A 72,089-nucleotide genomic window follows, 5' to 3' on the forward strand; every position below is an offset into this window, starting at 1 on the left:
TGGAGACAAACGACACAAACTGCAGTCCTACATAGGTATGCTGGCAAGGACAATGGTGCCAATTGACATTCCGACTTGGCCAAAGGTTGACCCTAAACTGAAACAAAAAATATGGAATGATCTTGAGGTATGTCATTTACAATCGCAATTGACATTAATCTCATGGTTTTTATTTAAAAAAATTTGCACTGTCTGAACTTGTTAAATTTGTGCTTCAGGATACGTTCGAACTGATTCCTGAAAGTCGGAAGAGGATTCTACAGTCGGCAGGCGCAAAATGGAGAAATTTTAAGGCTAAATTGACAGCAAAACATGTGATGCCTTTTGTTGGGCAGAAGAAGAAGCTACAGAAGCCACCAAAGCAATATGCTTTTGTCGGGAAGAAAGCATGGAGACGATTTGTTGCAGCTAGAGTCACAAAAGAGTGGGAGGTATGCATTACTTACATATATATATATATATATATATATATATATTTATTTAAATTTAGAACCATATTTTTTTTTGATTTTTTGGGAGTAGATTTAATTGTAAAAATACAGTAATCAACAAGATTTATTTTGTATACAGGAAGAGAATAAAAAACAGAGTGAAAGAGTAGGACAACGGAAATATCCACACCGAGTGTCAAAAAAGGATACATCGGATTGGAAGAAGAAGAAGTAAAAGTCTTATCATTTTTCTTGTAGTATTCATATTTTCAATTTTATGAATGTATCTTAATTTTTTTGTAGAAACGCTCGGGGAGGTTGGAGCCTGAAGAAAGGCCAGATAGGGCAATTATGTGGAAAAAAAGCCCGTATGACAGAAGATGGGACTCTTGACCCAGAACTGGCAGAAAAAATTCAACAAATTGTAAGACTTATTATAATTTTTTGCTTCTTTAATTTTCTAATCATACCTAATTACTCTCATGGTTTTAACAGGATTCCTTACTCGAAAAGCAAAGAAATGGTGAATTCAAGCCGGATGGAACTAATGATGTACTCACCACTGTATTGGAAACTCCCGAGCATGCGGGAAGGGTTCGTGGGGTTGGAAACTTCATACCTCCAACATTGTACTTCGATTTACCGAAACAGACAAGAAATCACGTTACGAAAGAGCAGTTTCATAATCTTGAGTTGCAAATTATTGAGTTGAAAGCTTTGGTTGCTGGGGGCAATCTACATTCACCAATGTCTGAAAAAGCAAGTTGTCCTGGGGTAAAAGAACAAGAACAAGAACAAAAGAACAGAAGGAAAGTTGCAAAAGATTTGATGGAAGATGAATTGATGACCGTTGAGGATAAAGATGGTGCAGATTTTGTTGTTATTATTCCTCCTCCTGGTCCACCGGGACAAAAGGTATACAATTACAGTGTATATTTGATTGATTTCTATGATAATATTGAATGTTATTAAATTGTTTGAACCGATAGTGTCTATTTTGATTTATAATTATAAACTATAGGGTCCTCGCAAATGTGAAATGGCAGTGGAGAGCATTGATAACAAGGTAGCTTTTGGTGTTGTTTTTGATGACGGAGATGGAATGAGTAGAGCGGTTCATGGAGTGCCTCTAGAACCAGGATTTGTTCGTGTTGGGGTGGACGGAAGCATCCAGGACGATGCTTTGGTGCCTGTTCATATGGTTGGTAAGATAGAAACCGTCCAGCAAGCCATCGGTTCTCAGTTGGCATGGCCCAAAGACATGATCATATACACCTCCACTACTGGTTCCGAGGTATATAATTTAATTACAAACCAAGTGTCATTATTTTTAGGAGGTTGTACAAATTTGCACTAAAGTGAATAATACCGGTTATATGCTTAAATATTTATTTACAGAAAAGGAAAAATGCGCGGAATGTGAGTGAGGTGCAAAGAATGCATAATGTATTTAATTCTGTGAAGCCAAAGGACAATGTGCCTCCTCGCTTTAGGCTTTTGTACAAATTTGCATCGACAGTGATGAAGGAAAGTGGAAATTCGTTACCGGTTCCATGTGATTTTCAAATCTTTGGAATTGAAAGAACTATATATTTGCTTCATGAGAACATACTTGAATTGCTAGAGTTTAAAATGATTGGACAATCTGTTATATCAACATACATGGCGTAAGCTTCTTTTTATACTTTTTTAGAATCTGGTCTCATTTTATATAGTAATGATCTATTTACAGAAAATGTGATTTGTATTTTTTTTTATTTTTTAGGTATTTGTATTCAGTGTTTCGGGATAGGCCGGGTAGAGATTTGTCATCGATGTTTGCTTTTCTTCATCCGTCCACATACAAGTTGAATGATGAATTTAATGAATATGTTGTGCAAAGGCTGAAAGATGGAGTTCTTCGGATGAACTTTATGCCTTATAACTACAAGTATGTCTCTTTTTGTGCGTCCTATTTTAAAATATTGTATGGCCGTGATTAGTCATATAGTTGTTGCTAAATTAATTATAATGTATGTAAAATTGTCGGATATGTATTTTTTAAATTACATTTTGCTCACTTTAATTTATTTATAATGAAAACAGTTTACATTGGATTTTAATTGTGTTTTGGGAATCAGAAATTTTCATCCTTAATCCATTGCCTCATCATCCTCATCCCCAGGACCTTGAAAAGGCTTTAATGCGGTAATTTTTTACTTCAATTTACAATTATATATTGAATGTAATCGGTAATTGACGGATTTGACACTGTATTTTATAATTATAACATTTACAGGGCAGTGAGATCTTATAATGCTCAAGAAGAACGGGTAAACAAGAATCCCAAAATTAAAAACCTTGTTGTGAGTATTTAGTCGATTTTTTTAATTTTTCATTTTTGTAAAATATGGAATTATGATTAATATTCGATGTCACTAATTGTCAACAATTTATTGGAATGTATAGGGATGCCCTAAACAATCAGGTGGCACAGAATGTGGATATGTGGTCATGCGATATATGAAAGATTTAATTGAGGACCAGGAGATGAAGCTACTAGACAAGGTATATTTTTTACTTTTCTTAATTCTATGAATATTACTTTTCAGTTGGTTGAGGAATGACATAGGTTTATTTGTGTTCCAGTGGGCCTCCAAGAGTTGCAAGTCTTATACAGAGGAGGACCTTGACATCGCTCGCTATGAGACACTTGATTATATCCAATCCATCATGTAGTTGTTGGCGACTCTAGCTTGGCGACTGGTACCTATATTACAATCTGAAAAATACCTTTATTTTGGTTACATGTATTCGGATTGTAACTAGTAATTAGAAAAGATTATGGATGAATGTCTAGTACTTCATGTTTGGTGGTTTAGATTTGAAACTATGTAGCTAGTATGGTGGGATGATAATTTGGATGTTTGGAGATTGGGATGTTAATTTGGATGGTTGGAGATTGAATGATAGTTTGTTAAATATTGGAGCTGAATTTGGTTGTTAAATAGCAATTGCTTGGTTTTCTGGCAATTTTTTGGCATCTGTGTTTCTGATTTTTGCATGGATAAAACAGGTGATCAGACATCATTTTATACAAACCAACTGATTTTAAAACAAAGCCATTTATCATCATTTTTTTGACATAAAACTGGTGTTAATGTAATACTATAAACATCTGCTACAAAATAAAAAAATGATGTCTATCAAAGTTTGATACATCAGTTCTAGTTGACCATTGACATCAGTAAAAACCGATATTAAAGACTACAGCAAAAAAAACTTGAAACAAAAAACTGATGTTATTAAGCATCATAGACATCAGTTTGTCAAAAATAGACATCAGTTACCAATGAAGAACCAATGTCAAAGGTACTATTAACATCGGTTGTTTGATGAAAACTGTTGTTATTAGTACTAGTAACATCAGTTTATTGTTTAAATTGAAAGATTTTGCTTAGCTCACATATATTTAAATTGATAAAAATATCATATTATGATGATATATGAAGATTAGATATGCATGGGAAATTTAATATCAAGATATAGAAATCGGTTTTAAACTTGGAACTGATGTTATATGCTCTATTTAACATCGGTTTAAAACCGATGTTAAATGGGAGGTCTTTAACATCACCCACGAAGACATCGGATTTTTACATACATAGACATCGGTTTTTAACCGATGTCTATTGACGTTTTTCTAGTAGTGTTATGAGTGTATAAAGAATGGAAATTTGGAACAATGACTTAATAGAGCTCTATACCAACACTACAAGCATATTGATAATGCTGGAGATTGTTTCACAATCGTATGTTACTGCAAAATTCTGAGCCTTGATGTTTTTTATGCTGATATTATTTCGGCCTTACTTTAATTTATAGTCCTTTTCAATTGGATTTAAAGACGACTAGTATGCATTTTCTAAAAATAGAATATATTAAATTTATAGTTGCATTGCATGGTGTATTTTATATTTTTTCCCGTGAATCAGAATTTTTGGATTTCTTATTGCAGCGTAGAATTTATAATGTTTGAATGTGAAGTTACAGTAGTACTGGTAATGAATATATTATTGTTGGTTACACAAGTTGTATAATTTTTGGTGTCATATTTTTTTGTTTTAGAAATATTATAGTGATTTATTTTTTTATGTGTTCCATCAACAGTGCTATGCACTCAAGTTTGGTGAATGTGTTAGTATTGCTCTCTAATTTATGATTATTGTTTTCCTTTACTATGGAATAATATGATATTTGAATACCTTAAAAAGCTAAAGTTATATTTTTCGTGCCAAGTTATTTCTTAATATACTAATATTGTATCTTAACAATGATTTCTTGATTCCATTCATGACGCTCATCTAATTAAGCCACGGGTGAGTACTACTCTGGGCCATAAGCGGGCAATTACAAGTTAAAGAAATCAGTGGTCCAAGGTTCTGCAGAATTATATGTAAAGGGCTTGGTTGGGCGTAAGGATTTTGGGATTAAGTTCTTATAACAGACATGTGTGCTATAATTTTATCTTGAATATTACATTGAGTTCAGATTTTATCGAGTTAATTATTTACATGAATGAATGGAAGAAAACCTGTTTTGGGTAATTTTCGGGTTTAATTCTACGTTTAATTTTTAGTTTATGGATTATTTTACAATATAAAATATGTTTTTGCAAGATGAGATTTTGGTGACACGGAAAACTCCTTGTGAGAGTAAAAAACCGCGGGTTGGATGTCATCCCAACCAAGAAAAATTCATTATATAATTTCAGGTTACAATGTATTTTTTTTATCATTCTCCTCCCCCTGTAGTGTATTTTGCATGTCCCTTTTATATCCATCTTTTCCATTTAAAATTTAAGCCTATCCTTCCACAACTCCTTCTTTTTCTCCTTTCTTCATGCAACACTTATCTTCTTTTTGAATTATTTCAACCGGTTTGTTCTATTCACACGGCTTCGTTGATTGATTCTTCTTTGAGCCTTCCTTCTTCAACTCACCATCCCTTGTATTTCATGTCATGGCCCAACATCTCTTAGCCCATCAGTCTTTGACCCAACCCACTTCAGTTTTGGTCCATTTAATCAAAATTTCATGACACAACATTAGCCCCTAAATTCATCAATTAATTTAATTGATAAATTTATTCACCAATTATAGTCTTTGAACCTGGCATCCGACTCCTCGTTTTTCTCATTATCTATATCTCTTCCCAAGTGCATCTCTTCACCCTTTTATACTTATCAAAATCTTTTCAAGACTTATCAAGTCCCACCATATATTATATAGTCTCTTTCCAAAACCCGTCCATTTCCATTTGTTTCAAACCCTCTTCTTCTTTTTCAACCATGGTCAAAAAATATACCAAAGCTTCTGCTTCTCGAAATGTCGACGTCGGTGATGACGCTAGTGTGAAATCAGAATGGATTCCTACCAACATCTTGGAATCCTGTGATAACAAAGTCAACAATCTCAAGAAATAAAAATTTGAAGAGGCAAAACTTCTCTTTCATGGTGATGTCATCACGGTGATTCCCCCTCTGAGGTGCATGCAGACCGGTACAAAGAAAATTGGGTTTGTTTCTATTATTATCCGTTTGAGATCGACATGGTGTTTCCTCTCCCTAACTTCGTCATCGATGTATTGAGCGCTCTTGACATCTCTATTGGTCAAATTATGTCGTTTGCATGGAGGACATTAGCTTGTCTGGAAGCCGTCGAGTCCAAGCACAATCTGGGCATTGACATCAATGTTATCAAATACTCCTATGGGCTCAAAAAGTTTGGTGGTGGAAGATATTTTCTTTCGAACAATTTGAAGGGTGACACATTGATTTTGAGCAACGACAATGTAAACGACAGGGGTTGGAAGCTGGATTATTTTTTGTTGACAAGAAATCTTTAGGTTAAGAAGCCGACTGCCTCCTTGATCGTTACAATTCTAAAGGTTCTTCTGAAAAACCCCTCAATTTTTTATTTTCTTGTATTGCATGTTGTGTTTTGCTTCTTCGATTGTGATGAATTTTTATGCTCCTGTTATATGCTTTGTCATATCTAGTAATAATTGGCGATGTCGCCATGCACTCTTTTTTTCTTCACATACTACATGTCTTTATTATTTCATTCCTTAATTATTTTAATCATGCATAATTGTAGATCCCAATTTTGAGTTTGATGAGAAGAACATTGTCACAAAAGATGTTGTTAAAAAAGTCCTTGTTCTGCCTATTGCTGATAGATTGTGGCACAACTGTATTCACATAACCATTTGTAATGCTAGTCTCGTAGATGTCGACGACTATGTTTTGAGGATGAAAAAATCAAAAAAGAAAGTTGAGCTTGATGGTGATGATAAAGTCGTCCTCAAGAGTGTTACCAGTAGAACTAGGAGCAAACTCACTATCACCCCTGTTGTTAAGCCGTCAAATTATGTTGTGAGTCTCTCCTCTGAATCCCATGACAACCTTAAAGATGAAGGGGTCCAACTTGAAATGAGCTCCGGTCGTGCCTATGCAAAAGGTATACGTCGTATCTTCACCTTGTTGACGTATCTCTTTATATGCATATGTCTCTCCCTCATAATTCTAACATATATTGAGCCCTTCTTCTTGATTGTAAAATTCAAACCTCCTATGATTAGCCATCTCCTAGTGCCAAGTAAGGATTTGTTTTCAAAGAGATTTCGAGACGATAAATCCACTGGTACCGAGTCGTCTAAAGCCCCAGTGTTGTTGAGTCCAACTTTCAGTCCACCTTTTAAGAAAACCAAAACGGGTCCTTCCAGCTCTTCCAATCATGACAAATCATACTCCTTCATGCCTCTTGTGTTTTATAGCTATGAGGTCGATGCTAAGCCGTCTCAATTTGCCCAACATTTGGGAGATCTTCTTCTTCCTCAGAGTGTAGAAGGTTGTTCAGCTAGAGATGTCAGTCAAACACTTGATGAAATATCTGGGCACACCTTTCATGTATGATCTTGTCTTTGTTTTTATTTAAAGTTGGTGCACGTTATTGTATGAGCTAACTTCCACTTATTCACATGTCGTCTTCTCTTTGTAGGTCCTCCAAAATGTTATCGCTCTTCATGAGCTCTATGAAAACGAGTTTGAGAAGTTCACCCAACTTGAAATGAAACACAAATCCTGTCTTGAAAAACTTCGTGTTGTACTTAACCGAGCAGCTGAAAATCTCAAAATGGCTAAAGTAATCCAGAATGAGTTTGACGAGTTAGCTACGAAAGTACAATCTTTGAAATTTGAGATGCGCGAGGAATCCAATAAGGTTGCTAAACAGCAAATCATGCGTACACGTGTGGAGACCATGTTGGAGTACTCTCGTGGTGAGTGGAAGCTGTGGGACGTGAATGAGACAGTGAAGATTTATAATGAGCAGTTTCCAGAGGACGCCTTTGCAACTGATTATCTTGACTTTGCAAAGGGTGAGCTAAAGGCCCCTGATGAGAAGGGTGAGATTGTGGCCCCTCTTGCAATAATTCCTACCAGTCCAGTCCCAGACGAAGACTAACTCCACCTTTTATAATTATGCAAACGTTGTTTTAAGCTATTTTATTGAACTTTGTGTATTGTTTATGCATTCCTGTTTCACCTTGTTGCTGGGAATTGATGTCTTATTTCATCGAACCTTGTTTTCGATCTTATGTCAAATCATTTCCTTGTGTTGTTTGAATGAATATTTGGATTTACGTCATATTATGTTATCTTTGATTATAACTCAATTTGCTTGTCATTTTTGTTCCAAAATGTAAAATTGCTAACATGTGTATAGAAAAGGCACTTTAGTTGCCATCTTGATGTGTTGTTTTTGTATTGACCAATGTGTATGTATCATTATTCGTTGATGCATGCATAGTAATGAGCTACTAAAAGGCCTTTCCCGTCTTGAAGCGAACTCAAGTGTGATTTTTACATGATGTTGACAAGTTTTTTCAGGATATCATATCCCTCGTCGTGTTTAGTTTTTATTTTTCGTAACAAGGTGGTTTCTTAGCACGTGGTAGGGTGATCAGCCCCTTGTTGATTTTTGTAATGGTAATGTTTTCTTTCTTAGTTATCAAACATGATTGTTTACTTCCCCTTTATTTCTATTTAACTGGTAAGTGTTTAGTATACTAAAATCATAGGACTGTTGTGTGCAAAAAGATGATAGAAGAGAACCCCATGTTTTATTTGAAGAATATAAAATGCACAAAGTAAAAATGAACACCTAAAGAATGCAAAGTACTTACTAAATCCTCAAACAGCAAGCATCCTAATGACTTATTCAAACATAACCAAGTCCTTGACAACTGATTTACTTGAGAAAGAGAATTACATGTGGTATTTCTTCAAATGATGTGTGTTCCAACTCCTTGGTATTTGGACACCGTCCAATGTGGATAACTTGTAAGCTCGACGTCCTACAACATCATCAATTATATAAGGTCATTCCCACGTGTCAGCAAATTTGCCTGCATTTGTGTCCACAGTGTTTGGGAATACTTTCCGTAAGACTAGATCGCCTGTTGCAAAGGTCCTTATTTGGATGTTCTTGTTGTAACTATTAGCCACCTTGTGTTGATAATGATGTTAGTCGTAGTTTGGCCATGTCACGTAGTTCATCCAAAGTGTCCAATTCATGTACTAACTCACCATGATTAGATTCCGCTATTGTTAATCCATACCTTGCTATCAGTGTCAAGACTTCTGTAGGTAGGACTGCTTTCATCCCATACACCAAGCTGAAAGGCGTTTGTCCTGTAGACGTCTTTGGGGTGGTCATGTCTGACCACAGCACCCATGGTAGTTGTTCGTCCCATTTGTCTTTGTGTACAGACAACCTTCTTTTCAGGTTATTGATAATTATCTTGTTACTTGATTCCGCTTGTCTTTTTGCCTGAGGGTACCAAGATGTCGACTTGGTTGAGGTAATGTCCCATCGTCGGAAGAAAGCCTCTGTCTTGTCACTTATAAATTGGGAACCATTGTCGCACACTATCTCAGCAGGAATACCAAATTTGCACAAAATAATTTTTTCAATAAAAGAAATTACCTCTTTTGATTTTATTTGCCTGAATGCTTCTGCTTCAATCCACTTGGAGAAGTAGTCCATTACTGCCAACATGCACACTTTTTGTCCTGGTGCTGGAGGCATTTTGCCTACTATATCCATTCCCCACTTCATAAAAGGCCATGATGGGAGGGTTGGATGTAATTGTTAAGATGGTTGATGTATGAGTGGAGAATGTCGTTGGCAAGCATCGTATTTCTTAACATAGTTCAATGCATCTTCCTTTACGGTTGGCCGGTAATAGCCCATGTGCAAGACCTTACAGGACAGGTTCCTTCCTCCAGAATGATTCACGCATTCTCCTTCATGTATGTCTTTTAAAACCTTTCTAGCCTCCTCTATATTCAAACATCATTGTAACAAGCCCGTGGAAGATTTTTTGAACAGGACATCGTCAATCACAATAAACCTCGATACCTTCATTTTGAATACCCTGTCCTCAATGTTGTCAATAGGAAGAACACCTTGTGTCAAGTAGTTTATATACTTCTCCATCCAATCTTCTTTCCCAGTCGTTGGTCACCTTCTATTGCCATGGCTTCTTGTTCTACCTCTTCTATGTCTTTTACTGTCTTTAAAATGTGAATGATTGGGATGTTTGCCAGATTCTCATGTCGAAATACAACTCCTAGGCCAGCCAAGGCATCAACCTGTGTGTTGATTCCCCTCGAGATTTGTTGTATGTTGAATGTAGTGAACTTATGTTGCAATTCTTTTACAATTTCGAGGTAGGCAATCATTTTCTCATCTTTTACATCATAAATTCCCTTGACATGATTGACAACGAGAAGAGAATCGTAATTTACACGGATGTGAGTGATTTTCATATCAATGGTTATTTTTAAGCCAATGATTAATGCTTCATATTCTGATTCATTATTTATGGCTTTGAACTCACAGCATATGGAGTATGCCATGGTGTCCCCTTGTGGCGACTTTAGCATAAGTCCTAATCCAGTACCACTGATGTTCGAAGCACCATCAGTGTATAATGTCCATGGTTCCACTTCCGCCTTAGACACCATTTATTGTAAATCTTGGTCAGCCTTGCTTATTAAATTTAGGCTGAAGTCTGCCACAAAATCAGCCAATGTTTGGGACTTGATAACTGTTCGTGCATCATACACGATGTCGTACATGCTTAAACGAATGGACCACTTGGCAAGGCATCCTGTCAGCTCTGGTTTACTCAAGACTGTTCTCAAAGGGTAGTTTATTCTCACACAAATTTTGTGAGACTCGAAGTAGTGGCATAATTTTGCGGAAGTCATGGCCAAAGCTAAAATGAGTTTCTCCCGTACCAATACACCACTGACGGCATGGTCAGTGGCTGACAGGTATACATAAAGCATCTCCCCGGGTACAGGTTTCAATAACAAAGGTGACGTCGTCTGTATTGTTTAAGTTCACTAAGGGCTGCTTCATGTTTGTCCGTCCAGTCAAACCCCTTATTCTTTCGCAACACATCATAAAATAGCTTACATCTATCAGTTGAACGGGAGATGAACCTGTTGAGTGCAGCTACCCGGTCTGTGAGCTTTTGAACTTCTTTAGTCAAGGTTGGACTCGTCAAGTTGATGACAACAGCTATTTGGTCAGGGCTGGCTTCTATCCCTCTTTGCGTCACCACGTGTCCCAAGAATTTTCCTGAAGAGACAGCAAAGTTGCACTTGGAAGGATTGAGTTTCATGTTGTAGGATCGCAGTATGTTGAAGACTTCTTCTAAGTCTTTGACATGATTGGCCGCATCCACTGACTTCACGACCATGTCGTCAATGTACACTTCCATGTTACGTCCAATTTATTCTTCGAACATTTTGTTTACTAGTCGTTGGAAAGTAGCACTTGTATTCCTTTAGCAAAATGGCATAGCCAGATAATAATATATTCCTATGTCTGTCACAAATGTGGTTTGCTCCACATCAGATGGGTCCATTCGTATTTGATTGAATCTGCTTGATGCATCTAAGAAGGTCAGCAATTCATGTCCTGCTGTCGAATCTATCATGGCGTCGATGTGAGGCAGGGGGTAAGGATCTCTTGGACAAGCCTTGTTTAAGTCTGTATAATCGACGCATACTCTCCACTTCACCTTTTTCTTTTGAACAATTACAACATTGGCTAACCATTCTGGATATTCCACTTCACGGATCATTCCTGATTTTAGCAATTTTTTTACTTCTTCGTTGATGATTTTGTTCCTTTCTGGAGCGAACTTCCTTCTCTTCTGTTGAACTGGCACATAATTTGGATCAATATTTAACTTGTGCGTGATGACGTATGGACTTATCCCCGTGATATCTTCTTGCTCCCATGCAAAGGTGTCCATTCTTGAGGTCAGAAATTCTAAAAAGTTTGCTTCAATCTGGGGTGAGACGTTTTCTCCCACAAGCACCTTCTAGTTATCTGATGTAAGGTCAACTTCCATTAGCTTGTCAGCTGCAGTCAAAGCGACTCTGGGAGGTTCTTTTTGTGTGTGTATCCATGTTCTTCCCAAAATGATGTTGTAAGTTGAACCACCATCAATGACCAAGAATCTTTGCAACAAATTAATGCCACCTACATACGTAGGTAAGTGAATTCCGCCTATCGTTTTCATTGTTTCTCCACTGAAGCCTACGAGTGTAGTGTATTTTTTCTCCATGTCTACTTCCGTCAATCCCACATGTCGCAAGGTGTCAAAAATCATAATCTTGACTGTACTCCCATTGTCCACCGGTATTCTCTTTATAAGATAATTTCCTACGGGTAGTGAGATTACCAGGTTGTCGTGTTGTGGTCATTTTACGTGTTCCATGTCTGACTCATCAAATTATAGTACGTGTGAGCCACTTGAAGACACTTCTGCCCTTGCACTCGTGTTCCAATCCCCCTGGTTACTCTTTTTGCTTGTGAATACGTGGCTCCACATATTTCAGATCCTCCAGCAATGTAGTTGATCACCTTGTGATGTGGTGGAGGTGGTGGAAGCTTATATGGCGTTGTATTATCTCTGACATTGTTGCTTGTATGAGTGGACATGTACTCCGTTAAATAGCCCTTCTTCACCAAGACATCAATCTCCTTCCTTAGTGCTACACAATCTTTCGCCCTGTGCCCATAGTCACCATGGAACTCACACCATAGTTTTGAGTCCGGGTTTGATCTGGGTTTGCTTGTTTTTGGTGGCCATCGGACTGCGTTCCCCAATTTTTCGAATTCCTTGACCAACACAGTGAGCGTCACATTGAATCCATAGTTGTCAAATGTTGGAGGGAGCCCCGGATCTTTCCTCCAATCTGCAACTCGTCCTTGCAGAGAATTCACATGATGTTCATCTCTCACACGTTATGTGTAAGGTTTGTAGTCGGGCTTGTAATCCCTTTGTCTTGGTATGGCAGCCTTCCTACTTGGTCGGTAATACTTCTCTTTTTCCTCTCTTCTATCTTCCTCTAATCGTACCTGGGCCATCGCCTTGGCTTGGACATCAACCATGGATTTGCAGGGATATTTTGGCAATTCGTCATACAGAGGTGACCCTCTTTACAAACCTCTCCTGAAGGCCTCAATTGCTGTCGGGGTGTCACAATTGGTTATCGTAACTTTCTCCCAATTGAATCTCGTCAAGTAGTCTCTCAATGGCTCCCGATACTTCTGATATACCTTGTACAAGTCAATTGTCGTTTTTTCAAAACATCTACTGCTTGCAATCTGTTGATTGAATGCATCCACCAGTTCTGCAAATGTTCTTATTCTCTCATTGGGTAATCCGACAAACCACTGTACTGATGTGCCTGCTAATGTAGATCCAAATTCTTTACATATGCATGGTTCTTTGAGGTCCATAGTGATTGGCACCGTGAACATCCGCTGCTTGTATTGAGCAATGTGTTCTTGTGGATCACACGAGCCATCATAAGGTTCATACTAGGTATCGTAAATCATTTCGGTATTTCCACTTGAGCTATTTCGTCTGTAAAAGGAGAATCTGCATAGTTGGTGGGTGTCTCATTTTCCAAAGGCTTTGGAACCCCTGAGATTTGTTGAATCATGTCCTTTACTTCTTGGAGTTCCTTTCTTACCGCTTCAGGAAGACCCTTGCTGGATTTCGACCTTTTATGTTTGCTTTTCCTTTTGTCATGTGTCTCGTTGATCTCAACCCCCGAATCGTCATCATTCTCATGTTCTTTGTCCTTGTCTTTTTGCGCGTTGCTGTCGTCCTTGTCAATCAGGACCACGTCATCGTTGTCCTTGTCCAGTCCTTCATCCATGTTCAACTTCTTGGCCACGCTCTTCACCGTATGTCGACTCTTAGATTTGTTGTTCGATTTGACTGTTGTCATCTCCTTCTTGAGAGTTTCGTTTTCGGATCGTACTGTCTCCATGTCAGATTGTAGTTTCTTTACGGCTGCTAATAACTCCGTGTTGAGATTGTCGGCTTGTTGAGATGTTTCCGCATTGTCGGCCATCATTGTGGGTTGTCTTCAATTCTTAGAAAAATTTCCAAAGACGGCGCCAAACTATTTTGGGTAATTTTCGGGTTTAATTCTAAGCTTGATTTTTAGTGTATGAATTATTTTACAATATAAAATATGTTTATGCGAGATGAGATTTTAGTGACGCGTAAAACTCCTTGTGAGAGTAAAAAACCGCGGGTTGGATGTCGTCCCAACCAAGAAAAATTCACTATATATTTTCAGGTTACAACGTGTTTTTTTATCATTCTCCTCCCCCTGTAATATATCTTGTCTGTCCTTTTTATATCCATCTTTTCCATTTAAAATTCAAACCTATCCTTCCACAACTCCTTTTTCTCCTTTCTTCATGCAACACGTATCTTCTTTTTGAATTGTTGGAACCGGTCTGTTCAATTCACACGGCTTCGTTGATTAATTCTTCTTTGGGCCTTCCTTATTCAACTAACCGTCTCTTGTATTTCATGTCACGGCCAACATCTCTTAGCCCATCAGACTTTGACCCAACCCACTTTAGTTTTGATCCATTTAATCAAAATTTCATGACACAACAAAATTGATACCGGTAAGAATTGAACAGTGCGGTACAAATAATTGTATGATGTTATTAATAAAAAATGGGAAATAACACATAAATACCCCCTTGAGAAGCTGCTGAACAAGAAACAAGAACAAGGTGCAAAGTTTGTATCATATATTACAATGCAGAGGGATCAGAAGTTTTTAGTTCAATATTTCTAGTCATTTTATATTTTGTCGCATTTTTGCTAAGCTGCATTCATTTCTTATTTAATCCCTTTCAACTAAAAAACATAACGGATGTAATTAATTAATAAATTTGTTATTTATTCTTTTAATTTAATAATCAACCTAAATTTTGATAAAAGAAGAAAAATTATTACCCAACATCATGTGTATCGGGCAAATAATCTTAATTTCAACATATGGTCATATCTCATGTCATGAGATGAAAGCTAGAAATACTTTTTGCCAAACAGGCTTTTAGCCCATATTTGGAGAATATATGATACCACAAACCGACCATAATATTGGCTTCACATTTATTATTATAGGCGTTGTTTAATTGTTACTCATTTCATTCCATTGGATTCTTTATATACACATTTTTTAAGTCTACTATAAAATATAATTCTATAATTTATTTTTAGAATTTTTTTTTATATATAAAAGTTTAAATATTATATTTTTATTTAAAAGAAAAAAAATATTTAAAAATATTTAGAAAATCATACTTTACGGAAGTCTTAAAATGCCCGACTCCCCAATATAAAGAATCCAAGAGAGTGTTGTTTTTTGAGATTTTTCTTCTTAAAAGGACTGTTTTTTTCTGAAAGTAATACTAATATGTACGTTATTTTGCATTTGTTTTATAATAAATTTAAATATTATTTACTTCATCCCAATTTTTTTGTAATTGACCATATTTTAACTAAATATTGCATGTATAATACAAATAAAAATATGATAAAAATTATAGAATTGAAAATTATATATAATTTATGTTAATATGTGTTTTTTCATAAATATTAGCAAAAAATTGATTTGAACAAAAAATAAATTAAATAAGACAAAAATTGAGACTGGGGTATTACATTATAATTTTAGTACTTGATGTTACTCATGGGAAGTAAGTCTTTTTCATTATAACTTCTTAGAAGTGTAAAAAGTTGTTTGACTTTCCGCAATGCACTTCATTAATATATATTAACTATTTTGTAATTATTTATTTTTATCTTCATAATTATTATATTTAAAATATTAACTATGTTTTTCATTAATAATTAATTACCAGCTTGTAAACTCTTACTGCAATTTTATTAACAAAAATAGTTTAAAAGATATACATATTACCAAATTAAAGATATGTACAAGTTATTTATCTATCCAAGTGTTTACAAATAATATGTGAGTTTTCATATTATAGTATGTGAGTTTAAATTTCACCTTTTTTAATTATTAATTTTATTAAGCATAGTTGTGCATTCAAAATATTAAAATGCATTTCAATTTAAACTATCATAAAATTAAATTCAAAAGCTATTATTTTAATTATAAATCGTATAATTGTTAGAATTAAATTTTAAACTACAACATTTTGTTTTGTGATCCGTAAACTATAATGCTATTCACATTTATCAAATAAATTATAGGGTAAAAAAGCAAAAGAAATTAAAAAAATAGTCAAATTACAATTTTAGAAAAATCCGAATGATTAAGATTGAAAGGAGAAAAAAAGAGAAAGAATAAACTTTTTTTTGTAAGGAGAAAGAATATACTTTGATAATATGGTTTATAAAAACTATAAATAAATTAAAAAGAGACTAAATTCTAATTTTATTTTAAAATAATTTTGCAAAAATATAATTTAGAAAATATTTTCAGTTTTATTGATTTATTTTGCTTTATTTGAAAGCTTGAGTGACTTCCCCAATGACTTCCCCGGTTAAACATGTATCTATACTTCTCACTATTTTACCATATATGTGTTTTTGTCGAGTAACAACTAGTTTATTTATCACTCGGTAGTATTTCAAATATTGTAAATAGTTGTCAACCAAACCACGTCTTAGATTTGTTTTTTAAGCTAGAAATCGTTATGATTTAAATTAACCATAAAAAAAGTCAAACATAAATAAGTAATTATCTAGGTGGCTAGTTCCCTGATCTAGTATGTATCTTCAATTGTCTCAAGTACGGTTAAACCTTGATAAATTAATACTCGATAAATTAATAAATTCGTTAAATTAATAATTTTTTGTCAATTGTCTCAAGTACGGTTAAACCTTGATAAATTAATACTTGATAAATTAATAAATTCGTTAAATTAATAATTTTTTGTAATCCTAAGCCGGACCCTTTATACTAAATTAATAATTCGCTAAATTTATAATATAATATTTTTATTAATACATATAAGTCTCATATAATATATAAATTAATAATTATATATTACATCAAAATTATAGATTTCTAAGATGCACTTTTATAGTAATCCTCAATTGTAACCTGCTTCTTTTTAAAATTGATTCGCCTTATACTTAATCTTAAATCTTTCTTAATGCATAAATATTTATTTAAATATTTTTTATAATATTTTTAATGTTATTTTAAGTATTTAATAGATGAAAATAAATTATTATTCTGAGAATTGTATATGTTATAAAATTTTAAATAATATATTTCGATAAATTAATAAATTATTAATATATTGATAAATTAATTAATTTATCGATATATTAATATTTCGATTAATTAATAATTTTTCATAATCCCAAAAGTATTAATTTATGGAGGTTTTACCGTAAGGAGGAATCTGACTGTTTTGTTTTGTTGGTGTCGGGTCCTGTGTTTCCCTAATATGTTTCCTTTTTAATGGTTATTTTTTTATATACCTTATCCTTAAATAATTGACTAATAAAAAGAATGAGATATATTAAAAAAGATGTGAATAACATAAAATATAATTATTAAATATTTGACTAATAAAAAATGACATATACTATTGCAACTTATAATCAACAAAAATGTATGAAACTGGATTACATACCTACAAAATTTATTATATCATCACGATATTATATGCTCACTCGTTCCTCTGTGATGTTGTTAGGTCCCAATGTGTTTATAGAAGGGGGGTTGAATACAAACAGTACCGAATAATCGAATAAATGCGGAATAAAAAAATGTGAAACAAAATTCAAGTTAAATAAAAATATTATTAAACTCGAAAGGTGTTACAACAACTGTATCAATTACAAGGAATTAATCTCAAATTAATTATCACAAATCTAGAATAAATTCGACATGAACTTTTTCTATTTTTGCAATAATTAGAATCAAATGTTAAACGCAATTTGAGATTAAGTTCTAGGGATTTTGATCCGCTAGATTGTTACACAAGAACAAGATAAAGATTTCTAGTTGATTGGATTTAACTTTACAATCTAGAAATTGATCTTGAAGTTTGCAGAGAAGAATGTAATATTGTTCTGCTTCTTTTTCTTTTGTTCTCGGGTTCTATATGTTGGATGTTTTTGAGTTGAATGACTTCTGCTTCTATTTATCAACAGCCGAATTAATTGAATTGGAATGACAATCCTTTAAGCTTGTATGACAATCGGTGAGACTATCCTTTTGAGCTAGCAAGACAATCGTTTGAACCAGCATGACTATCGGTAGGACAATCTTTTGAACTGACATGACTATCGGTAGGACAATCTTTTGAACTGGCATGACAATCGGTATGACAATCCAGATTGTCATGCTAGTTCATTTTCAATTGTCTTGTTGATTTAAGATTGAATTTAATCCAATTAAACTTCTGAAAATTCCTAAAATTAATTCTGAATTAATTAATCAATTAATTTAATTAATCAATAAATTAATCTTTGCAGATATAATTTATTTACTTAATTAAATTATATGACTTAATTAATTAATAGAGAATTAATACTAACCCTGAGCAGCATCCATTCTTCTGAATATCTTCTGAAAATCACTGAGAATTATGAATCAATTCCGCCACTTCAACGTTGACACTCGATGTACTGTCTGGTTCATGAGTGACTAACTTCCGTGACGTTTCTTCATGTCTTGACTTTGACGCTTTGATTTTCTTCAGATTAAATCCTTGTAATTAATTGATACCCTGGCGAGATCTCTGTCACTTGATTAAATCCACGATCTTGATTTATATCACTGAGGCATGATCAACTTCTTGAACTTCTTCCAGTGAATTAACTCCTCAAGTCTGTAGATGAACCTTGTTTCTGAATCCTTTGACAGATATTACTTTGCGAGATCTCTCTGACGGTAGATCCACTATTTACTTATTACATTCTTATTTGAGTTGAGTTGAATCCTCGAATATACAAATAGGCTATGACATATGACTTACAATCTCCCCCTATTTGTTTGTTAGACAATAACACACAAATACCTAGAGGATAACTCAACTAACAAATAAGAAAAAGATATAAACATACATGCAAAGTAAATAGTAGAAAAGTTCTGGACTAGATTTAACATTTTCCAGATTCCAAGTAGATGTTCCTCTAGACTGAACATATCTTCAAGTAGTTCCATCTTCATTTGTACAACCACATTTCCTGTTGAGAAGCCCATATCTCTTGCTTCTCCCCCTATGAGAATCAACTGATTAAAGAAGATCACCTTCGTTTTATCACCTCTCCCGTACAATAGGATCCGCAGATAAAAACCAATGGTACTCCCCTAACTGCTTCTTCCCTTACTAGGAAATCACCTTGTGTTTACCACCTCTCCCGTACAATAGGATCCGTAGTTAGAAACAACAATGGTGTGGTGTAGTGTACATTTTTAGGATCTTTTTCTTCCTCCCTGCTATTTCTCCCCCTTAGTTGAGGAATCCTCCAAACTATTTCTTAAGCTTTTATCTCCCCCTTAAAGAAGGAATGTATGCCGTCGTCTGAAGGAGTTCTCATATTTCACTTGGTTGGAAAAGAAATAACAAGTAGTTTCTCTTTCTACCTCACTGTGAGTGTGTGATTCTGTTTAGTGTACCTCACATGTGTTTCACTCTTCTCTCCACTCGTGTTTACACTCATTCTCACAAGTGTATCACTCTTCTCTCATAGCTCCATAATCCAGCTGTACCTGCAAGGAAAATCACCTTAGCCATCCTTAAAGGAGGTCACAGGTGGTGCAATGGGAGTTCACAAATCCCCATCCTTGTTAAACTCGTCAGATGAATCTGAGTCATAATTTACAAGTTGCTAGTTTCCCTTTTAGGGTTCCAGATTTGAATTCGGGGAAGGTAAACAATGATCCAACGAATTTAGCATAAAGATCAAAGTTCCCTTCTAATGTCTGTGAAGACATTTCCTTGTGACTCATCAGGTAATATCTGAATCATTGTCAACAAGTTGCCGATCTGCACCTATGTCAGATCCACTATCCGTAGATGCATCCAGGGGATTTAAGCCTGGGGAGGTAGACACTGACCACTGACATATGGCTTTTGGATCAATATCCTCTCCTAACACCTGTAAAGGCAATTGGTCCACTAACGAACCTTGAACAATCGAATCTGACCTTAAAATGGTCGAAACTCTTGTTTCCGTCAACTCATCCTTTGTGTGTGTAACCTCTCCTTGTGCATCAAGAATTGTTTATGTTTGAAGTGGTGACACTACATTGGATACCTTGGCCGACAGGCAAAATTCAATAGACTCACCCTGTTGAGAGAATGAATCTAGTAACTGTTTTTGTGCCTTTTCAGCCATTACATCTTTTTGAGAAGATGTATGGGGGCTAGCAGTTGTCTCGGTTTAAATACTACTCATCTATGTAGGAGACAGAGCTACTGGGTTGACTATAGAACCTTCCTTATGTGGTGCACTAGGCACTATCTCCCTCACGCTCATTCATACTACTTTTAGTGGTAAAAGAGTGTTGGTTGGTTCTGTTTTTGTGTTTGTCTTTACAGTCTGGGATAGACGTTGTGGGTTTTCAACCTCATGACTGTCAATGAAAGAAAGTCATTGGAGACTGAACCTGTATCATAGAACATATGGTAATAGAGAGAAAATGATTTACAATAGTGATTTCAAAAGATTTTATATGAAATAAGAAATCACTAATGTAGAAAGAAGTTTAATTTTTGTTTTTCAAAATGAATGAGTTTTTGATAAAACATTGATCACTTAGGGTAAAGTCTAAGTAATTCTCATTCATGTCAAAAGCTTACAAATATCTGCAACATAATGTTAACAACATATCATTGACCGATACTTGTCAAGTACTTTAGATACTAATTGTTATGTTGCATAACCAATATACCACTGCACATATAAAACAATATGATTGTGCTTAGTGATAAGATAGTTATTAATATGACGACTCTACTTATTCATATAAAATTATAACTTCTGTTAGAGTGTCATACCATGTCCTTGATGATTGCTTGAGCAGCATACTAGTTCATACCAACCTGAAGTGAGATTGTGAAGAAGAAATTGCATAGTCCAATAGATCTGCAGCTGCAAAGTCCATGAACTGTGGTGCATTGACTTCCTCTTTTGACTTACCAACCAAGAGTACACTTGTACACATCTTACTAGAGTACAATTCCAAGTGTAATGTGCAGCAGGTGTCTGATATGTCGTAATATTCTCAAGTCTCGTCACTGGTGCTATATGTTAGATACTGCTTCCTGATAATAACCTAGCACAATATACAAAATTACAATGATAACATTCCCAGCTTGCAAATAGCCATATCCCTCAGATAAACCTTTGCTGTTATCTCCAAAGGTAACCATGGGGCCAGCTTTCTCAACCACATTTGATAGCAGGGCTCTATCTCCGGTCATATGTCTTGATGATCCACTGTCAAGAATCCACACTACCGGTTATACTTGTTTAATGCCCTGCACTACAAATGGATTAGACCTTCTTCGGAACCCAAATTTGGGTGGGCCCGGCATACTTGTAGAACTGTCCTTTGTCAGGCAAAACAACATTTTTAATTTTAATTGCCTCAACTTTCTCAATGACTGAACATTTGACCTTGTAAACAGCGTTAACAAATTTCTGTTTAAGCTTAGGCACAAATGTCTCCTTTCTAGCCTTAGAAGGACTAGCAGTCTTAGACCTATCATGCTTCTTGTTATTCACATGCTGACGAGGAGTAGTCTTATCATTAGACACATGCTTACCATTAAAATAAGCATACATCATATTAAAAGCACAAGACATACAATTAGCAACACCACATGCTTTATGAGAGTGATTAACAACAGGCAATTTATGCATGGTAGACATGGCATTATTGTTATCCAACTCATGTGTGTCTGAGTTAGTCTCAGTTGCTTTCACAACTTTGACTGGAACTTTCGACTCACTTGACTTGGAAACAATCTTCTCATTAGCATGATCCTCAGCACGTATTTCCTCTTGAATAACAGAAGAGGTCGCATCAAATGGTTCAGCAATTGATGCTTTATAGAGGGGTTCATCAATACCCTTAAGCACATGTGGTACTTCCCTCCCTTTAGCACAGACATGAGGAGGGGAGTTTATGCCTAATTCTCCAATAGCAGCATTGTAATCATATCCTATTCCAGATGTTTGATTAACAGCTTGCTTACTGTAGAACTCTTTAGCCTTCGAATAAGAATTGAAGTAGGCTCTAACCTTAGTCTCAAGACCGGTGATCTTGTCTTTGAGAATAGTTTCGAGTTTTCTATAACAGTCAACTCTATTCTCTAGAAAAGATACCTGTTCTTTTAATTTGTCTTGATTAATATGCACAAGTCTTAATTCATTGACCTCTTTCTCAAGGTCTGTGATCTTTAAACTTAACAGTTCATTATCACGACGTGCACAATCTAAGTTACCTCTTAGATGATAAACCATTTCAGCATCAGAAAGTTTTACCTCTATTCTTGACGATGAAGCTTTTCCATCAATAGCCATAAGAGCAAGATTTCCTTCATCTTCATCTTCACTGTCAGTATCATCCCAGCTTCTTCCCTTTGCCAGATAAGCCCTTTCAGAGTTCTTTCTTACTTGCTTTGGCTTCCTACATTCTGTGGCAAAGTGTCCCAACTCATTGCAGTTATAGCATCTAATGGTGCTTCGATCAACCATCCCTGTTTTGTACCCACCACTGCTGGTGTTAGAGGATGAAGATCCACCTTTCTGGAATTTGTTGTAGTTGGACTTGTACTTAAGCTTGGGATTCCTCCTGAATCTGACATGGGAGAATCTCTTGACAATTTGGGCCATTGATTCATCTTCCAATTGCTCCAGCTCTTCCAAGGAATAAAAATCATCACTTGATTGATTTGTAGTAGGAGGATCATATTCTGCTACTAACTCATTTTCCTCACCCTTGGAAAACTGTACCATTCTTTCTAACTGTTGAGATTGTTGTTGTTGTTGACCTTCAGCTACAAGTGCAGTAGATGTGCTGACCATTCTATCCTTCCCGTAGACTTCCTTCTGTTGAATCTGCTCCAACTCATAGGTTTTTAACACTCCATAGAGCCTGTCCAAAGAAATCTCACCCAGATCTCTAGCTTCTCTAATGGCAGTGATTCTATGTTCAAGATGAGCTGGCAGTGTTAAAAGGAACTTTTTGTTGACCTCCCTGATTGAATAATACTTTCCATTGATGTTCAGGTTGTTGATCAACGCATTGTACCTCTCAAACACTTCAGTAATTCCTTCTCCTGGATTTGATTTGAAATGTTCATATTCAGAGGTTAGGATTTCCAACTTGTTCTCCCTAACTTCCTCTGTGCCTTCATTAATCATCTCAATAGTTTCCCACATGTGTTTGGAATTTTTACAGTTCATCACATGTCTGTTCATCAAGGGATCAAGGGAATCAATTAATATTAATTGAAGGCTGGCATCCAAGGAGGCTTCTTCCTTCTCAGCAGGAGTAAAATCTTCAGGCTCTTTTGGATATGTTCTAGCTTCAGTAGTCACCACACCATCTATTATTACTCTGGTTCAATAACCATCGGAGTTTTTATACCCTTCTTTAACAAGTTTGAATATTTGGGATTTGCAACTTGTAAAAATAATAGCATCTTCTTCTTCCACATGATATAATTCTCTTTATCAAATTGTGGAATTTTAACGGTTCCAACTTTATGTGAAGTCATTATGAATTTTTGAATAAATAAAAATTCAAGGAGTTGAAAAATCACAAAAGTCTAGGATCTTGATTTGTTCGTTAATCAGAAGGCTCTGATACCAATTGTTAGGTCCCAATGTGTTTGTAGAAGGGGGGTTGAATACAAACAGTATCGAATAATCGAGTAAATGCGGAATAAAAAAATGTGAAACAAAATTCAAGTTAAATAAAAATATTATTAAACTTGAAAGGTGTTACAACAACTGTATCGATTACAAGGAATTAATCTCAAATTAATTATCACAAATCTAGAATAAATTCGACATGAACTTTTTCTATTTTTGCAATAATTAGAATCAAATGCTAAACGCAATTTGAGATTAAGTTCTAGGGATTTTGATCCGCTAGATTGTTACACAAGAACAAGATAAAGATTTCTAGTTGATTGGATTTAACTTTACAATCTAGAAATTGATCTTGAAGTTTGCAGAGAAGAATGTAATATTGTTCTGCTTCTTTTTCTTTTGTTCTCGGGTTCTATATGTTGGATGTTTTTGAGTTGAATGACTTCTGCTTCTATTTATCAACAGCCGAATTAATTGAATTGGAATGACAATCCTTTAAGCTTGTATGACAATCAGTGAGACTATCCTTTTGAGCTAGCAAGACAATCGTTTGAACCAGCATGACTATCGGTAGGACAATCTTTTGAACTGGCATGACTATCGGTAGGACAATCTTTTGAACTGGCATGACAATCGGTATGACAATCCAGATTGTCATGCTAGTTCATTTTCAATTGTCTTGTTGATTTAAGATTGAATTTAATCCAATTAAACTTCTGAAAATTCCTAAAATTAATTCTGAATTAATTAATCAATTAATTTAATTAATCAATAAATTAATCTTTGCAGATATAATTTATTTACTTAATTAAATTATATGACTTAATTAATTAATAGAGAATTAATACTAACCCTGAGCAGCATCCATTCTTCTGAATATCTTCTGAAAATCACTGAGAATTATGAATCAATTCCGCCACTTCAACGTTGACACTCGATGTACTGTCTGGTTCATGAGTGACTAACTTCCGTGACGTTTCTTCATGTCTTGACTTTGACGCTTTGATTTTCTTCAGATTAAATCCTTGTAATTAATTGATACCCTGGCGAGATCTCTGTCACTTGATTAAATCCACGATCTTGATTTATATCACTGAGGCATGATCAACTTCTTGAACTTCTTCCAGTGAATTAACTCCTCAAGTCTGTAGATGAACCTTGTTTCTGAATCCTTTGACAGATATTACTTTGCGAGATCTCTCTGACGGTAAATCCACTATTTACTTATTACATTCTTATTTGAGTTGAGTTGAATCCTCGAATATACAAATAGACTATGACATATGACTTACAGATGTTTATTATTAAAAGAAGCATGATTTCTCCTCTCACCTTACAATGCATGACCTTTACCACTTCATCAAATAATGGCATTTCATTTCGGCACACAATACACATTTTATAATATTTTAGGAAAATTTTATATTAAGACGGTGGTATGACCTTAAAATTTCATGCAATTTACACACAAAATAATGCCATTTTATTTGAGCAGACAACACATATCTTTTAATATCCTAGTTAAATGTTATATTAATGGGTGTGTAGAATATTTTTATAATATTATGTATTATATCATTATTCATTTCTATGTCTACAAATACAATCTGATATGTTCTAAACATAAAAAATTGCTGAAAATTAACATTTTTATATACTAAGTAAAAAAAATATCTACTCAACATCAAGGACTCTGTCAATCTAACATAAACTAATTTTTGGATTACCATTCGCTAATCGTTAAAAACAAGATTATATATTGTGGCAAAAAAAAAACAAGATTATATATTGGATTCGTCAAACAACAGCATTTCAAAATTGTATATACTACTGGTTAATAAATTGGATAAAACCGGATTGTATACTGGTTTTGCAAAGTCGTTTGGATAATGTATTGGGCTTCTAGCCGGGTCCAAAATTGTTGATGCACTTTGTAATTGCAAGAAGTATTTCTTGTGAAGAGTAATATGATATATCCATAACTTAATATGCGAAGTACCAAGTGAGTTAGCATAAGAATATGCTACTGGATTTTCTCCGGGTATGTAATACTAAAAGATGTCAACCAAAGTTTAACGAAACCTTTGGTACAACTTGACCAAATACTTTTCCTCTGCCATTGCTGCAGTAAGCAGAGGCTTTTTTCCCGTGGCGATTGGACTTTAAGTATACGTTCTCCATCGTTATACCTTCACACGGAACCGTCTTGCTGCAGTCTATCTTTACCGCTGTCTCCCTCTTAGAAGTTCCCATTACTTCCCTAAATGTCACCCCACTCACCTTCACGGCTGAATTCTGCACAAACCCAAATTCAATAATTTAATCCATATGATGAAAATATGAATAGCCTAAGTTTACAATCAGAACCGCATTATTTTGTACACATATGAAAGATCGCACAACGTTATTACTTACATGGTCTACACAAGTTTCATGATCACAATAAAACTGATCAATGATGATAGGATTATCGGAGTTTTGACAGAGTATTCGTTCGAATGCTATGTTTCTAGCGTAACCTTTTCCTCCCTGCACCAATTGATACCACAATCAATTAGTATCTATATTATGTTTGACAATGCCTTTGACAGGTTGAACATATATAGTGTTATACTTTACCTGCCATGTTTTGATTCTAGCACCGTTTGAGGTGTTGGTGAACACAACATCTCTTATTTGAATATTTTCGACCTCATCATTGGCACCATCCTTTCCTAAACTCCCAATGCTGTTACATCAAAAGCAAAAGAACAATAAAATCACCTCGTGTAGACCGAAGATTGAAAGACTATTAGATCATTAGAAGAATCGCGTACCTTACACCATGCCCAGGTCCACATCTAATATTATGGATTGTCATGTTTTTAGATCCACCTCCTATAGATATACAATCATCACCTGTCCCAATGGTACAATGCTCAATATTGACATTAGTGGAGTCCCCAATATGAATGCCATCTGTGTTGGGGCTATGACCAGGTGCCTGGATTTTTAAGTCTGTGAGGCGTGCCCCTTGTACTCCATCAAGCACAATGTGCATACGAGGATTGTCTTTAAACCTTAATCCACTAAGTCTAAGATTCTTAGAGCTCATAATCCTTAAAGCCTGCATGAATACATCATAATTAATCGACAATTTTCGTATTATACATTCCATCCGTCCTATTTAAAATGACTTGTATAGATAGATAAAGTTATGTAAAATGTACTTACAGCTGGTCTGTGTTTTCCCTGAAAGAGGAAACAAGAGGGAAAAAACATCTATCAATAATCAAATAATGAAATAAAAAAGAAAAGTATTCTAAAAAAGAAATTAAGAACAAGTAATTTAATGAAGGGTTTGATGCCCCGGTTAACTTTAGGTAACTCCTTCCCGGTTAACGAATAGTTGAATTGCGAAATTACCTTAATGTTCCACCACTTTTCCCCACGTCCAGAGATTGTACCGGTTCCGGAACCAGAGATGAAAAGACCATCTACGTGAGAGAAGCGTATCCAACTATCACAATCCGTGGATCTACACCTCCATTGTCTAGGTTCACTCGGTGCCGTTATTGTACCATGTATCTACAACAAAATTCCATATTTAACAATCTAAAACTACTAGTTTAATACTACAAATTATAAGTTTTAATCAACTAGTACTGATTAAGTACCTCGACTGTGATATTCCGGGGCTTGCATGGGCCTTTAAAAAGCAAAGGACGGGTTAGAAACTCGAGATTCGCTGGAAAATGCATGGTTGCAGACGAAGAAGAGGACTTGCATGTTACTTCCCACGCTCTCAGTAAACCCTGATATCAATCCAAGTAATACATTAGTGGAGTAATTTGGTGACAACGATAATCGGAAGTTACATTTACGTAAAATATATACTCTATATATTTAGACACGTACTTGAGTGTCATCTGTGATTCCATCGCCAACTACGCCATGATCACGAACATTGACAACAGATAGAGTCAAAACACAGTTTGCAAGAAGACTAAACAATATAACACACTTTAAAATTCCTTGCACCGCCATTTTAGTTTCTCTCTTAGCCCCCCTCTCAATCTATCTAACACGTGAAGAAGAGGAGGAACTTAAGTTACTGCAAAATGCAAACTCTAATCTCTGCCGCAGAGGAGAAAGAATAGTGAGTATATCATTTAGGACATAGATTCCGACTAGGACTGAATTTTATACATTTTTCTATATATTTAAGAGAAGAGAGAGTCCGTAATTATGAAAAAAATTGTTGAAAGAAATATTATATAACTTAAACACTACTTGAATGCATGTCTTTCACTTCACACGTCATTATTTTCTAAATTTTATTTTTTTCATAATATAAAAAATCATGACTTTTAAACATTGTAGTATTATATTTTTTTTTAAGTTGAAGAAGAAGAAAAGTGGATCCACGTTTGTTAGTGGACAAAATGGGCCAAAAGTTTAAAAACCGAAATTCTAAAACTGTTTCTATAAACGAGCTCAATCCTATAGCGTTGTAAACTCGCACTTTCTATAACTGGCAATGAAATTTTGCCATGGGACTAACAAGTAGTAGTAATGGAACTAGTCACCTATTTCCTCTTCTAGTATTTGCCTTGTTTATTTCATTTATTTCACTGCACTTTTTCATGTGTGATGACACATTTGTCTGTAATAATATTCAGGAGGGTATCTTAGACTTTTCCTGTCAAAAGGAATCTTTCTGTTAGTCTTGCTGTCATTCCCATCAGGATATATGGGATGAGCAGGTGCTGTGTTTGCCGGCTTTTCTAGATCTACTTTTGAGCAATATATGAATGAAGCTTTGGCTCTACAATTCTCTAGCTCATAACTTTCATTTTGCTGCTGTCTTTATAAAACTATCATGGTATCAGAGCCGCATATGAAATTTGAGTGAATTAATAGAGTCATAGTCATCTTCTCTGATTCATATTGTCTTTTCTTTTTGCTCAGATCTAAAGCTCCTTTGTAATCCAGAAGTGTTGTGATTAAAGAGTGAGCTGTGCTTGTCCTTATACTCTAATCATGACATCAGGAAGTAAATTTTCTTTCTCCGATATGCAAAACCCATTGTTTCTTCATCCATCAGACAACCCTCTTTCTATCAGCGTTACGAAACTCGAAGGAGCGGCTGATTATCGCTCTTGGAAACGATCCATGGAGATTCAGCTTTCCTCAAAGCGCAAGCTTGGATTTGTAGATGGTACGGAGGTCAAAAACACATCTGATACGACAGAAGCAGTTCAATGGGAGACTTGCAATAGCATGGTAATCTCTTGGATACATAATAATATCTCCGAGTCAATTAAAAAATCTGTCTTGTTTATTACATCTGCTTCTGAGGTATGGAAACAATTAGAGAAACGTTTTCAGCTTACTAATGGGTCTCGTAAGTATAAATTAAGCAAAGAGTTGTTTGGTCTTAAGCAAAATGGTAGCACTGTTGTTGATTACTTTACATCTCTTAGTAGTATATGGGAAGAACTCGAGTCTATGAATCTCTTACCATCTGTTAAAACTATAAGTGACGATGTTACTGCTCTGTTGAGAGCCATTCATGCCCAAAAAGAAGAGGCTAAGTTATTTCAATTTCTAAACGGTCTTGATGATAAATACTCTCCTCAACGTAGTCAGTTGCTTATGTTGATTCCTCTGCCCAGTGTTGAAGCTGCTTGTTCTGCTATTCAGCAGGAAGAATCTCAAAACGAGATTCTTAATAAATCTTATTCCTATGAAAATGAAATGTCTGCTATGTTTACTAAAACGGTTGTAAATGTCGACAAACCTGTTACATGTGGAGCGTGTGGTGGAAAAGGTCATACTAATAATAACTGTTGGAATATCATTGGCTACCCCAGATGGCATTATAAGTATAAACCACCAAGAGGACCAGCTAATGTCAATAACAGAGACAACTCTCCTGCTGGAAAATGGCATAATCCTAAAAATACTTCAAAAGGTCCTGTGGCGGCCAATGTAACTGTTGATACTACTGCATCAGCTCAACCTATATCCTTCACTCCTCAGCAACTTCAACAATTGCTGCAACTCATGCCCACACATACTCAATCCATGAGCTATGAAGCTGCAGATGATGTGCTGGATTCACCTTTTTCTGGCATGATTATGTGTGATAATGTGCAGACTGTTCAAACTGTCTGTGAAGATTGGATTGTGGACACAGGTGCAAGCAACCATATGACCTCGAATTTGAGTCTCCTCGGGAACATTAAAGCTGCACCACCCAACTTAACAGTCAATTTGCCCACCGGCTCTAAGGCTGCAGTTACTCACACTGGTGATTTGCAATTAAAGAATGGACTGAGACTACTAAAGGTGTTGTATGTTCCCTACTTCACTCATAATTTATTGTCTATTCAAAAATTGTCTGAGGATAATGCTTGTTATGCTGTTTTTAGTCCTAAATTCTGCACTATTGTTGATACTGAAACACACACAGTAAGAGCAAAAGGCATCGTTGAAAATGGATTGTACCACATGTCTAATACTGCTCTTTCTGCTGCTTCTAATGTGGAATGTTTGAGTGTCACCACTCCGACTTTGTCTGATCAGTACACTGTGTGGCACAATCGATTAGGACATGCCCCGGTGTCGAAATTGAAATTCATTGATTGTGTCAAACACTGTGTTCATGCCTGTGGAACAGTATGTTTAACATGTCCCATGGCAAAATTTACAAAACTACCATTCCAGCTAAGTGAATCATGTGCATCAAAGGCTTTTTCTCTTATTCATACGGATATCTGGGGTCCTTATAAGGTGGTTACAAGACAAAAGTTCAAATACTTTCTCACAATAGTGGACGATTTCTCTAGAATGACATGGATCTACTTACTGCAACACAAGTCAGAGTATTTGCATTCACTAAAATTATTCTGTAGTTTTGTTCAAAGACAGTTTGATGCCTCTATTGCCGTTGTTCGATCTGACAATGCTCTTGAGTTCGACACGGCAGCATGTAGAGAATTCTTTCAATCACAAGGAATAGTGCACCAGACCTCCTGTGTTTACAGACCACAACAGAACTCGAGAGTTGAACGAAAGCACAGACACGTGCTTGAAGTGGCGCGGGCTCTCATGTTTCAGTCAGGGTTGGCAATATCTTTCTGGGGGGAATCCGTGCTCACTGCTGTCTTCATTATAAACAGGTTACCTTCCTCTGTTCTTGACAACAAATGCCCTTATGAGCTTTTATATGATAAGCCTGTTGATTATAGCGAGTTCAGGTCTTTTGGTTGTTTAGCTTTTTCTTCTAATCCTGATCACACGTCTGATAAATTGGCACCTCGAGGTGTGCCCTGTGTTTTTATAGGATACCCCCCCACTCAAAAGGGATACAGATTGCTTGATCTTAGAACTATGAAACCTTTTGTGTCTCGCGATGTAACTTTCAATGAGCTCATCTTTCCTTTAAATTCAACCACATCCAACCCATATATGCATCCTTTGCCAACTGTTATGCCTAGTACTCAACCCAAGCCTTATTATGATGATGATATTTTTCCAGTCACACAACCTGCTATTGTTGTAGCTACTGATGTTAACTCTCAAAATACCAATACGCATCCTGAAAACACAACTCAGCTTGATACCTCAGATTCTCCAGTCACCAACACACCTGTGACTCATTCTAACCAAGACAAGGACCTCACACCTCCTAGAAGAACAACCAGAACCCATAAGCCGCCAGTTTGGATGGAGTCTTATATCACTAAACCTTTTTCCAACCCCTCTGCTAATTTTGCTATACCATCTCAGTCTGTCACACCCATGTTTACCTGTCTTCTGTCATCCTTAACATCTAAATCAGACCCTATCAGTTTCAAACAAGCAGTGCAAGATATCAACTGGGTCCAGGCCATGAATGTTGAATTGGATGCTCTCGAAGCCAATGACACCTGGGAAATCACTTCCTTACCACCTGATAAAAAAGCTATCGGATGCAAGTGGTTGTATAAAATGAAGTTTGGCTCGGATGGATCAGTTCAAAGGTTCAAGTCCAGGTTGGTCATCTTGGGCTGTAAGCAAATTTATGGTGTAGATTATGAACACACCTTTGCCCCTGTTGCCAAGATGACAACAGTGCGTGCACTTCTTGCAGTAGCAGCTCTACAGAATTGGTCTGTACAACAAATGGACGTCACAAACGCATTTCTGCATGGGGACTTATATGAAACTGTTTATATGAAAATGCCAAAAGGATATACTCACTATGGCTGCAGAGTAACTTTAAATCAGGGGGAGTTCTCTTCTTCCAAGCCTACCATGGTATGTAAGCTCAAAAAATCTCTTTACGGACTTCGACAGGCGCCTCGAAATTGGTTCAGTAAATTATCATCCACACTAAAAACTCTGGGATTCACTCAATCTCTTTCAGATTATAGTTTATTCACACAAACTAAGGAATCTTCTATAACTCTCGTCCTTGTTTATGTCGATGATCTCCTTCTTTCAGGAAATGATATGTCTGAGATTACAACTCTAAAATCCATGCTCTCCTCAACGTTTAAAATGAAGGATCTAGGTGATGTGAGTTACTTCTTGGGTCTTGAAATCACCAGGTCTGCTGCTGGATTTTTTGTGTCTCAAAAGAAATATGCAGTTGATTTGATTACTGAATGTGGCCTGGTCGATACAACTCCTCTAAAAATTCCAATGGATATTCATCTTCGCCTCAAGGCTGACACTGGTGAATATCTCAGGGACCCTCATCCTTACCAACGCCTTCTTGGTAAACTAATATATCTCACAATCACGCGTCCAGACATCGCTTTTTCTGTACACATATTGACACAGTTTATGCAAAATCCAACGAGTCAACATATGGAAGCTGCTAAGAAACTAGTGAGATATATCACTTTAAATCCAGGTCAAGGTATATTACTTGCTTCGTCTACAGCTGCTGAACTCAAGGCCTATAGTGACAGTGATTGGGCCACCTGTCCCATGACCAGACGTTCCACCACTGGTTTCTGTGTTCTGTTGGGCTCGTCACCTATTTCCTGGAAAACTAAGAAACAGCCAGTTGTGGCTCGTTCAAGTGCTGAAGCAGAATACCGTTCCATGGCTCTTGCAACTTGTGAGGTGACCTGGTTATCTGCATTGTTAAAAGACATGGGTCTTCACAACTTACCTCCGACAATCTTGCACTGTGACAATCAGGCGGCCCTTGCTATAGCAGCTAATCCCGTTCTCCACGAGCGCACCAAACATATTGAGGTAGACCTGCATTTTATTAGAGACAAAGTCACCGAAGGCTCCATTCTGACCAAGCAAGTTCCCTCACATGCCCAAATCGCAGACATCTTCACCAAAGCCCTCTCTTCCAAGCAACACTATACTCTGTTGAACAAGCTTGGAGCTGCAGCTGAGCTCCCCTCCTAGCTTGAGGGGGAGTAATGGAACTAGTCACCTATTTCCTCTTCTAGTATTTGCCTTGTTTATTTCATTTATTTCACTGCACTTTTTCATGTGTGATGACACATTTGTCTGTAATAATATTCAGGAGGGTATCTTAGACTTTTCCTGTCAAAAGGAATCTTTCTGTTAGTCTTGCTGTCATTCCCATCAGGATATATGGGATGAGCAGGTGCTGTGTTTGCCAGCTTTTCTAGATCTACTTTTGAGCAATATATGAATGAAGTTTTGGCTCTACAATTCTCTAGCTCATAACTTTCATTTTGCTGCTGTCTTTATAAAACTATCAAGTAGTAATAAACACACTTTTTATTTGCTCAAAATCACGCAATTATTATCAGTTATGCTCATTCGTTTTCTGGAATGTGACGTTCCTTAATGTGCATTCCATCACTATCGTATCAGTGTTCTTCCCGTTTTTGAGCTTTCTCCAGACCCTTCTTCCAGGTCATTCCTGATCGATCTTCGTCGCTTTTGTTAGCATTCTCCAGACCCTTCTTCCAGGCTAGTCCCCATCAGCCATTAATCTTATTTTCACTTCAATACTTCAATAATAATGTTTATTGCAACTTCTAATAGCAATTTTGTCCATTCACGAAAAAGGATGTTTATGTGACTGTTTATTTCCGTAATAAGTAAATGATCACATTATTATTTGTTGTGCTGATACAATGCCCCAGTTACTACACTGAGGACAAGAAATCTGTAACTGTAATTAAGTGAAACACAACATTGATCATCATTGTCGATAATTTAATTCAAGAACATTATATAATCCAATCTCTAATGTCCTAGTATAACAAAAAGATGCGTTTCACAGAGATTGCTGAGAGTTGAGGAGGACAATGATTTACATTTTCTATTCGTCTTCCGACCTTGTGGATCTGTACTTGTAACGATTAGCCCAAAAGAGAAAATGTAGGAAGTTCAGACCACTTAATATGCCCATCAACCAGTAAAATCTTTCAAGGTGATAATAATTTATGTTGCTGCCGTAGAGCCAGGGCGTGTGTCCGAATGTACTTGTAATGCGGTTCACAGTAGTAACTAGCACTGAGCTCAAATAATAGCCCATTGCCAGTGAGGCCCAGGAGAGAGATGTTGCTAAAGATCTCAGGCTAAGTGGAGCTTCCGTAAAGAAAAACTCCATCATGCCAGCTAAGGTGAAAAGATCAGCAGACCCGAGAAACAAGTATTGCAATGACACCCAAAGGAATGTGATTGGAAGAGGTTTAGTGGAATTTAATTGGCCATATTGGGTTGCTACCTTCTTTCGCTTCATTTCCGCTAGAGCTGCAACTGTCATGGCCACGATGGAAAGGAATAAACCGGTTCCAATTCGTTGTAGATGAGTAATGCCTGTCTCAGTTCTGGTTACCTTCCTCGCAAATGGAATGATAACATGGTTGTACATTGGTGCGAGGACCATTATGAAGAGTACAGGAAATACTGGAAGAGAAGCTGGAGGAACACGTAGAGATCCAATCTTATTGTTCATGGTGGCTGCTTGTTGGACAGAAAAGGTGGAGAGCTGCGCAAGGCAGCAGTTGAGCATTATAGTTGACATGAAAATTGGGAGGATCTTTAGTACTATTCTAACATCCTCCACTTCTTTGACCGTGCATTCAAGTGCTTGGAAATCAGGCCTATCATGTACTGCTCTATTAAGGAACTCTGTTTCTGTTGGAAGCTGAGCTGCTTCTAGTTGATCAGCATGATGTATGTCTTCCTCGCCTTGACTATGCATGTCTGTGGTTATGCTTCCACTCACAGTTGTGTTACAAAGAGTTTTGCAGATGCAAGTGTTGTAAAGTGCTGCAGTCAAAACCTGTTGCAAAGGATATTCGGTCTTTCAAGCTACGACTAGATTTACTATTTGTCTAGAGCTTGGCAAAAATTCTAGAAAGTAATTTACCTTGAGTATTTCTGTAATGGGGCTTCCTCTAGGAACTCTATTTCGGTATGTAGTGGATCCACTGAGGAAAATTAAAATGGAGATTAGTATTGTAGACGTGGAAATTCCAAAGCCCCATTGCCATCCTCTATTATCCTCGATCCACACGACAAAAGTCACTGCAATCAGTGCCCCGCAAGACAGGCAAAAGACATAATAATTAAAAAATGTCGATCTCTTCCTTCTTCCCTCTTAAATGGTATCATCAAATTGCTCGGCTCCATGTGTGAGCAATGAACCTTTAATCCCTCCAACACCTAGTGCCACCAGATACAGGCCTGAAAACAGCATTATTGATTTTGCTCCTTCTACTTCCTGACATATTGTGTTTCTGTTCGTTGACATGCAGCTTGGTGGCCTGAGTGGGGATATTTGAGCTTGCAATGTAAGGATTAAGAGGCCCTGCTTCGAAACTCAAAGTTAAACTAGGAAATGCATAAAAACAGCAAAGGTGGCTGTGATATTGTGTTATTTGTATGTTACTTTAAGTAACTAGTTCCTAACACTAATAAATTCACTACAATTGTGTGATTATCTGTCAGGAACTTCAACTTACTCAGAATATCTTAAAACAGCGTGAATTTATCAGCCTGCCTAAAGTTTACAATTGTCTGGCAATAGATGATGCTATGTGAAAGTTCTTACCATTTCTTTATTTGTTCTATTGCTATATATGTTTCTTTATCAATTACTACTATATAGTACATGTTTATATGTCCTCTCCCATTAGGAGATCAATGCTTTCTAGACAATGGTTTACCAGGTTGATGTTTTTGTATGTGGTTTCTTGAAACTACCTTAGAAGTCACTAGACTATTAAAAATGTGTACTAAATGAAGTAAATACAAATTTGGCATTTCCCTTTTTAACAGGTAATGCAGAAAATGGACCTTCCGTGGCTCTACCAGGTCCTGTTTGCCAGACGTGTCAATTGCTTGTGGCCACCTTTTGCGTATTTCCTCTTTTTTTCTTTACATGGAACTTTTAATTTGCCAATTGAGCCACGGTGGTTTCTGTTTTGGTTGGAGTTTTTCCCCCCTGCTTGATGAGGTTATCAACTGATAACATTGATAAAAGGCGAATGCAGATAAATTATTCAAGTAATATTGAATATCCATTCACATTAATACCAATTAAACTTTTGGCTTAATTGCAACAAATATATACCTTCTGTGATTATTAAAATTAGAAACTTATTAGTTCATACCATGAATTCAATTAGAGCACTTATCAGATATATGCAATAGGTGGTGAAGTAAGCATCGGATAAGAAGCCACCAAGCAGAGCAAGGAGAAAAGCTGTGCCCATGAAGTTGGTCACGATATTGGCCGAACTGGATGGAGAAAAATGCATGAATCTCAACAGATACAGCACAAGGTTGCTTGCATTAGCCAGATATGCTAAATTCTCCAGTACCTCCACAGCTACAGGTTATGGTAGGAAATAGATGAGATCCTCTGTGCTATACTTGGTAATTGCATGCATGAATAGAAACTTCTATAATTTTAAATTGAAAAAAGCATACAAACTCTTAAATACAATGAATTTAGTTTATTTAACAAAATTTAATGCTTGTGGTTAAGGCCAAATAACAGATGCAAGTCAGTATGTTCCCAATTTTGACGGTTATCATACATACCCAAGACGAATGATGCAGCTAGCATACCACCATGTTGGCCTCTCAATGCTGGCCTGTTCTTCCAGTCGACGTACCCTTCCCATTCTTGAAAGTGGCGTGCCTCATCCTGGAAAAAGGAAAAGTTAAATCCAAGAGCAAAGACTAAATGAGATCAAATATATTTAAACAAGAACGCACCATATTCTTTCCAACTTTAATGTGGTTTTAAATATGAGATGCTTATGTGGTCTTATAAGAGATAGAATGAGAAATTTATTCAGAACCTAAGTGGAGTGATGAAAGTAGTCATATTTATACTGAGAAGGTATGAGTTACCACCCTGGAATTTGGAAAGGTCTAGATGAAAATGACAAATGCATTCTCTTACATGTCATTGGCTTACACCGACTCCTATCTTGATGTGTTCGTGAGAGGCCGTGAATAGTGCAAGAAAGATATCGTGATAGAGACCGTGTGTGAGAGTGAGAGAGATGATGAGTGAAACTGAACATTACTGCTAACTCAAGTCAAGTTTTAAAGAGTGACTTGTGTTGTTATTACTAGCACCAGATCCTCTTATTACATGTTTGTCATTTTAAATTTTAGCACCTGTAGATAGGTAGATACGAAAGAAGAATTTTTTTTCATGCGGTGGATCAATTTAAAATTTTAGATCAAATGTTGTCTTTGTTGGTTTCCGTAAAAAGGTGTGTAATGGATACTTTCCGTTGCATCAAGGTATAGAGTTTTCTAGAAGAAATTGTTATCATTGTTCCTCAAGCTCCTTTTAGTGAACTAACTCCAGTTCATGTGATTTTATTGCTGCTGTTTTATAGTGCTCCAGAACATTACTGCTAACTCAAGTCAAGTTTTTACAGTGACTTGTGTTAATAGCACCAGATCCTGTAAGATACATGTTTTTCATTTAACATATTAGCACCTATAGATTGGTAGATACAAAAGAAGAATTGTTTTCGTGCTGTGGATCAATTTAAAATTTTAGATCAAATGTCGACTTTGTTGGTTTCCGTAAAAAGGTGTGTAATGGATACTTTCCATTGCATCAGGGTATAAAGTTTACTAGAAGAATTTGTTATAATTGTTTCTCAGGCTCATTTTAGTTGATTAACTATAGCAGTTCATGTGATTTTATTGCTGCTTTTTTGTAGTGCTCCCAACCACAAAGCATCATTGTTCTGTCGGTCATCATAACCTTTTCCTTGGTTCTACTAGTAATTTCTTTCATGTTTCATTTGTGATTAATTGTGCTGCCTTTTCATCACTAGTAATTTGAGTGTGTTTAGTGCTCCCTCAAAATGCTCCCTTGAAAAAGTGGGGAGCATGATCATGGAGTTCCAATTTGATTGGCCAGGGCCCTCCGGAACTGGAGTTCATCACAAACAACATTCACTCGGAAGCTAGTAAGCTACTACAACCATGCTACACGGGTGGTGGCTATTTAATACCAGATATCCTGATCTGACCTCATTTTTTTATATGCTTGGCTAAATAATGAGTTAACTGCAAAATATTAGAATGTGCTATATGATAACAAGCCGTTCCACACATGCCCAATTATGTTTGATGGTACATTGGTACTAAAACACTACTAGAACTTCAGATATGCCTGTCTTTGTGTCATGATTTGTGTATTATGTGTGAATTATGGCAACTGCTGAAAGCAGATAGTTCTTATAATTATATTTGTGTCTCGACTTAAATCTGGTTTACTCATTACTGACATGGTGCAGCTTGATATCAAAGTGTAAAAGACGCGCAACTGCAATAACATCGATCTCCTGGGTAAAACATTTGATAATACTACGACAATTATGCTCAATGTCACAGAGAGATTATGGAAGTTTCATGATCATATAATATTTCCACTTCTTTTTTCATTACTGAGCATTGAATACCGTATTGTCCAGACGTAGTCTGTAATTGACACGACTATGCATGATTTTTGCAGTACATCTTGTCAAAAGAAAAAACATTATCAGCAAATGGCACCCTGGTGAAGATGACAGGAAATTCCAGTTGAGGGAGAATTACACTCCAACTATGACAAGTTGTTTCCGGATTAGCATGAAAGGATTCTTGATCTCTTCTCATGCTATTTGTTAACTAATCTACCCCCTACTTGGCTACCTTAACTTTCAGGGAACATGTTAGATGTTATGCTTTTATGATGGAATGTACTCTATCTGTGGTGCAATAGAAGATATATATGAACTCATGTAAGGATGCATGATGGCAAAAAAAAAAGGACAAATTATAAACAAGACGGCAAGTATAATCTTCTGGACTCCAACAATTCAGTGAATACAACAGTTAGAAATAAACCTACTTTAAGATAGAGTTGTGCATCAGCATCAGTTTCTAAAGATTTGCTACGAAACCTTACCCAGTTTGTTATTTTTGTTAGATATGACCACTCGTAGAGTTGTTCATCACTTTATAATGCATTGCGACGAGAGTTATGCTTAAGAGTTTATAAAGCATTACTTGAGAGTTATGTGTCCACTTAGCTAGAAGTTTAGCTAAACCAAGCCATATAAAACCGCTTCTCATGGTAGGTTAAACTCATTGTTCTAGTTGGATAAAAAAAGATAGTCTGGACTCCGCTGTTGATCTTTATTTGATAATAAACGTAGTATATATTATGTATACACAGTACATGATTTTATAGTTAAAATGTTCAATAAAAATATGCAATACCCCAGAATGCATGTTTAAAAGTCACAAGCTTTATATAAATCAGAAGAAAAACAGTATCCGCCTTATAAAATCTGTCGTTTGCATATATATTCTGATCTGGAGGTTCCCTCTCCAGCGATCACTTCATTTTGCATACTAACCCTTCACCAGGAGAAGGAGTCTTGCGTCTAAAACCCCCTACATTTAAGGATCTCGAAATTTAGCTTATATGTACGATAGGACAGTCTAAACAGATTTCGACAAGGGTCTTTTAAATATCAGGACCCCCGGTTACGAACCAATCAGGCCGAACCAATTAGGCCTGGTATGGTATTCGAAAAAATAGCATGTCTCTGTTGTTTCTTTGTATGTAGATTATCAGAAGTCAAGAATTGAAAGAAAAAGAATAATAAAAACAAAATACCCTGGAAAGAGCCACAGGGATCATATACGAGGAGCATATGCATCAATAAGCTGTAAAGTTGATCAGAATAGAATTTATATTATCGCATATTTCAGCATTCCACACATGATCCATGCGCATGTGAAATTCCAGAGAAAAAATACACCACCAAATTCCTTTCTATTTATTCGCCAAACTAGATTGACGAAAAGTGATTTTTCAGAAATTCATCTCAAGAATATTTGCAAAAAACTCTCAATTTTTTTCCTTTACTGTATGGAGAGTTGAAATTATGACTAGATCACCGGCAAGTTGATGCGAGTAGGTATGAAAATTTGCTGCACTTATACATCCATTGACAAACACTAGTATGACAGTGTTACAACTATGACCAAGTACAGTGCCAATATCCAACAACTGCCTGCTATTGTATTTTATTTTTGACAATAAGCGACGTTCATCATTCATATTTCGTTGTCCTGCACTGTTTGTGATTGGTCAACAAACATATATTTCTCCTATCATTTCCTGCTCATTCCTTATTTAAGTGCTTTCTTATATATATCCATCATCGTTATGTACGGTACTATTTTCATTTAATATCTTTCTTCACAAACTGTACTCACACAAACTTGGCAAAAAAACAATGGTTTGTCTAGTATGTGCTCTAATGTGTGCCATGATTACATATTAAACACTAATTTTTATAAATTTGGAGTATTTTTATTGATAGAATTGATGTTAATGCAGGGGTCCATCAACATTAATGATGGAAAGATCAATCAAAATTTTACACATCAATTTTTATTACGGTTTTTCTGCTGTGTATTCATGTGCACACCACAGAAAATCCGAAAAAACAAATATCAAAGGGCACATTTTCCTTCATTCTCCACAAAAATAAATGCAATTGAAGCTTGTGGTTCTAAATGTATTTTTCTCAAGTGCCCCTTTATACTATCAAGAGGCATGTCTCTTTAATTCTGTGGCTCACATGTATGATAATGCATTCCAGGTTTAAAGTATACAAGAAAAATCTTGCAAATGATAAATAAGAATAACTCTAAAATTCTCATTAGGCGTTTGATTTGTCTGACCAAGTAAATTTACAAATGAAAAGAACTAAAACTCTCATCAAGCTTTTGATAATAAGATTTTTTTTTACAATGCATACAACAAGCTCTATAACAATAGAGTTAATACATAATTCCTTTATTTTTCTTACAATGCCTATTAGCATAACATAGGATGATTGAAAAACATAAAAGATGATTACAATACTGACTATAACTCTGTACCCCAAAAGCCAAATGTATGATCCTCTTCAACTGGGAAGCCAAAGTAAGAAGAGTTTGGAGACGGGTCGGAGTAACTACCGTCTTCAGTCCTTGAGAAAACATAATATGATGGAAGAAATAAATTACTTCCCATGTTATCTTCTTCATCTTGAGATATGTCCGACTGAGCGGGTTCCAAAACATAAGAGCAATCCACTGGCTCCATTAGACTGGAGTAGACTTCATCACTGTAACGTGGACTGTCCGAGTCAACTGCATCACTTCTCACCAAGTTATGATCTTGCTTGCAATCCATAACTGAGTTACTGAGTACTTCACCCACAGAAACGTCATAACTAACACGTTCTTGTTGGAATGCTGCAGACACCGTTTGCTTATCAGATACTACTGTCTTGCTTCCCTTGTCTTCTTTGAGAAGCAGCTTGTCTGTCAGGTCGAGAACCTACAAATTTATACATCGGCCCATTTCATTACCAAAGTTAATAATATTAATGTATGAGCTTCTTTATCAAGTTTATACAGGTTGGTTACCTCGGCTTTGAGTTTTTCTTTCTCTGCAAGGAGATTGTCGTAATTAGCCTTAAGGCTGTTATAACTATTTTGCAACACGTCATAATCTTTCTCTAGCGTTTTGGTCTTCCACCGTGCTCGACGGTTCTGAAACCATATCGCAACCTGTCGCGGCTGCAAGCCGAGTTCTTTTGCAAGCTGAACTTTTCTTTCAGGTTCGAGCTTGTTCTCGGTCTCGAAACTTTTCTCTAGAAATTGGATTTGATCAGCCTTAAGCCTCCTCTTCTTCTCAGGCTGCTGAAAGTACTCGTCATATTCTTCATCCCCAATTTCATCTTCGTCATATGACCGCATAAAGAACCCCTCGTAAGGACTTTTTCGCTTACCATCTTGGAAGCTCACCATGGATTTTGAACCTACCATTCCAACACAAGGAATTTTCAATTAATCATACGAGTTACAATCATTTCTCAAATTCCATTCTATCCAACAAACCATGTACAAATCACTACCTACAATAACTAGTCTCATAAATATAACTTGAATGTAAGTAACCGGTCACTCTAAAACCTTAACGTATTGGAAAAGTGACAAATGCTTACGGGGGATCTTATATTATATTCAAATAATGCACTAGTGCCATTTAAAGACCAATAAAACATATAAAATCATAAAATCAAGAAAACAAAGTGGATACAAAAACACATAAAGATTGTAACTTTATAAACAAGATTGCAAAATAGATCAAGAATCATACCAAGAAGAGAAGAAGAGGGTGCAGAAAGAAAGAAAGACTCGGGTCTTTGAGTATTAAACAAGAGGCTAGACGATGTCGTATTGGATCCATCAGAGCCACCATAAAAACACCTCCGACCCGCCATAATAATATATATAAAAAAGAACCAACCACTTATGTATACAAATTATCCAAGAAAATCAGAAGGGCCTCTGATTCTAATGATGAGAAATATAGATAGAGCAAAATATAAGTAACAAAAGAGAGATTTTAAGGGTGAAAAGATTAGTAGATTTTGTGGCGAAAAAAGCTGGTGATGATGAATTTGGTGATGTGGGAAGTGTGAGAACACCTGCTAGGGGTACCCATGGCTGAACCCCAGTTGAAATCCTCCGTTTTTGAGTGCTTTTTTTGGGTTATTTTGGCCGGAGAAACAACAAGATGATGGGGTTTGTTTCTGTGGATTGCCTGCTTTTATATACACTTGGCGAAAGTCGAAAAAGATGATTATTCTTTTTTAATGCGATTTATGAGTTTGGAACTTGATACGGATATTATCTGTTTGATTCAAAAATAGGATTAAAATAATACCTTACGTGATAATTGATTGATAAACTAATTAGAATTAAAAATTAAAAGAAACTATATTTATAAAACCTTGAAAACCTAAAATTTTCTTAACCTTAAAACAGCCTCCCTAGGCTTTTACCGGTGGAAAGCCCCGATCTCTTCTTCTTTTTATTATTGTTAGTTCATCTCTTAGTTCATCTCTTATTAATTTTCAATAATTTCCCAATTTATTTGGATTTTGTTTGTTTCTCCTTGTGATAATTTGGTTTTATTTGATTTGTTTGCGGTTAATCATGTCCGAGATTACAAATCTGCGGAATTTTCATGGTGTTGATTCAGTGATAAAGGTTTTTATGATGATGCATTTGTGGTCGATTGCTCAAAACAACGATCGGAGGATTATATCATGTAGATATTATTTCAAAAAATCGTTTGGTTGCATATCCAAGAAGAAAGCATTCAACAACGATATAATTATGCGTTTGTTCAATTTCGATCATATGTGTAGATGACGTATGACTTTTCATTATTGAATTATTTATATTTTTCAAAAAAAAGACACTATGTTTTTTTGTTAGTTTATTATTTTAATATTAAAAATTAAATTATACACGATCACATAATTTAATCATAATTATTAATAGAGTTTATTTGAAAAATACCTAAGGTTAAAAATATTTTTACAAAATACTATTTTTCATTTTTTTTGTGAAAATACGATTTTTTGCAATTTGATTTAACCAGATGCAGCCTCCGACGAATTTATGCAACTCTATGTAATCTCGTATAACCTCAAATTCAACCAAAAAAACTGGATTCAATTAGTTACATGTCTTCTTGATTTTGGTTGATTCAATATTTTTGCAAAAGTTTTCAGAATATAGTATAATCGCAATAAAAAAATTTAAAAAAATAATATTTTTGATAATTTATCTTATTATGAGATTATATATTTTTATCTAATATCAAAGAAAATAAAATATACATTCACATTTTTATTCATCAATATTGAAATTTGAGCTAAAAATAAAATCACACTTTAGTTGAAAAGAAAGGCAGTGTTTGATGGATGATACTCAAATTTGATTTAGCTCAATACCTAGCTCTCCACCTGAGTTTCTAAACCCTATATCTCATGAGTTCGAGGAATGAGTTTTAAAATAAAAAATCCAACCAAACACGTGATAACCAAATACCTGATATGAGTTTTATCCATTTCAACCCCATATCTCATACTCAATATTATTGAACCAAACACCCAAGGGTGTGTTTATGAGAGTAACACATAGTGATGTTAATTCTAGAAAAATGTGAATGCCCTAAGCAGGCAAAATTAGTTTCAAAAACTGTTTCAAAATTACAATTGACGTGAGATAGGTGAATTGCATGAAAATAATCAATGATTATGCACGTAATTAAATATTTTGAAATAATTTTTAACGCTTTTTCAACCCTAGCCTTTTTAGTTTCTTTTTACGAAATGGTACAATTAAAATTAAATAGAAATGCAATCAGTTACATCAATTTTTTTTAGTCATCTTTGAGCTAACATGGAGTTGTAGAAAATGTTGCATCGAGTTGCTAGAAAAAAAAATGTATCTTAAAAAATGAAAAATTATATTTTCACAAAAAAAAAAACGGGCTTGGGTATTTGTCTTAAAAATAAATCTTTATTTTTTTCGACAATTTATATCGACTTATGATTTATACTCATATTTTGTGTTGTGTGTAAAGGCATAAACGATACGAATTTGGACAAAATTTTAACGAAACATACATTCTTCGATAATTTTATCGGACAAATTTTCTTGTCTGAACTCGAGTTCAGTAATATTCAAACTGAACACGAACTGTTCGTAAACATATCGAATAACACGAACTGTTCCTGAACATTATTCGTGTTTTTGTTTAAAATAATTTTAAATATTATATTAAGTAAAAAATTGTATCAAAATATTTATTAAATAATTTTCACCAATAAAATATTAATTGAAATAATTATAACATATAATTCATATATATTATTAATAATACATATAAATATACATATAATATCATAAATAAACTATTATTTCGAACCGAACTCGAGTTTAACGAACGAACCGAACACGAACCGAATATGAACCGAACTTGAGTTGAACACCTTGATAGTTCAATTTGGTTTGTTAAGATTATCGAATAAGAAACGTTGTTCGAATTTGAGTTCAATATACTTATCGGACGAGTTTATCGAACTCTAACTCGAATAAATAGGATGAGTTTAACGAGCAACTCGATTCATTTATTGTCCTAGTTATGTGACCCGGCGGAATTAAATTATATTTTAGTAAAAAGGAAAAGGAATTAAACCGTTATGATTTGTTAAGTAGATCATCATCGTCACTCTTGTACAGTTGTACGAGACACAGAAGCCTAGGGCTGGTTTTTATCGAAGACAAAATTTGATAATACTCCATAAAGCACAACCATTTAACACAAAAATTACAGACTGAAACCTTGTTTAAACATTTACATTGTAACAGAACAAACATTACTTTACCTTCATTTTCTAAATTTACACTTATTTTAAAAAAATAAAACACCATCTTCTGACATTGCAATTGATTAATTGAACAAGACACATCTAATGTAAGAGAGATGATCGACATGACAGAAAAGGAAAGCAAAAAACAAACAAAACACAAAAGATGGGTGGCATGTCTTATTCCTGTCAATCATTTTCTGGTTTTCGTGTGTCATACATATATTTTAATTTCTACTTGTATCGTTGTGATAAGCAAATTGTGTGCCGTTGAACTTACGGAAGGGAATATATTAGTTCGAGCAAAAAATAGAATTGAATAAAAATCGAATTAAAGTTTAGAAAAATTAATAATATTTGTCCAAGAATCGAAAGTAAAACACCAAACTGATTTGTGAGTGTCGGCCCTAAATATCACTTTCGGATGAAAAATGATTTAAAATGTCATTTTTAGAAATTATGAATCAAAATGTCAATTCAAGATTTTATATCGTGTAGCGTTTAGAAAACAAACCAAAACATTAAACGATGTCATGTTTTGTATCTTACTTTTAAAAAAAAAAAATAAACTCTCAGTCTATATGATGTAATGTTGTGTGTTACCACATCTATACTATACTATAATAACATGAATGGGGTATAATTTATAATTTGGTTATCCCTCGTTTTGGTTATTCCTTTCCATCACGACCTTCAGATTTTTTTCATCAAATAATCAGAACCATTAGATCCAAATACTAAAAAATACACTACATAAGGTCTCAGGTTCCAATCTCATCACCAACAAACATTTATATTACTACTTATAAGATACATATAAGTTATCAAGTTCGAATCTCGTTAACAATAAACATTTATATTATTATGTATAAAAATACATATAAGTTTTCAGGTTTGATTCTTACCAACAACAGATATTTATATTATTATTTATGAATAAGATCTCTTCAATCATATATTATTTATACTATTTGAACTTAAATTGAAATTATAAACAATGAAATTATAATTATATAATCATTATTTAATATATAATTATTTATATAAAATTTCAATAAATTATATAAAATAAAAATAAAAAATATATAAATATTAATCAATACAGTGCATCGCACGGGCCGTAAGCTAGTGTTTTAATGGCTAAAATTAAAACACTACTTCATCTAGAATTTTACACAGAGTATTTTTCTTAAAAAAATAATTTTAAATCCAAATTAAAAATTGCTAAACCCTTAAATAAAAAAAATACATTGTTTCCAAAACCTAAAAGAGAATTAGTAAACGATAAAATGTTAAAAATTATTAAATTAAGTTATATCATTAAATTTTAAAATTATTTAATTTAAAATTCACATTTTCTGTTTCAAGGTTTCAGGGGGCCATAAATCTTGGATTAAATTAGGGTTTAGGCCATAAATCTTGGATTAAATTAGGGTTTAGGCAGACCCTAAACCTTAAATTCTAAACCCTAAATTAGTGTAATATTTATTAATTTTTTTAATATTTCCAAAATCAAAAAGGAAATCGGTGAACCCTAAAATGTTAAAAATTGTTAAATTAGATATGTATTTTATTCATTTTTTTTAATAATTCTAAAACTCAAAAGGGGATAATTGAATCCTAAAAAATTAAAAGTTGTTAAATTATGGTACATCATTAAATATAAAAATATTAATTTAAAAATGATTGTTGAAAATGTAACATTAAGTCTTGTTTCCAGTACCAAAACGACACACATTAAAAACTTAGAAAATTATAAAAAAATAGTTGAACACCTTAACGCTACATAATGGAGCGTGGTGTTTAAATTAAAAAAAAGGGACTAAACGATACACGATGTAACATTTTTATGGTGGAAATGAAATAGGGTATCCATTGTATTGATAAGGTATTTGGGGGATATTTTAACAATTTAAGGAGCTCTTATTTGTATTAATTGCACTAAATTTTGATTGAGGACATAATTTAAGGCACTTCTTAGTGCAAGTCAAAGAGTGTCCTAAAATATTGTTTTAAACTAAAATTTGAGGAATCTTGAAAAAATAAGTATTCCAAAAATGTTTTAGGGGTGCCTTAAAATACTAGAACATCGATAGCCTCATTTTTTAGGCACTACTATACATTATTATTGTGCAAGACATGCATGTCTCATAACATTATTAGGTCATTTTGAAAGCCCTAAGATTAAGTTATATAATAATCAATATTTGTATTTTATAATTGTATTTCCTTGAATCTGTAAAAATGTTTAATATATTAGACTGGGGGATTTTTCTGTGAACAGTTTTAAGCTAAGGAATAAACTCTGAAAGAAGAACAGGTTATGATCATGCCAAAAAAAAGATGTAGAAGCTTGGAGTTGAAAAATGTTGTTTTATGAAAAATATTCTAAGTCAAGATATCGACAAGTCACAGATCAAGTTATATTGAGATGTCATTCGAGAAGTCTAAAATGACTCGTAGAGAAGTCCAAAATGACCTTTAGAGAAGTCTCAGAGATATCGACAAGTCAAATGAAGATGTAGAGAACTGGAGATATCGACAAGTCATTTCTGTATGTAGAGATCTTAGAGATATCGACAAGTCAAATGAAGATGTAGAAAACTGAAGATATCGACAAGTCAATTTCTCATATAGAGATCTCAGAGATATCGATAATTCAAATGGTGTATATAGAGATCTTAGAGATATCGACAAGTCACTTCTACTGTTAGGTCACACACACTGTAGAGGGGGTGAATACAGTGTATAATACAATCAAATCGAACTTTAATATATTAAGTAACAGAAAACAAACTTTATTGAAACAATAAACTCTGTTACAGTATGGAACTGTTACCTCTCAGTGATGAACAAATATCACGAGAGCTACTAGGGTTACAATGAATAATCTTCTCGAATATATGATAACACTTATAGTGTAAACCCTATGTCTGTGTTTATATACTACACAATTACAAGATAATCGCTAATTGATATGGAATATAATTCTGCTTCCTAAAATATATCAATCAGATATCTTTTCTTCCAAGTATTCCATTCTTCACGGAATTCCTTCTTCATGCATATCTCTTCTTATGTTTATCTCGATCTTCTTTCCTTTAATCAGCTACTGTCCTTCTCTGATCATCCTTCAGCACTTAAGTTCTGATATCTAACTTCTGATGATTATCTCCTGATAATATAAGTACTGATATCCTTAAGTTCTGACTTCCAGTATAAGTACTAATCAACAGTTAAGTACTGATTTGTCCTGTTAAGTAAAATCTGAAATCTAAACATAAATTATATTATCCATGACATTATCAAATATATCTAACAATCTCCCCCAACTTGTAAATTAGCATAATATACAAGTTTAACAGATATTTGATGATGTCAAAAACATTAAGTACAAATGCATGAGAATTAGACTAGATAACTACAACTTACAGTCCTTAAAACTTTACCAATATTCAACTTCTGATAACAACTTCAGTCTGTATAAATATCAGAATTTAAGCAGTTGTAGATCTTTGACTTGGCTTCATCATCTGATCTCTCTGATGTCAGGAGTTGTTCTGAGATAGTTCTTTAACAAACATTTCTCAGCATATCTGAGTTCATCAATCATTCTCCTTTTGGCATCTTTAAGCTCTGCAGTATCTTCACCGGTTTGAAAGATTGCAGCTCTGAGATCATTGATCTTTGCTTTTCTCAACTCCTGATCTAGTCTTATGACATAGGCTTTGTCAGACTCCAGATTGAATTCAAGTCCCTTAATACCAAGATATGTTCTGATCTGTGCAGTATTAGGCTTCATATCAACAATATCACCATTGTGATCTCTGTACTTTGGAACATATGTGCTGTCAGACTTAATAGAATAAAGCCTTTTCTGTCTCTGAATCTGTTCTTTTAAGTAGTTTGCAGCAGTTTCTGTTATTCTGTCATTAACTTGAATTAAGAAAAGTACATGCTCCAATTCTTCAAAATACTTCAATGGAATGGCATTTTGTCTTATATGATAAACCCTACCATCTGTCATGAAATATAACAAGATGTATTCTTTCAAGTAGGTATGGTAAACCATCTGTACAGATTCTAGTTGATTCAATCTCTCAGGAGTTGCTCCAATACCTGGTTCACTCAAGGAAGTTGGATCATTGGTAGTGTTGTGTACTCTTCTTTCATCAGCACTTCCCAATCCAGTTTTATCTCTTGCTTCCTTTCCAGTAACTACTCTTGCTTCAAACTACTTGCAGTAGTCTTCAAAGGTTGAGTCTGTTTTGCTTTAGTGAATCCTGGTAGGAGTGTCTTTGATCTATCTTCTGATATCAAGTTAACTTGAGCTATGTCAAAGGTTACTTGCTTCTTCTGAATATCATGACTTACAATTTCTTGACTCTGAATAACTTGAGCCATGTCAGAGGTTATTTTAAGAACTTTTCTTGAAGTCAGAGCAAGATCATCCTTTTCATCAGTAATTTCTTCATCCTCAGGAGGTACATAAACCTTGATAGGTTCACCAACCTTTTCTTTACCTTTGGATCTTGGATCTATCTGTGGTTGTGATCTAGCCAATGTTGCTTCAGTATGTGTCCTTTCTTTGATCACAATGCCTTTGAGTTTTGGAAGTGGCTTTTTACCATAAGCTTCAGATTTAGATGTGACTTTCTCTGATTTAAGTCTGGCTTCTTCTTCCTTTAAACTTTCCAAGTCCATTCCTGGATTTTCCTGAAGAAATAACTGTATTGACATTTCCTCATCAAGATCTAAAAGTTCATCAGAACTTATCCTTTTACCAGCAGCAGAACTTATTCTTTTCCCAGTATCAGAACTTGTCCTGTGACTAGCTTGTCTTGATATGAATCCTCTACCTTGACTATGACCTCTACCCATTCCAGAGCTTCCTTGATCATCTGTTTCATTATCCTTTCCTGTCAGTGTCTTGTCAGTCTTGCATTTGGACTTAATCACTTTCTCCCCCTTTTTGGCATCAGCAGGTAGTAGAAGAGAGATAAGCAATTCCACTGAGGATTGGATTTCAGTTAGTTGTGATTGTTGAGAAACTTGATTTTTCAAAATTTCATCAATCTGAGCTTGTTGATGATCTTGAGTCTTCTCAATATAAGCAATCCTGTCAATGGTAGGTTGGAAGAACTTTTTCTTATCAATTTTCCAAACTTGTTCCTGTTTGATAAAGTTCTCCTGAATCTTGTGTAGCTCTGCATGAGTAGTTGAATGAAGACCTTGTAAATGTTTAGTACTCAATGCAGTGACTCTAAGCTGAGTTTTGAAATCATCAGAATTTAATATTTCATCAGCTTTAGTCAAGTGCTCAGCAAGATGCTTTTCAGTTAGAACACATGAAACTGAGTTCCATTCCTTAGTCCACTCCTGACCTGCAGGAGTTTCACTCCAAGGTACTGGTGCTTCTCCGGTAACAAACTACTTAACCAGTTCAGACTTAGGAAGATTCTGTTGAGGAGTAAGTCCTGAAGGACCTGCTTCATCAGCATCTACAGTTGGAGCAGCATCACCAGTATCTCCAGCATTTGCAGCATCAGAACTTAAAGAATCAGTATCTTCTGATAAGACAACAGTGTGAGTAACAATGGAGGCTTCAACATCCTCTAATTGTTGATCTTGTTCTAAGTTCTGATCAACAACCATATCCTGATGTTCACCTAAATTTTGATCATCAGCATCTTGATGCAGAGAAGGTGTTGTTGATAACTCTGGAATTTGAATAACATCAGTAACAGGTGTTGTGAAAGGATTATTTGCTGTTGGAGCTTCTAAGAGAATTACTGCAGGCACAACCAAGTTTTGAACATCAATATCAGCACTTGTGCCTGGATCAACAGAAGACACAGAAGGTGTGTTAGCCTTTTCAGAAACAGCTTCCTGAGATGGAGTTGATGGAAAAGAAGTGACTGGAGCAAATTCCTTGTCTTGTGAGATCAGAGATTCCTGATCCCCTTCCTTAGCTGCTTCCTCTTCATCATCTGAAACTGGCCTTTTTGCCCTCTGTTTCTTGTATCTCTTTGTTGATCTGGATTCCTTGGGAGTTTCAGGAACTGTCATTCTTCTAAGCCGTTTGAGAAGCCTAGATCCCCCAATTCCATAATCCTTCTGAGAAGTCACTTTCTCAGCTTCACCTACAACAGGTTCTGAAGAAGGAACCTGTTCCTCAGTATCAGATTCATCTCTCAGTACAGTCCTCCTCCTCTTTTGAGGTGTTTGAGGAATAGTTTTTGTCCTCTTTGGCTTGGAGGATGAGGATTGAACAGTCTGTGAAGTAGAGAGATAGGATTTGAGATAAGTCCTGAGGGTAGGTTGAGTAGAATGAGTGGTAGGTGCTGAGGATGATGGTTTTTGGGTGTTTGTGGTTGGTTGGACATCAGAGTAAACAGATCTATAAGTATCAGGATCAGCATTTACTAGTATCTGTTTTACAGACTGAGGAATCTGTAATGGTCTAACCACTGTTTTCTTAGTATCAGCATTTACCAGATCATTAAAGTATCGTTTTGCAACTCTAAAAGGTGGGGTTGAGGAACTGACTAATTGAGGTTCATCAGTACAAAAAGTATATATAATTTGACAGAATCTATCAAAATAGACAACATTTCTATCCTCAATAAAACCAATTATTCCAGTTGCAAAATCAAAATGAGTTTGATGGATAATAGCATACCCTATGTGCTGACTCCGAATTGGGATAGCATCAAAATTCGAACATTTGTTCCCAAAAGCTTTGGTGATGCAGTCAAAGAAGAAACTCCATTCTCTTCTGATATTAGCCCTTTTTAACTGCCCAAGCTTTGCCAAACTCTTTTCATATCCCAAATCAGCCATTAACTCCTGAAGTGTTGATTCCTCTGGAGTTGAAAAAATATAATTTTCTGGGAGATGTAGAGCTTTGCGTATTGTACCAGGAGTGACTGCATAAGATGAATCACCCACTTCAAAAACAATACTGGGAGTGCCATATTTACCACCATCATCAAAGTGCCCAGTCCGCCAAAACGTCAGAACTTGTTGACTCGAAAAGACTTCAGGCTGAGTTAATGCATACCCAATCTCACTGTGTGCAAGAAGATCTTGCACAAAATGCAATTCAGATGGAGCTTCAGCATGATCAAGAATTGCAGCATAGTTGTTTGGAACAAACTTAGCTCCATCAATGATTAAATCCTTAGGTGCCATGTAAAAAATTGAGATTCAAAAGTGCCTGTTAGGTATTTGATAAGATGTCTGTATGAAAAACCAACGTGAGAAGAAAGAGAGTAAAAGTAAGTAAAGAGAAAAAATATGAAGAAAATAAAAGATTAAAGAAATCCTCTCTCTGTTGTACTTATACTCTGAACAAAAATGTTACCGTTGGACACCTGTCAGACATGCAGTAATAACAGATAGTTACTGGGCTCGAGAAAACAGGAATCATTACTTACCCAGTTGCCTGTTTTCAAGGAAAAACCGTTCCACTTACCCAGATAAATTAGATGAGTAAATTGAAACCGTTCCCACTGAGTTAATTATTTTTCACTGCATCATTAATATTCTGAAAGTAAATCACGTAAAAATGACCAAGATAAATTAGATGAGTAAGTGCTGATAAAAAAAATCAGAAATTAAATTAAAACAGAATTTATATGGTCATCAGAATATTAATCAGGATTTATCAATGCATTACCAAATATCTTAGAGACAAAATCTTGAAGCAAAAACAAATTTCATTAATATATCAAGAGAATACATTTATGAAATGGAAATTACATCAGTACTTATACAAGATTTCCCTAAGCTACTAAACCTAACATCAACAGCTTTAGTCCTAGCTAAGAAGCCTGACAAAGCTGATGATGAAGAAAAACAGGAAGAAGACAAGATTAAATCATTTCTTCTTCTTCCTACTCTCGACAAACGGAATGGCGAGTCTGATGATTCGCTCTTGCTGGCGGAGAGCTGCCAGTCTTTCCTCCTCCAATCGCTCCAGATGGCGATGGTAATCCATATAGAAGAACAGGAGGTGGGTCAGTACCTCCTGTGGGACAGAGTCCCATATCTCCTCAGGAATGGCTGTGACATGCCATTCCTGCTGCCAGTCGGCACAGCTTAGCTCCATATTAAAGTTTTGGTAGTTCAAAAACATGTTGTATCGGACCATTGTGTTTTTGAAAGAAAAAGTATGAAGATAAGTGTGTGAGAAAGAATTTGATGGGAAGGCTGATGTGAAGTGGCTGCTTATATAGGCAAGAAAATGCCAGGAGACGTAAAAGTATTTAATGCTGACAGGTAGAATTAATTCTACCTCATCTCCCTAGACTTTGAAAAAGAATAACATTCATTGGAAAGAGGAAACATGGTTTAAAGCGCACAAGAAACAAGTAACAGTGGACTGTTCAAGTACGAATACCATTAATCCTAATCATAGTGACTATTAATCTTCCACTTCAACATATTCAAGTATTAACTGAGACTGTTATCAAATTTTATTCACAGATAAGTCAAGTAAAACATTAGACTGTAATATCAGAACTTAGACTTATATCAGAACTTAACAGTCATCAGTACATAATTTCTTAACTCGAAAAAGGAATGCCTATCTTAGTAAGTCCTCATACAAGTTTTGAGTTATACTCTTCATAACTTAATCATCAGAATATGCAACCAGAGCTTGTCCTCAGAGTTTGTGCAATAATGACACAATGACTGTTTATCTAAAATAACATAGACCTCCACAGAAATTTTCATCATTCAGATGGAGTGATTAGTGTGTGTATTAAGCTAAATAACAGACAAAGAGTAAAGTCTGATTCACTTCAGTACATCTTAGAAATAAGGCATAACTAAAATTTTGCTAAAGAGCTGTCATTGTCCTGAAACCTACTGATGAAAGAGGTCATGCTGGAGTCCACCTCAACTGTTTTGTGCTAATTTTATGCATCTTTTGAAATTCTATTTTACAGTGGCTTCTCAGTGTAAGTGAGTCACGACTGCTTGTCAGAATTTATGCTATTATCAGAGTATTTCTCCAGTAATCATAGAGTGTGAAAAGTCACCAAGAAAATATTTTGCTTTTCTAATACATATTTACTTAATACCAGCAATGCACTTGGGTCGTCCCTTCCACATTTTTACTCTAGATCTCAAAGGAGTACCTGATTTTATTCTTTGATCTTTTTGCTTTTTCTTTTGATAAGTGAGGTTTATCAGCACTTAGTACATTCAGCAGTTTTACTAGTATCAGATCTTAACAGATGAGTAGCATTATTCTAATTTGTGACTTAGTAATAAGATAAACAAAGTAAACTCAACTAAGCTCAATTATCAAAATTTGCTAGTGTCATAAGATTTCCACTGAAATAATTACTTCTTACATGGAATCATTTGTTTATTGAAGACTACTAGGTCAGTATCTAGCATAGTTATCCTCATAGGATTGAATAGTTACTTGAACAGACATATCACTTATCAGAGTTTAGAAACATATATCAGAAAACAATCAGTACTTAAACACGTATTTCAATTAATCACAGAATAAAAAAAGAGATTACATTTTGTAAATACTGATCATAAAGTCTGATGCATCAGAACAAAACTAGACAGATTTAGAAAAAGAACCTGAAACCATTCCAAGTTCATTTACCAATCTTGTAAAAGTGGCTTCACATAGTGGTTTTGTGAAGATATCTGCTAGTTGTTGATCTGTTGGAACAAAGTGCAATTCCACTGTACCTTCATCCACATGTTCCCTCATGAAGTGGTACCTGATGCTGATGTGCTTTATCATAGAGTGTTGAACTGGATTACCTGTCATAGCAATAGCACTTTGATTATCACAGTAAATAGGGATTTTGAAATATGTTAACCCATAATCCAGTAACTGATTCTTCATCCAAAGAATCTGTGCACAACAGCTTCCTGTAGCAATATACTCTGCTTCTGCAGTTGATGTGGAAATTGACTTTTGTTTCTTGCTGAACCAAGAAACCAATCTGCCTCCAAGAAATTGGCAGCTTCCACTTGTGCTTTTCCTGTCAATTTTGCAACCTGCAAAATCTGCATCTCTGTAGTCAGTAATATCTACTGATTTACCAGTATCCTTATCCAGTTTTGTTGCAGTGGCCATGGGAGTGGATGCACTTGAACAATCTTGCATTCCAAATTTCTTCAGCAAGTTTCTGGTGTACTTGGTTTGACAAATAAAAGTGCCTTCTTCATTCTGCTTGACTTGAAGGCCCAGAAAATAGCTAAGTTCCCCCATCATACTCATCTGATATCTTGACTGCATTAGTTTGGCAAACTTCTTGCAAAGTTTGTCATTTGTAGACCCAAAAATGATATCATCAACATAAATCTGGAACAGAAGTAAGTCCTTTCCATGGTTGAGGTAGAACAGTGTTTTGTCTATTGTTCCTCTGTTGAATCCACTTTCCAGAAGAAACTGAGCTAAAGTCTCATACCATGCTCTAGAAGCTTGCTTAAGTCCATAAAGTGCTTTATCAAGCTTGTAGACATAATCTGGATGTTTGGAATCTACAAAGCCTAGAGGTTGTTCAACATATACCTCCTCCTCTAATTCTCCATTGAGAAAAGCACTTTTCACATCCATTTGAAAGACCGTAAACTTTTTGTGAGAGCATAAGCCAAAAATATCCTTATGGCTTCTAACCTAGCAACTGGTGCAAATGTTTCATCATAATCAATTCCCTCCTGTTGAGAATATCCTTTTGCAACCAGCCTTGTCTTATTCCTTGTAATTATGCCATCACTGTCAGTTTTGTTTCTGAATACCCACTTTGTACCAACAACAGATCTATTCTTTGGTCTTGGCACTAGGGTCCAGACTTTGTTTCTTTCAAATTCATTTAACTCTTCCTGCATTGCTTGCACCCAATCAGCATCTTGAAGAGCTTCTTCAACTTTCTTTGGCTCAGTCTGAGAGAGAAAAGAATTGTAGAGACATTCATTTGAAGTACCTGTTCTAGTTCTGACACCTGCATCAGGATTTCCAATTATCAAATCAGGTGTATGTGATTTTGTCCACTTCCTTGCAGATGGAAGGTTTTCTCTAGAACTGGATGCTCCCCCATGATCCATGATATCTTCATTTTCATTTTCTGATGCTCCCCCTGAAACTATGCTCTCTGAGTTGGAGTCTTCAGTATTTAGATTTTCAGCACTATCAGAACTTGGCTTATTAGAACTTGACGAATCAGAACTTGAAGAGCCAGATGAATGTTCTGATGTTTCTTGAGATGTGGTAGGATCTTGAGTATGCTCCCCCTGCATAGGTGCATCTTCCTTTGACGTAGTCACCACAGTTTCAATAACATCAGAGTTTAATCCATCAGAGTTTACAGTATCAGGACTTAGACTGTCAGGATATTCAGTATCAGAATTTGAGTCTTCATTTTCAAATCTCAGCTGATCATGGTCAATGAAATCTTCAAGACCAGTAATCTTCTTGTCATCAAAAGAGACATTGATAGATTCCATGACCACTTTTGTTCTCAAATTATAGACTCTGAAGGCTTTTGTGGAAAATGGATATCCAACAAAGATTCCTTCATCAGCTTTTAGATCAAACTTTGATAGCTGTTCAGGATGAGTCTTGAGAACAAAACACTTGCATCCAAATACATGAAAGTATTTCAGATTTGGCTTCTTTTTCTTCACCATCTCATATGGTGTTTTTTCATGCTTTTAATGAGTGTTGCATTTTGAGTAAAACAAGCAGTCTGCACAGCTTCAGCCCAGAAATAGGTTGAAAGCTTTGCTTCTTCAAGCATTGTACGTGCAGCTTCAATGAGAACTTCGACCTTAGCAGAATTATTCAGCATAGGAATTTCTCTTTCATCATCTTCAGTAATCATTGGTATATATTGAGAAGTCTTTGTACCAGAGATTCTGAATAGATCTCTTATAGCCTTCAAAATGTATTCTGACCATCTCCTTGTAACATCAGATTTTACTTCCAGAAGATAGTGAATATGTTGAAGTTCTCTCACAGACTTCTTTAGCACATCAGTATCAGCTAGTCTGTAAGTTAATCCATCATAGAGAAATAAAATCAATTTCTCCTTTAGATTTTTCTTATCATGAGCATCTATCACAATTTGAGCAGACAACACCTTGTCAAGGTGCTTTTGTTGATCTGTTCATATGGTTTGTTTGTCAACATGAAAGGATCTCTTAGAGTAACTTCTACTCCTGTTTGTATTTTCTCTTCATCAGAACCTAATCCAGCTTTATCTCTAGGTTGCTTGGATCTCAATCCAAATGTTGCAAGTTGATTCATCAAGTGATTGGATTTTGGTTCAACTGGAGTAGCTTTCTTCCATAACAGCTTCTTCTTATCAGCAATTATCATCTTTTCCAAATTAACTTGATCAGAATTTTTTGTTTCTTCTGTAGCTTGCTGTTCTTCATCCTGAACAACTTGAGCAGTGTTAGAGGTTGTTTTAGATTCTTCAATTACCTTTCTTTTCTTCAGAATTTGAACAGTTTCATCTTCTATCAAACCATCATCATGCATTGTAGTTTGATAGACTGGAATGGAAGAACTTATCTTTTTCTCAATCTTTAAAGGTTCACCAACCTTTTCTTTTCCTTTTGACTTAGGATCTGTCTCAGTTTCTGATCTAGTCTTGGACTTTGAAATCTCAGATTTTGACTTTTCCCTAATCACAATGCCTTTTTCCTTAGGCCTTGGAGGTTTCTTTGCATAAGAAGCTTTAGACTTAAGATTTGTCTTCTCAACAACAAATCTAACTTCTTCCTCCTTGAGAGTTTCTAAATCCATTCCTGGATTTTGTTTCAGAAATAATCTTCTAGCTATCTCATCATCAAGTGTCTGGATTTTAGGATTTTTGTAATAAACAGTAGTCTGCTTCCCCTTTAGATTCAGAGTTTGTAAAAACTTCTGAGAGTCTTTAGATCCTAACTGAATCAGAATATCAGAACTTGACATCAGACTTTGTTTATCAGAACTTGACTTTAGTCTTTTAGCATTCACAACATCAGAACTTGACTTGTTCTGTGTAGAAGATTTTCCTTGAACTTTTCCTTGACCTCTACTCTTATCAGAGTTTCCCTGGTCATCACTTTTATCATCCTTTTTCTTCAGTATTTCAGTAGGTGAGCATTTGAACTTAACTACCTTCTCCCCCTTTTAGGCATCATCAGGAATTAAGAGAGAAAGAAGAAGTTCAACTGAAGATTGGATTTCTTCCAATTGAGCTTTCTGAGAAACTTGGTTAGCCAGGACCTCATCAATTTGGGCCTGTTGCTTCTCTTGAATCTTCTCAATGGCTTCAATTTTCTCAAGAGTAGGTCTGATATATCTGTTCTTGTCAAGCTTAAGCTATAGATCTAGCTTATTAGCATGTTCCTTTAGTGTATCAACCTTTTCAAGAGTAGAAGAATGTAGACCTTGAAGATGTTTGGTAGATAGAGCAGTGATCTTGAGTTGTGTCTTTAAATCAGTATTTGTGAACAACTCATCAGCTTTAGCAATATGCTCTGTCAGAATGTTAGAAGTTGGAATGAAATCAGTGTCATTTCACTTCTTGGTCCACTCCACACCTCTGTGAGTATCCTTCCAAGGAATAGGTGCTTCCTTTTCAACAAATTTCTGCACCAATTCTTCCTTTCCTAGTATAGGAACTGGAGTCTCAGTAGAATCATTGTCTTCAAAACTTGAGGAAGACTCATTTTGTTCTGACATCACAACAGTGTGTGAAGCAACTAGAGATTCAGGAACAACTTCATTTAAATTCTGAACATCAGAATTTATGTCCAGAGCTGGTGTGGTTGATGTAGATGGTATCTCAGCATTTAAAATTGGAAATTGAGTTGAAAATTGCTGAGCTTCTGTAGATGGAGCTTCCAGATAAAGAACATTTGGTATATTCAAATTATGAATATCTATTTCAGAATTTTCAGTGTGTTTTTCAGCATCATCTGTAGCTTTAATAGGTGAGACATGAAGGGTTAAAACTGTATCCGTAGCAGTGTCTTTGGCTTGAGCTGGAAGGGTTTCAATAACAATTGATTCTTGTGAGATCAGAGATTCCTGATCCCCTTCCTCAGCTTCTTCGGTATCTTTTGATAGAGCCTTAGCCAAATACCTCCTAGCCTTCATTTTCTTCAATCTCCTTGCCAATGAAGGAGTTGCTTTAGCAGCTTCAGAACTTACAAATTTCTTCTTCAAAGTATCAGAACTTTAAGCTGCAGTTTCTTTCTGAGAAGTAACATTCTCAGCTTCAACTATCACAGGTTCTGATGCATGAACCCGTGCTCCAATTGTTTCCTCAAATTAACAAAATTTATTATTGACCATAATTGTAATCAAAATATTCATCAAAGGATAAAGTTAAAAATAGATGAAGTAAAGATTAACAAATTGCAATTAAACATGCACAGTCACATAATTTGAGAAACAGAGACTTAATCTTGTAATTAAAGAAAATTTCATTAATATATCAAACGAGTACATTTCATGAAATTTATCGATTACATGCAAAAATTACAAGATAGTCCTATTCTAAGATTCTTAACATCAACAGCCTTAGTCCTAGTTTAAGAAGACCTATCAACTAGTTCCTTCTGCTGCTGATAAAGAGCACTGCAAGATGGATGATCCGTTCTTGCTGACAGAGAGCCTCTCTCCTTTCTTCTTCCAATCGGTCAAGATGTAGGTGGTAGTCCATCGAAAAGCACAAGAGGTCTGTGTGAACCTCTTGTGGAACAGAGTTCCAGGGCTCTTCAGGAATGGAAGTGACATGCCACTCCTGTTGCCAGTCATCACAACTCAACTCTATATTGAAAGTTTCATAGTTCATGAACAAATTGAAACGAACCATTTTTGTTTATGAAGAAGAAAAATGATGAGAATTAAAAGAGAGAATGAGTTTGTGAAAAAATGGAAGATGATTTGGCTGGGTTGAATAGTCGGTTTAAATAGGCAATGGAATACCAAGGGACGCGAGGACTATTTAACGATTAAGAATAAAAATAATGATGCCTCGTCTCCCTAGACCGATGTGTAATAATAACAGTCAATAAAAAGTTAAAGCAAAAGTTAATGAGCATGTAAAATAAATAATAATTACTGTGCACATGCAGTTTTTCAAGACCAACACGTTTATCACTAACCCATAATGATTATGACTGTTTTTATCTTACCCAAATATATTCTGATTTAAATATGACTGTTTTAGATTTTACCACAAATAAGTCAAGTAAAGAAAAATGCCACGTAAGCATCAAGGATTCCATCAGGATTTAATATCAGAACTTAACTTATATCAGATTTTACCAGTCATCAGAATATGGCTTCTGAACTTAAAAAGTGAATATCTTATCTGTGATTCTTCATACAAATACTGACTTGTTTTCTTCAGAGTTTAATCATCAGAACTTCCATCAGAACTTGTCCTCAGAATTTATGCAAATGACACTTAGCTGCTTGTCAAAAATAACTTAATCACCACAGTAATTTTCATCATTCATATGGAGTGAAAGTGTGTGCATTTAGCAAAATATCAGATAAAGATTAAAGTCTGATAAACTTCAGTACATCTTATAAATAAGGCATAACTCAGAAAAGTGCTTAAAATTTGTCATAAATTATGAAGTCTACGATAGAACAAATTTATGCAAGAGTCCACCTCAACTGTTTGTGCTCATTTTATGCATCTTTTGAAATTCCTTTTTATAGTGGCTTCTCAGTGTAAGTGAGTCACGACTGCTTATCAGAATTTATGTTGTTGTCAGAGTATTTCCCAAGTAATAAGAGAATGTGAAAAGTCACCAAAAAAATTTATTTGCTTTTCTAATGCATATTACTTAATACCAGCAATACACTTGGGTCTTCCCTTCCACATATTTACTCTAGATCTCAAAGGAGTACCTGACTTTTATTTTATGTTCTTTTCTTTTGATAAGTGAGGCTTATCAGCATTTAGTTCATCCTTAAGATTTACTGACATCAGAATCTAACAGATAAGAAGCAATAATCTTGTTTGTGACTTAGTAATAAGATACACAAAGTAAACTTGACTAAGCTCAAAATCAAAATTTGCTTGTGTTAATGAGTTTCCACATAAACAACTAATTCAAACATGGGATTTCTAATATGTTAAAGACTACTAGATCAGCATCTACCACAGTTATCCTCATTGGATTGAATAGTCACAGAACATTCAAAACACTATCAGATTTTAAAGATCCACATCAAATAACAATCAGCATTTAATGAATTTCAATTTTAAGCATAGATTATATGAAAATAAAATAATCTGTAAACACTGATCATAAAGACTGATGCATGAGAACAAAAACTAAGCAAATCTAGAGAAAGAACCTGAAACCATTCCAAGTTCATTTACTAGTCTTGTAAAGGTAGCTTCACATAGTGGTTTTATGAATATATCTGCTAGTTGTTGATCTGTTGGAACAAAGTGCAATTCCATTGTACCTTCCATCACATATTCCCTTATGAAATGGTACCTAATGCTGATTTGCTTTGTCATTGAGTGTTGAACTGGATTACCTGTCATAGCAATAGCACTTTGATTATCACAGTAAATAGGGATTTTAGAAAATTCTAACCCATAATCCAGTAACTGATTCTTCATCCAAAGAATCTGTGCACAACAGCTTCCTGCAGCAATATATTCTGCTTCTGCAGTTGATGAGAAAATTGAATTATATTTCTTGCTAAATCAAGAAACCAATCTGCCTCCAAGAAATTGACAACTTCCACTAGTGCTTTTCCTGTCTATTTTGCATCCTGCAAAATCTGCATCTGAGTAACCTATTAGCTTAAAATCTGATTCTCTAGGATACCATAATCCCAGATCAGCTGTACCCTTAAGGTACTTGAAAATTCTTTTCACAACTATTAAGTGAGGTGCTCTTGGATCAGCCTGAAATCTTGCACAAAGACATGTAGCATACATGATATCAGGTCTACTTGCAGTTAAATAGAGTAAAGAGCCAATCATACCTCTGTAGTTAGTAATATCTACTGATGAACCAGTATATTTATCTAACTTGGTTGCAGTGGCAGTGGGAGTGGATGATGTTGAACAATCTTGTATTCCAAACTTCTTCAGTAAGTTTCTGGTGTACTTGGATTGACAGATAAAAGTACCTTCTTCATTTTGCTTGACTTGAAGTCCCAGAAAATAACTGAGTTCTCCCATCATACTCATTTGATATCTTGACTGCATCAGCTTTGCAAACCTCTCACAGAGTTTGGCATTTGTAGAACCAAATATGATATCATCAACATATATTTGTACCAAAAGTAAGTCCTTTCCATGGTTGAGGTAGAACAGTGTTTTATCAATTGTACCTCTGTGAAATCCACTTTCCAGAAGGAATTGAGCTAAAGTCTCATACCATGCTCTAGGAGCTTGCTTAAGGCCATACAGTGCTTTGTCAAGTATGTAGACATGATATGGACATTTTGAATCTATAAAGCCTGAAGGTTGTTCAACATAGACCTCTTCTTCCAATTCTCCATTAAGAAAAACACTTTTCACATCCATTTGAAAGACTTTAAACTTTTTGTGAGCAGCATAAGCCAAAAAGATCCTTATGGCTTATAATCTAGCAACTGGTATAAATGTTTCATCATAATCAATACCCTCCTATTGAGATTAGCCTTTAGCAACCAGCCTTGTTTTAATCCTTGTAATTATGCCATCACTATCAGTTTGTTTCTGAACACCCATTTTGTGCCAACAACTGATCTATTCTTTGGTCTTGGCACTAGGGTCCAGACTTTATTTCTTTCAAATTCATTTAACTCTTCTTGCATTGCTTGCACCCAATCAGCATCTTGAAGAGCTTCTTCCACTTTCTTTGGTTCAGTCTGAGATAGAAAAGAATGATAAAGACATTCATTTGATGTTGCAGTTCTAGTTCTGACACCTGCTTCAGGATCTCCAATAATTAAGTCAGGTGTATGTGATTTGGTCCACTTCCTTGCAGATTGAAGTTGACTTTTAGAACTGGATCCTCCCCCATGATCTATATTTTCTTCATCATCATTTTCTGATGCTCCCCCTGTAGTTATGCTCTCTTAGACTTCAGAATTTGACTTGGATCCTTCAAGATTTGAAGTATCAGAGCTTCCAATATTATCATAATTTAACTCATCAGAACTAGATGAATCAGAGTTTGAATAGCTAGTATCAGGTTCTGATGCTTCTTTAGAGTCTTGAGATGTGGTAGGATTTTCAGCTTGCTCCCCCTGGACAGATGCATTTTCCTTTGGAGTTATTACCACAGATTCAATGACTTCAGTACTTACAGGTTTAGAGTTTAAGTCATCAGAATTTACAAAATCAGAATTTAAGTCTTCATTTTCAAATCTCAGCTGATCGTGATCATTGAAATCTTCAAGTCCAGAAATCTTCTTGTCATCAAAAGATACATTGATAGATTCCATGACAACTCTTGTTCTTAAATTGTAGACTCTGAAGGCTTTTGTGGAAAGTGGATATCCAACAAAAATTCCTTCATCAGATTTTAGATCAAATTTTGACAGCTGTTCTGGATGAGTCTTAAGAACAAAACATTTACATCCAAATACATGAAAGTATTTCAGATTTGGCTTCTTTTTCTTCACCATCTCATATGGTGTTTTTCCATGCTTGTTTATGAGTGTTGCATTCTGTGTAAAACAAGCAGTATGCACAGTTTCAGCCCAAAAGTAGGTTGGAAGCTTTGCTTCATCAAGCATACTTCGTGCAGCTTCAATGAGAGTCATGTTCTTTCTTTCTACAACTCCATTTTGCTGTGGAGTTCCAGGTGCAGAAAATTCCTGTTTGATTCCATGTTCTTTGTAGAACTCTTCCATGATTGAATTCTTAAACTCAGTTGTTGTGAATATGTTGAGTACTTGATGATTACCTAAACAAAACATCTAAGTATATTTTACTTAGTGAAATAATGTAGCACTCGACGGATAAGAATTATAGTCCCGACGGATAACTCATTATAGTCCTGACGGATGATTAACTTATTATCCATCGAGTGAGTAGCTTATGTAATAAGTTTGTAGCACATTATTGTATGCACCTTTGTATAGAATCTGTAGTGCCATATAAGTCATGTTGACTTTAACTAGATATGCAGAATAGGTTGATTAACTGTACATAAGCAATGTCTTGTAATTCTGTATAAGTGAAATGAAATCAAGTGCCAAAATAGCTACCAACGGATGATTAACAAAGCTTCGACGGATGACCAAAATAGCTATCAATGGATGTTTAACATAGCAGTCGACGGATGATCAATTAAGTCATCGACGGATGATCTGAAAGTCGACAGATGATCAAGATTCAAACATCAGTTGAACAGTGAAAGCTGACACACAGCCGTTGAGTTGGATACAAGTACACTGTGGAAGCTCATTAACTGGGTAAAAGAGGACAAAAAGCAGCAAAGATCAAGACTGTTAGATTTTATATTTGTTCAGTTCTTTTGACTTTGTAATCTTGGTATTATATAAGCCAAGAGAGTAGCAAATAGAAAAATAACTGAGAGAGCTAAAAAACAACAACAGATAAAACTTTGTAATCACTATCTTTAGCATTTCCTGTATTCTCAGCAGTTCTATTTGTGTAAGCAGCTGTGGGCATTTCTGCACACAAGGTCCTCTCGATATATTAAATATATCTCTGGTGGAGTTGTTTAAATCCACCAGAAAGTTTTTAAAGACTCTTGTTTTTAATTACTTATGTTTTGATTCATTCTAGTTTACTTTCCGCATTGTGCTAATCAAAACAAATATATCCATAATCGAGTTGAACATTTTTATTTTAAGAAAAAGGTTCAAGAATTCCATTCAACCCCCCTTCTGTAATTCTTGCTATATTGTTAAGGGACTAACAATTGGTATCAGAGCAGGCTCTTAATCAACAAAGAGTTTAAAGATCAAAACAATTCAGCAAGATGAACAAGAAAGATGTTGGAGTCAAGATTCCTTTTCTTGATAAAGACAATTACCATCATTGGAAGGTAAAGATGCATCTTCATATGCTTTCTCAAGATAAGGCCTATGTGGACTGCATAGAAAGAGGCCCTCATGTTCCAATGAGAGCTGCAACAGGAAATGAACCATCTGTTCCAAAGCCAAGGCATGAATGGTCTGATCCTGATATTGAACAAGTCAGGAAAGATAAAAAGGCCATGAACATTCTGTTCAATGGTGTTGATGCAGACATGTTTGATAACATCATCAACTGCAAGACTGCCAAGAAAGTTTGGGACACAATACAGATAATCTGTGATGGTACTGAGCAAGTAAGAGAAAATAAAATGCAGCTCCTGATTCAGCAATATGAGCATTTTCACAATAAAGAAAGTGAGTCACTCACTGACATTTTTAGTAGATTCCAAAAGCTACTAAATGCTCTTAAATTGCATGGAAGAGTCTATCAGACTAAAGACTCCAATCTGAAATTTCTCAGATCTCTTCCAAAGGAATGGAAACCAGTGACAGTCTCATTGAGAAACTTACAAGATTATAAGGAGTTTACTTTGGAGAGACTGTATGGCATTCTGAAGACCTATGAGCTTGAGATAGAGCAGGATGAAAGAATGGAGAGAGGAAAGAAGAAAGGAAGATCCATTGCACTAGTGGCTGAACTGGAAAAGGAGAAGGAAGTGAGATGGAAGCTGTGGAATCAACTTCGAAGGCCTGTGAAAGCAAGGGTAAAGGGCTAGCTGCAGAAAGTGAAGATTCATTGATCCAAGATGACATGGAGGACATTGATGAGCACCTAGCATTCCTTTCAAGAAGATTTTCCAAGCTCAAGTTCAAGAAGAACTTTGGAGCTGCCAAGCCAAATAGAAACATGGTGGATAAATCAAAATTCAAGTGTTTCAAATGTGGCTTGGCAGGGCATTTTGCAAATGAGTGTAGAAAGTCAGATTCTAGTAAGAAAAGATTTGAGTCTGTGGATTATAAGCAAAAATACTTTGATCTACTCAAACAGAAGGAAAGGGCTTTTATTACACAAGAGAATGACTGGGCAGCTGATGGTTTGGATGAAGATGATGATGTCAGCTATGTCAATCTAGCCCTTATGGCCAAGTCTGATGAAACAGAGATAAGTTCCTCAAGTAATCAGGTAATCACTACAAACCTTGCATATTTATCTAAAGTTGAGTGTAATGATGCAATAAATGACATGTCTACAGAATTGTATCATTTGCGCGTGACACTTAAGTCCCTCACTAAAGAAAATGCTAAAATCAAAGAAAACAACTTGTTTTTGAGTGAGAGGAATAATGTGCTTGAGTCTCAGTTTGTTGAGTTTGAGAAACTAAAAATTGAGTGTAGAATTGCCAAGGAGGAATTAACTGAGTCCTTGAAAAAGGAAGAAATTTTAAAGAAGCAGCTCGATCATGAACAGGAGGTGATTAAAGCATGGAAAACATCCAGAGATGTTCATGCTCAAATCACCAAGGTTCAAGGAATTGAGACTTTTTGTGATGAAGCCTGGAAAAAGAATAAGGAGAAACTAGAACCTATTTTGGTAGATAAATTGCTGACAGATGTAGACTCGACGGATGATGAGATCTATCCGTCGGATAACAAAAATTGTTATCCGTCGAATGATAAAAATCCTCATCCGTCGGCTGTAAGCAAACCCATTAGCAAAGCCAAATTAACCAAGCTAAATGAAAAGTATGGGTCTGTTTCCAAGAACTTTGTTTCAGGAGAGTCAAGTCAAGCCAAGAAAGGGAAGAAGGCTAATGTTGGTCACATGACTGTCAAACAGTTAAGTGACAGACTTGAGAAGATAGAGGTAAAAACAGAGACTAAAAGGAAAAAAAATAGGAATGGTAAAGTAGGGATTAACAAACATAATAACTACACACCTGACAAATATACTCCTAGAAAAATCTGTGTCAAATGTGGTAGTGTAAATCATTTGTCTGTTAATTGCAAATCTGCCATGCCTACTCCCATGTCTGTTCAGCCTCAATTCTCTAACATGAATGCCATGCCTCTCATGCCTGTTAATGCTATGCCTACAAAGAACATGAATGCACAGTTTGCTAATATGCCATTTGCACCTAATCCATATTATGCTGCATACAATATGCCTCAAATGCCATTTAGCATGCCTTACTGGAATAACATGTTTGCACCAAGCATGCCATTTCCTGTTAGCCATAACATGCATGATAATTCTGTTGCATCTAGTGGTTTCAAAGGCCCAACCCAAATGACTAAGGAAGAATCTGAAATTTCTAAGTCAAATGAGTTAAGACCTAAGAAACAGAAGAAGAAAGCTAACAAGGCAGGACCCAAGGAAACTTGGGTACCAAAATCAACTTGAGTTGATTTTGATGTGTACAGGGAAATAGAAGGAATCTTTGATACTTGGATAGTGGTTGTTCAAGACACATGACTGGTGATTCTACCCTGCTCACAGAGTTTGAAGAGAGAGCTGGCCCAAGTATCACTTTTGGAGATGACAGCAAAGGTTATACTGTGGGATATGGCTTGATTTCAAAGGACAATGTCATCATTGAAGAGGTTGCCTTAGTGGATGGTCTCAAACACAATCTGTTGAGTATCAGCCAGCTTTGTGATAAAGGCAACTCAGTAACCTTCAACAAAGAAACCTGTGTTGTGATTAATAATCTAAACAACAAAGTGGTTCTCACTGGTGTGAGAAGAGGAAATGTGTATCTTGCTGACTTCAACTCAACTAAAGCAGAATTTGTAACTTGTCTTCTCAGTAAAGCAAGTCAAGATGAAAGTTGGCTATGGCACAAGAAACTATCTCATTTGAACTTCAAGACCATGAATGAGCTGGTAAAGAAAGAGCTAGTTAGAGGCATTCCTATGGTGGAGTTTACAAAGGATGGACTGTGTGATGCCTGCCAAAAAGGGAAGCAGATTAAAGCATCATTCAGGAAGAAACTTGATTCAGCAATTGAAGAGCCTCTACAACTGCTTCACATGGATTTGTTTGGACCAGTCAATATATTGTCAATCTCAAAGAAAAGATTTTGCCTAGTAATTGTAGATGATTTCTCAAAGTTCTCTTGGACCTATTTCTTAAAGTCCAAAGATGAGGCTAGTGAAATCATCATCAATCACATAAGGCAAGTTAACAATCATCCTGATTTCAAAGTTAGAAGAATCAGGAGTGATAATGGAACTGAGTTCAAGAACTATGTCATGAGAGCATTTTGTGAGGAAAATGGAATCTTGCATGAGTTTTCAGCAGCAAGGACTCCACAACAGAATGGAGTAGTGGAAAGAAAGAATAGATCTCTTATTGAAGCTGCAAGGACAATGCTTGAAGAATCAAAACTACCAACATACTTCTGGGCTGAAGCTGTAAACACTGCATGCTACACTCAGAACATCTCTCTGATTAATCAAGCAAGATGCATGACACCTTATCAATTATTCAAGAACAAGAAGCCAACTCTGAACTTTCTTCATGTCTTTGGCTGTAAATGCTATATTCTGAGAAATCAAACTGATCAAAATGGGAAGTTTGATGCTAAAGCAGATGAAGGAATTTTTGTTGGATATGCTGTTGGTAAAGCATATAGAGTCTACAATCTAAGAACCAACATTGTTGTTGAATCTATATATTTTGTGTTTGATGATAAAAAGATTGAAGGACTAAAAGATGGAGATTACCATGAGAGCCTCAAATTCGACAATGTTGAGATGGTCAGTGATGAAAGTGATGATGAGAGTGATCAAGAAACAGTGTCTAAGGATAATGCAGACAAATCTACCACAAATGAAGCACAAAACTCAACATCCGTCGAGTTACATAACGCTTCATCCGTCAGAAGGCAATCTGTATTATCCGTCGGAAGACAACCTGCCTCATCCATCGGTACTCAAAATTCACCATCCGTCGGGTTATCAAAAGGAGCAGGAAGTCAAGGCAGATCACCCATAGAAAGCACCCCAATCTCAAATTAACGATCCACAAACTCAGGGGGAGTTTCTAGCAATCAAAACTCAATCACACGTCAAGACAACATTGAGGTCTCTTCATCTATGGCTAATCTACCTCAACCAAGAAAATGGACAAAAGATCACCCCTTTGAACTGGTTATTGGTGATGTTTCTTCCAGAGTTCAAACCAGGAGAGCAACTCAAGAAGAATGTCTATACAGCAGCTTCCTGTCTAAGGAAGAACCAAAGAAGGTAGAAGAAGCCTTGTTAGATCCTGATTGGATTGTAGCTATACAGGAGGAGCTAAACCAATTTGAAAGGAATAAAGTATGGAAGCTGGTACCCAAGCCTACAGGAAAGAATCCAATAGACACCAAATGGGTATTCCGAAACAAGATGGATGAAAATGGCATAGTAGTAAGGAACAAAGCAAGATTGGTTGCTAAAGGCTATTGTCAGCAAGAAGGAATAGATTTTGATGAAACATTTTCTCCTGTTGCAAGACTTGAAGCCATCAAAATCTTCTTAGCCTATGCAGCCCATGCCAATTTCAAGGTCTATCAAATGGATGTCAAAAGTGCCTTTCTGAATGGAGATTTGGAGGAAGAAGTGTATGTAAGTCAACCTCCTGGCTTTGAAGATCCAAATTTCCCAGAGTATGTCTATTATCTACTGAAAGCACTTTATGGACTGAAGCAAGCACCTAGAGCCTGGTATGACACTTTATCAAAGTTCCTTTTGGAAAATCACTTCACAAGAGGTACTGTAGATAAAACTTTATTTTTCAGAAATGTGAATGGCTCTAGCATACTTGTTCAAATTTATGTAGATGATATTATTTTTGGCTCTACAGATGAGAAACTTTGTAAAAAGTTTGCCAAACTGATGCAAAGCAAGTATGAAATGAGTATGATGGGAGAACTAACTTACTTTCTTGGTTTACAAGTTAAGCAAGTTAGTGATGGAATATTCATTAGTCAAACTAAATATATTTTTGATCTTTTAAAGAAGTTTGATCTAATGGATTGCACATCTGCAAAAACTCCCATGGCCACTGCAACTAAGCTTGAACTAAACACTACTGAAAAGTCTGTGGATATTTCAAGTTATAGAGGCATGGTTGGCTCACTTCTGTACTTAACAGCTAGTAGGCCAGATATAATGTTTGCTACATGTTTGTGTGCTAGATTTCAGGCTGATCCTAGAGAGTCTCATTTGATAGCTATTAAGAGAATTTTCAGATATCTCAAAGGAACACCAAACCTTGGCATTTGGTATCCTAGAGATTCTGGTTTTGATCTAACTGGTTATTCAGATGCAGATTATGCAGGTTGCAGAATTGATAGAAAAAGCACAAAAGGAACCTGTCAATTTTTAGGAGACAAGCTTGTGTCCTGGTTCAGTAAAAAGTAAAATTCAGTTTCTACTTCTACAGCTGAAGTTGAATATATTGCTGCTGGCAGTTGCTGTGCACAGATTTTATGGATGAAAAATCAATTGCTAGACTATGGTTTGCAAGTTGAAAGGATTCCTATTTTCTGTGACAACACAAATGCAATTACCATCACTGAAAATCCAGTGCAACATTCAAGGACAAAGCATATAGACATCAAGTACCATTTCATAAGGGAACATGTAATGAATGGTACTGTAGAGTTACATTTTGTTCCAAGTGAGAAGCAACTTGCAGATATTTTTACCAAACCACTGGATGAATCCACCTTTTCTAGGTTGGTAAGTGAGTTAGGTATGCTTAATTACTCTTGAATTTATCTGAATTATTTTGCAAGTTGAAAGGTAGCCAGAAATTTAACTGATTTTTAGTCTTGGATGAAAATTTTGGCTAAGTCAAAATTTGCATCTCGACGGATGACCATTATCCATCGAGTTGAGTCATCCGTCGATATACAAATTGTAAATAAAAATCAATTACTTTTCTGGAGTATTTTAAAGCTCGACGGATATCAACTTATCCGCATCCGTCAAAGTGTCTAAATCTTAACCGTTAATTCCCTGAATATTATCCATCGAGTATACTTACCGTTTGTAAGCATTACACGACGGATAATGGGTAGAATTTTTACAGTTTATTTTAAAACGGCTATTTTAGACAATTTCTATTGGGTAATTTATTTCTCTTTATTATTTTTATCAGTTGATTTTGAGAAAAGTATAAAAGCTTATTTCATTCTAATCATTTTCTTTTATCATTCTCAAATTCAACTGTGTTACTTCATTCTCTCTCAAACAAAAATCCTCTTTCTCTTCAAGCTTTTCTTCTCTAATAATGGCACCCATAGTTAAGATCATGTCACAGACTGGGTTCATCTATGAGAAGAACAACTTCACTACCTTGGTCAATAAGGGGATTCGGCAATCTGAAGACTATCATAAGATGATGGACTTCGTGCACAACTGCAAGTTAAGTTTTGCCATGCTGGAATCACCCACAATTTATTGTGAAGTTGTTGAGGAGATGTGGACAACAACAATCTACAACTCTACTGACAAAACCATCACTCTAACCATCAAAGGTAATGATTTCTGTATCAATAGTGATGTAATAAAAGCATGTTTCAAGAATCCTGATGATAATGTAACTGCACCACACACTGACACTGATATTGTCAATATGCTCAATTCCATTCACTATGCACTTCCTACGGCAAAACTAAGTAAAAT

General features: G+C 35.4%; 4 protein-coding genes, 1 long non-coding RNA gene and 1 pseudogene across 8 annotated transcripts; 1 reads left to right on the forward strand and 5 right to left on the reverse strand.

The window, feature by feature from the left end:
- Positions 1 to 9,957: 9,957 nt before the first annotated feature.
- On the reverse strand, positions 9,958 to 10,503 carry LOC141659913 (uncharacterized). Its single transcript, XM_074466848.1, has one exon. It carries the CDS (start codon positions 10,501 to 10,503, stop codon positions 9,958 to 9,960), a length of 546 nt encoding a protein of 181 aa, XP_074322949.1.
- A 1,759-nt stretch (positions 10,504 to 12,262) lies between these two features.
- On the reverse strand, positions 12,263 to 13,303 carry LOC141659914 (uncharacterized). Its single transcript, XM_074466850.1, has 2 exons — positions 13,009 to 13,303; positions 12,263 to 12,768 (listed from the first exon to the last, which is right to left on the reverse strand). Exons 1-2 carry the CDS (start codon positions 13,301 to 13,303, stop codon positions 12,263 to 12,265), a joined length of 801 nt encoding a protein of 266 aa, XP_074322951.1.
- A 12,304-nt stretch (positions 13,304 to 25,607) lies between these two features.
- On the reverse strand, positions 25,608 to 27,894 carry LOC141661939 (putative polygalacturonase At3g15720). Its single transcript, XM_074468969.1, has 8 exons — positions 27,603 to 27,894; positions 27,362 to 27,499; positions 27,111 to 27,272; positions 26,919 to 26,936; positions 26,522 to 26,811; positions 26,325 to 26,433; positions 26,121 to 26,234; positions 25,608 to 26,000 (listed from the first exon to the last, which is right to left on the reverse strand). Exons 1-8 carry the CDS (start codon positions 27,729 to 27,731, stop codon positions 25,767 to 25,769), a joined length of 1,194 nt encoding a protein of 397 aa, XP_074325070.1. The 5' UTR covers positions 27,732 to 27,894; the 3' UTR covers positions 25,608 to 25,766.
- A 5,883-nt stretch (positions 27,895 to 33,777) lies between these two features.
- LOC141723635 (protein NRT1/ PTR FAMILY 4.6-like) lies at positions 33,778 to 37,013 on the reverse strand (annotated as a pseudogene).
- Positions 35,431 to 39,114, forward strand: LOC141723636 (uncharacterized). Of its 4 annotated transcripts, none has more exons than XR_012576322.1 (3): positions 35,431 to 35,568; positions 36,342 to 38,516; positions 38,683 to 39,114. It is a non-coding gene; the product is annotated as an uncharacterized LOC141723636 (long non-coding RNA). The 4 variants fall into 4 exon arrangements; XR_012576323.1 differs by adding an exon at positions 35,967 to 36,194 and having other exon boundaries at positions 35,435 to 35,568; positions 36,342 to 39,114; XR_012576324.1 differs by adding an exon at positions 35,967 to 36,046 and having other exon boundaries at positions 35,435 to 35,568; positions 36,342 to 39,114.
- A 1,818-nt stretch (positions 39,115 to 40,932) lies between these two features.
- LOC141723637 (uncharacterized) lies at positions 40,933 to 42,820 on the reverse strand. Its single transcript, XM_074525495.1, has 3 exons — positions 42,379 to 42,820; positions 41,643 to 42,037; positions 40,933 to 41,553 (listed from the first exon to the last, which is right to left on the reverse strand). Exons 1-3 carry the CDS (start codon positions 42,500 to 42,502, stop codon positions 41,098 to 41,100), a joined length of 975 nt encoding a protein of 324 aa, XP_074381596.1. The 5' UTR covers positions 42,503 to 42,820; the 3' UTR covers positions 40,933 to 41,097.
- Between the last annotated feature and the right edge of the window lie 29,269 nt (positions 42,821 to 72,089).

Source organism: Apium graveolens, chromosome 5, assembly GCF_009905375.1.
Source record: "Apium graveolens cultivar Ventura chromosome 5, ASM990537v1, whole genome shotgun sequence".
NCBI classification, from domain to species: Eukaryota; Viridiplantae; Streptophyta; class Magnoliopsida; order Apiales; family Apiaceae; genus Apium; species Apium graveolens.

What these genes read in the sequence shown, in the direction of transcription:
- LOC141659913 (XM_074466848.1), bottom strand. Translation starts at nt 10,503, where the DNA reads ATGGTGTCTAAGGCGGAAGTGGAACCATGGACATTATACACTGATGGT.
- LOC141723637 (XM_074525495.1), bottom strand. Translation starts at nt 42,502, where the DNA reads ATGGCGGGTCGGAGGTGTTTTTATGGTGGCTCTGATGGATCCAATACG. An exon ending in ACCCTCTTCTTCTCTTCTTG is followed by an intron (nt 42,038 to 42,378) that starts GTATGATTCTTG and finishes TTGGAATGGTAG; the next exon opens with GTTCAAAATCCATGGTGAGC. An exon ending in AAGAAAAACTCAAAGCCGAG is followed by an intron (nt 41,554 to 41,642) that starts GTAACCAACCTG and finishes ATAAATTTGTAG; the next exon opens with GTTCTCGACCTGACAGACAA.
- LOC141659914 (XM_074466850.1), bottom strand. Translation starts at nt 13,303, where the DNA reads ATGGACCTCAAAGAACCATGCATATGTAAAGAATTTGGATCTACATTA. An exon ending in AATTGAGGCCTTCAGGAGAG is followed by an intron (nt 12,769 to 13,008) that starts GTTTGTAAAGAG and finishes ATTCTCTGCAAG; the next exon opens with GACGAGTTGCAGATTGGAGG.
- LOC141661939 (XM_074468969.1), bottom strand. Translation starts at nt 27,731, where the DNA reads ATGGCGGTGCAAGGAATTTTAAAGTGTGTTATATTGTTTAGTCTTCTT. An exon ending in GGACCTGGGCATGGTGTAAG is followed by an intron (nt 26,434 to 26,521) that starts GTACGCGATTCT and finishes TTGATGTAACAG; the next exon opens with CATTGGGAGTTTAGGAAAGG. An exon ending in ATGAAACTTGTGTAGACCAT is followed by an intron (nt 26,001 to 26,120) that starts GTAAGTAATAAC and finishes GGGTTTGTGCAG; the next exon opens with AATTCAGCCGTGAAGGTGAG.